The 68,972-nt window shown below is 37.8% G+C and overlaps 4 protein-coding genes across 6 annotated transcripts; 1 reads left to right on the top strand and 3 right to left on the bottom strand.

The window, feature by feature from the left end:
* The first annotated feature begins 2,308 nt into the window (after positions 1-2,308).
* LOC141293825 (GTP-binding protein Di-Ras1-like) lies at positions 2,309-10,852 on the top strand. Of its 2 annotated transcripts, none has more exons than XM_073825891.1 (2): positions 2,309-2,534; positions 8,479-10,852. In XM_073825891.1, the coding sequence occupies exon 2, from the start codon at positions 8,534-8,536 to the stop codon at positions 9,119-9,121; it is 588 nt and encodes a 195-aa protein (XP_073681992.1). In that variant the 5' UTR covers positions 2,309-2,534; positions 8,479-8,533; the 3' UTR covers positions 9,122-10,852. The 2 variants fall into 2 exon arrangements, with proteins under 2 accessions (XP_073681992.1, XP_073681991.1); XM_073825890.1 differs by having other exon boundaries at positions 2,314-2,621.
* Positions 10,853-15,412: 4,560 nt separating this feature from the next.
* On the bottom strand, positions 15,413-26,855 carry LOC141293939 (gamma-interferon-inducible lysosomal thiol reductase-like). Its single transcript, XM_073826008.1, has 7 exons — positions 26,655-26,855; positions 17,685-17,873; positions 17,528-17,596; positions 16,054-16,143; positions 15,805-15,957; positions 15,650-15,718; positions 15,413-15,553 (listed from the first exon to the last, which is right to left on the bottom strand). The coding sequence occupies exons 1-7, from the start codon at positions 26,796-26,798 to the stop codon at positions 15,494-15,496; spliced, it is 774 nt and encodes a 257-aa protein (XP_073682109.1). The 5' UTR covers positions 26,799-26,855; the 3' UTR covers positions 15,413-15,493.
* Positions 26,856-31,474: 4,619 nt separating this feature from the next.
* LOC141293688 (vitellogenin-like) lies at positions 31,475-48,274 on the bottom strand. Of its 2 annotated transcripts, none has more exons than XM_073825739.1 (28): positions 48,174-48,274; positions 48,025-48,045; positions 47,676-47,827; positions 47,306-47,557; positions 46,082-46,243; positions 45,844-45,992; positions 45,614-45,764; positions 45,340-45,497; positions 45,097-45,262; positions 44,886-45,011; positions 44,537-44,755; positions 43,242-43,459; positions 43,044-43,141; positions 42,752-42,873; positions 42,557-42,658; positions 42,173-42,292; positions 35,230-35,419; positions 35,040-35,127; positions 33,938-34,123; positions 33,711-33,846; positions 33,468-33,627; positions 33,284-33,390; positions 33,109-33,174; positions 32,524-32,733; positions 32,293-32,438; positions 32,063-32,201; positions 31,889-31,985; positions 31,475-31,812 (listed from the first exon to the last, which is right to left on the bottom strand). In XM_073825739.1, the coding sequence occupies exons 1-27, from the start codon at positions 48,250-48,252 to the stop codon at positions 31,905-31,907; spliced, it is 3,804 nt and encodes a 1,267-aa protein (XP_073681840.1). In that variant the 5' UTR covers positions 48,253-48,274; the 3' UTR covers positions 31,475-31,812; positions 31,889-31,904. The 2 variants fall into 2 exon arrangements, with proteins under 2 accessions (XP_073681840.1, XP_073681839.1); XM_073825738.1 differs by having other exon boundaries at positions 31,902-31,985.
* Positions 48,275-52,467: 4,193 nt separating this feature from the next.
* On the bottom strand, positions 52,468-66,958 carry LOC141293537 (adhesion G protein-coupled receptor L4-like). Its single transcript, XM_073825562.1, has 16 exons — positions 66,913-66,958; positions 65,559-65,708; positions 63,806-63,955; positions 63,528-63,674; positions 63,300-63,370; positions 60,077-60,244; positions 58,193-58,376; positions 56,699-56,812; positions 56,392-56,591; positions 56,119-56,295; positions 54,192-54,395; positions 53,863-54,083; positions 53,540-53,606; positions 53,357-53,448; positions 52,933-53,101; positions 52,468-52,828 (listed from the first exon to the last, which is right to left on the bottom strand). Exons 1-16 carry the CDS (start codon positions 66,956-66,958, stop codon positions 52,766-52,768), a joined length of 2,223 nt encoding a protein of 740 aa, XP_073681663.1. The 3' UTR covers positions 52,468-52,765.
* Positions 66,959-68,972: the final 2,014 nt, after the last annotated feature.

Genomic DNA, 68,972 nt, shown 5'->3' with positions numbered 1-68,972 from the left:
TGATAAAGTACGTAAACGTAACCTCACTCTTTCAAATATAGATTTTTATTATTATTATTATTATTATTATTATTATTATTATGTTTTATTTTTTATATGTGTTGTCTTTGTTTTTTTTTTTCAGTTTCTGTCTTAAAAGTGCATTAGAATGCATTGATACAATATTTTAAATTGTTCTGACATAGAAGGTATATGGCTTAAGAAAGGGCAAAGATTTTACGGAAACGGTTTTACAGGTCCATTTACAACCCTAGGATTTGTCCCTAGAATGAAATGGTCTGTTATTACCTTATTTGGAAGGTTCATGAATAATAATGATGAGCTCTGCTCTGATTGGCTGTTTCAGTAGCTCACACAGCAGAAAAAAAACACAGGGAGGATTTAATCAGGGAGCTGCTATTAATATGAGGGGGCATTGAAACTGCTTTTGAATGCACAATCACTTTTTACTTTCACTTTCGAGATTTGCGATCGCACATGCTATGTGTATACTACAGCGGCAGTACTTACCACACATTTTACAAGTTTAGATGCTTGTCAGTGGTGCTCAAGATCTGCAAAAATTATTCAGACACCGGATATAATTTTTGATATTTTTGTACTAGTGGGTGCAGGAAACTATAGTTCATTTATGTAAGTGGGGATAGTAAAATAAAGTAAAGTGCATGTGACATATGATACCAAAAACTTATTCATACATTGGACTACCAGTAAAATTTATATAAAAACTTATATATAAAAACCAAATTTTTACCATGTTTTGTTACATTTTGTTACATTGTATACACTATATATATATATATATATATATATATATATATATATATATATATATATATATATATATATATAAGATGATTTTGTGGTTAGATACACTCTTAAAAAAAGGTGCTTCATGATGCCATAGAAGAACCTTTTTGTCTAAATAGTTCCATAAAGAACCTTTAACATCTGAAGAACCTTTCTGTTTCACAAAAGGTTCTTTGTGGTGAAAGAAGGTTCTTCAGATTATAAAAAGGTAAGAAAGAGATGGTTCTTTAAAGAACTTTTGACTGAATGGTTCTTTGTGAAACCAAAAATGGTTCTTCTATGACATCACTGTGAAGAACCTTTTAAAGCACCTTTATTTTTAAGAGTGTAGTTTGTGGAGGACAGTGCTGTGCCATGGGTTACAATTTTAAGAAAAACAACAACAAAACATGCTTATGAAATCATAACTTGATTATTTTTCATTTAGTCCTTTAGATAAAAGTGTCAAATGCACAAATATCAAACTATTCGTCATAATTTTATATTCACACATCTTGGTCATCAAAGGATAAGCTGTACTGTAATTCTTGTTGTGTGAGAATTTCTGTTGAAAATACAATAACACGTTTTATAAATTAGACTAGTGATGCCATTTGTTAAGTCACAAGAAATCTGATAGAGGCCTATATCAAAAAATTGTGTGATTGTAAAAAATGATTGTGTGCAGTGTGTGAAAACGTATATTTAAACAGCCTGCCATGAATTAAATTGCAATGTTGTATTGATGACAGTGAATTCGAATTGAGTGCTAAGGGGCAGTGCACTGAACATTTGATTTGTGGTGTCAGTGAGCTTTTGAATGTTTTATGCAAAAGCGTCAAATAGCTGTGAAATGATTGCTTTGTCGATTCATCACAAAACCATTGGAGGGAGACAAATACTAGTTCACCAGTGAACAAAAGGTTATCTGACGACAAGATGAGCACACCTTATAGTTAAGGTGTGTCAACGTGTTGTTGTAAGACGAAAATTGCTAAATGTTGTAATGTTTACGTATTGATTGAATTCTTTAATTATATATTTCCTTTTTCTTTTTGCTAATATATTTATTTCTTTAAATTAAAACTACTGTCTTAATCGGAAGTAAATCATACAACCTGATTACATCAACAGGTGCACGCATGACAAAATGTGTTATGTATTCTATTATTCAACTGTTACAACCCAATATATTCTTAACCATAGAGAGAGGCGTTTGTAGACTATTTTTACAAGTGCTCCCCTTAAAGAACAGGCCTCTTGTAGACCTACAGCCATACCTAAAAATGTATTCCCTTTAGTTCTCATATTCTACAAAGTCTGAGAGTTGAAAACTTTTTTTCCATAGCTATTTTAAAATACAGTACTATTTGCATAATTCCAGTGCTCCATCCATCTCCATCAGTGTGCCCATAGAGGAAGTGTCGCGCACAAAATGGTGTTTTATTAATGTAACATGCCCCTTTAGTGACGGAACAACGTTGTATGATCAACATGGCGTAGATGAGAGCAGTTTAACGGTATAGAGCAGGTGGGGTTTTTGTTCTCGTCGTGTAACGGGACACAGGACGCGGGGGTGAGCCGCATATCGCGTGCTTGCGTGCGTCAGAGAGGACGTGGTAGGACAGCTGGAGCGCGCGCGCCCGCCCGCCAGAAGAGCAATAACAGCATTTTCAGCGACATCGCTCGATTTACGCCATGCAAATAACACGAGAAAATGAAACGGGACTGGTCCGGCAGAGAATGTAAGACATTTGTCGTGTATCTAATCTCCTAATGCTTCCTATAATTTATGACTAACAAGATTTGGGACGTTGCTACACAGTCGCCAGGTAAGAATGAATCGCTTTTCACCAGCTGTACATACATAATTGTTTCAGTATGTGAAGCGTTTAGACAAATGCGGCTTTCATGTATCGATACGCTCATGTCTTTGACGCGCGTCCTTGTAGAATTTCGTGTGACGGACCGCAATAGCATCTTTCGGCGCACAGCGACGTAATGACTTTGAGGATCCTTTGCGTTTTGATATTCATGTGAACGATGCTCTTTTGACGACAAACTAGCGATTATCGACTAAACGCGTGAAAAATCGTTCCGTTCCTTTTAAAAATGACGTTCGGTTCAGTGCGAATTCATGTGCATTACGCGCGGATGATGCATTTGTCTCTGCATGAATGTGAACGCGACATGTGATCAAGTTAAACGAAATTGTACATAGCGTGTTCTGTTATCCACGGCCTCCTATTGCTTCGAAGTGCTTGTTCATTCAGGTTGCATGGCCTATATGTGCTTTATTACCCAACTGGCTGAGAGAAAATAACAGGATGCCTGTTTTGATTGTTGCCTAATTACAGCTTTACGCGCAATATTAACGCCAGTTGTAACAGCAAACCCCGTTGATTAAGAGACGCGGTCCATCTCGGATCTGCATTCCATCAGAGCTCTGAGGGGCTCAGGATTGAGCTTATAGAGTAAGAATTGAGTTGATGGGCTGTGGTATTTTTAGACATCACATGCAATAGACGTTTGCATGTCTCCTGTAAAAGCCTTTCAGGCCACCTTAGATACACATTTCCTCAAGCTGTAGATTTAAAATATGTCTTTGTAAAAAAACAAAAATCCTACATATTGTCATATGAATATAAAAGAAATTCTGAACCCATCTGAGATGACATATTTTTCTTTAGTAATCATTCATCACTATAAATAGTTCCTTTCACCTCAGTGTATGAATAGGCTGCAGTGACGTAAATTAAACCCACTGTTTGCCAGTTGGTTACTAGGGTAACTGACAGACAGATGACATGCAACATTAGAAATATGTTTTTTTGGCTCAGTCTGTCTTGGCTTTCATTAGTATCTCTGATGACATTCTCTCACTCTTGTTTATGCTCGTTCTCTCCATCACCCTATACATGCCCTCGAGGTCTGTTTCCACAGTAACCGGAGAATTCCCAGAGTTCTAAAAATGATGCACAGCTGGGATGTTCCTCAGTAGCTCAGGGAGAATCTCTAGTGTACAGCTTAGGTGTTCAAAGGCCTGATGTATCATGCAAACTGGTACAAACCAGCAGAAAACAAATGCGATACCATCTACAGCGGAGCCTCATGGCCAACCAAACAGACACAGGCTTTGGAATATTAACTATAGTAAAATCACCGTAATTCATAGTTTTGAGTAGCTTAATGCTTTACCAAACAGAGCCAGCAGCAAACACCACTGTTCAATACACTTTAAAAGGTTCTTCACAGTGATGCCATAGAAGAACCATTTTTGGTTCCACAAAGAACCATCCCTTCAAAGGTTCTTTAAAGAATCTCTTTCTTACCGTCTTATAATCTGAAGAACCTTCTTTTGCCATAAAGAACCTTTTGTGAAACAGAAAGGTTCTTCAGATGTTAAAGGTTCTTTATGGAACCATTTAGACAAAAAAGGTTCTTTTATGGCATCGTGAAGCACCTTTATTTTTAAGAGTGCAGATAGTTATATTTACTGATATTAATAAGAGTAAAATGGCCAGGTCACGCACGGACTATAACTGTAATGATAATTATAACTGTAAAGTTTTCAAAATAGTTCTAATTCTAGTTGTCCACACCACAGCAATAATAAAAATGAGACAAGAAAACAATAAAGTTAGAATCATTTTCTCAGACAAATGATAAAAATATTCTCAGCCAATCATAATCTTTAAGGAGCTCAAGCATTTAAAGCAGAAGATGATGATACTGCAGCGAGTGCTTAGAATAAGCAGAACATTATCATGTGTTGGTGTGGACTTGTTACTAAGGCACTTGTATGGAAGCCTATTTCTGAAAAAAGTCATGCAAAAAACTGAAATGATAACATACTAAGTTGACAGGATGATATGCTATTTTGCATTTGTGAGATGACAAATCTAAATTAGGACACTGAGCATCATAACTATTGAGTAAAGTCATAACAAAATGTTGACAATATGACAGTAAAAAATATTACTGTAATTTGACTTGTATTTTATGATTTAGTATCTTATTATTTTGACTTTTTAAATTACAATTATATATTAAATGTTATAATTAAATATTATAATTGTGACTTTTCAAGTGTTAATATGGTTTAGCAAAGTATGATTTTTTTTTCTCATGCCTTCAATACACTTGATCCACAAATGTTTATATAACAATTCTGAAATGTCCACAAAACTTCAAAACAACAACAAAAATGAAATGTAAAAAAACTGGTTTTGATATATTTATGGTAGGAAATTTACACAATATCTTCACAGTACACAATTTTTACCTAATATCCTAATGATTTTTGGCATTAAAGAAAAATCTGTAATTTAATGTATGTTTGGCTATTTCTACATATATACCTGTGTTTTTAATAACTATCAGATGGTTTATTGGTTTTATGCTTATTTTCCCTCTTTGGGATTTTTTTTCTTATGTGGCAGAAATTGGCTTCCAAACACTTGATCCATAAATGTTTATATGACAATGCTGAAATGTCCACAAAACTGTGAATATTCACTTTACTAGTGGCTGTCCTGAGCTGTGATTCACACTATTCACACCACTTCAAAACAACAACAAAAAATGAACTGTAAAAAACATCTACCGTAAATAACTTTGAAGAATAAATGGCTACATTAAATAATTTTTTAATTAAGAAGATGGTGTAGTTGCTACATTTTACCAGCAGGGGCACACTGGCCCACACAAAATAATCAAACTCTGACCATATGGCTCATTCAATCAGTATCTATCACTATAATAACTGCCTGTTTTAGAAAATGTTACATTTGTAGCTCTAAACTACATACACCTGAAATCTAGTAGCTGTTATTAAATCTATTGTGTCTGTGGAAAGGACAGAAAGTACAAAAATGGTATCCAGCCTCATCTAGAATTTTGGATCTCTTACAGTCTTGTGCATTAACTCCACTGGACAGGAAACAATAAGGCTCTTTTTAAATAGATAAAACATCCTTAATATTCAAAACTTGTTGTCTGCTGAGATTGCGTCCTATGCTGCCGGCAAACCAAAGAGGAAGTCTTTACTAAGAGGCTCATCTGGTCTCTGTTCATCTGAGTGATAATCATTACTGCTAATTCAGATGTACCGCTGAATTTTCCTCTGGGGCTGAGTAGATGTGAGCATTTTCGAGCTCTTAAATGCAGACAAAGTTCCTTGTTAATCAGATGGCATTGGTCTGGTCTGTGTATATTGATCTGTCATGTGAAAATTAGGCATTTGCGTAAATCTCTAGTGAGATAGTCAGGAAGTGGCTCCTGTCTCCAAATACTGTGAGAATCCAGTAAGGTGCCAGAAATATCTGGTGTGATCTTGCTTTCCACAGGAGACTGAGTCCAACGGCTGCTTCACAGCAAGATAAATGAGTCATTAATAGATGACCTTGATGCTGATGGCAGCAGAGACCGTCCTACTCAATTTACAAAGGCACACAGGCATACACTCTCATGTATACACTCACACACACACAAACATACATTCACATGAGACAAATGCTGACCATTCTCTTTCCATCCTTTCTATGTAAAGAATAATATCAGGCAACCATGTTACCAATGGTTTCATGTGCAGATCTCATGAAAACTGTCAAGAATATCACATTTCACTTCTAAATAGTAATAATAAAAAGAAATCAGCAGTTATGTTTTACTTTAAAACAATGATACCTATTTTTACGATCAATATTTTTTTATTGCAATATTATGTCCTTCCAAACATCCCTTTATCTCTCGTTGGTCATAAAATCTGTAAGTCCCGCCTCAAATGCATATTATTGGTTGAGCTGAGGCAGGGGTGTGTTTAGAGTTTTGGGGGCTCCCTCAGTAAAAATCGTGTTCATGGGGGGCCCTCCTGGACCGCGGGGCCCAATGCAATTGCATGGTGCCTAAACACGCTGCTGAGTTGATGTTGCTATATTGAGCTAGTCTGGGTGCTCAGACAAACAGATCAATGTTTTGATAGTGCCACAGTGTTTACACTTTTGGTGGAATCAACCTACGCTTACTCAGAGCAATCTCTGCATATTAAACTGGGGTACAAAAAAAAAAAAAGAGTTTTAAAAACGGATTTCCCCAAATTTCTTATTGGCCTGATGCAAAACATACATCGTGGTAGTATTTCTTGTACTGACATTAATTTTTGCAGATTTCCTGTAATTTTTGGGATAAAATGTGACTTGTTTTCATGTTCTTTACCCACGAGGTACACCTATATATTATTTGTGACCCTGGACCACAAAACCAGTCTTAAGTCGCTGGGGTATATTTGTAGCAATAGCCAAAAATACATTGCATGGGTCAAAATTTTAGATTTTTCTTTTATGCCAAAAATCATTAAGAAATTAAGTAACGTTCATGTTCCATGAAGATTTTTTGTAAAATTCCAACTGTAAACATATCAAAATGTAATTTTTGATTAGTAATATGCATTGTTAAGAACCTAATTTGGACAACTTTAAAGGTGATTTTCTCAGTCTTTTTGATTTTTTTGCATCCTCAGATTTCTGATTTCAAATAGATGTATCTCAGCCAAATATTGTCCTATCCTAACAAACCATACATCAATAGAAAGCTATTTATTGAGCTTTCATATGATGTATAAATCTCAGTTTTGTCAAATTTAACCTTATGACTGGTTTTGTGGTCCAGGGTCACATTTAATTAATTGATTAAGTAATTATTATTATTAATATATTTTTTTAGATAGTTCTAGTATAATCACAGTACTATCTACGGTATAAACAGCCACAAAAATCTAAATGGAAGCACAGTACATTGCGTGAATGCTCACGAAACGTTATTTAACTGTAAAAATTTAATAACGTATGCCAAATATATTTATCTTCAAATTTAAATATATCTTAATCATGTGCACAGTATAATGTACTTAAGAGGGCACACATATTATATAATTGTTCCCCTTTTACATAATTAAAATATGTGACCCTTGACCGCAAAACAAGTCATAAGGGTCAGTTTTTTTTTAAAAATTGATGTTTATACATCATCTAAAACACGAATAAATAAGCTTTCCATTGATGTATGGTTTGTTAGGCTAGGACAATATTTACAACTATTCACAACTACAACTATCAAGATACAACTATTGTATGAAAATCTGGAATCTGAGAGTGCAAGAAAATCTAAATTTTGAGAAAATTGCCTTTAAAGTTGTCCAAATAAAGTTAGTAATGCTTATTACTATCAAAAAAATAAGTTTTGATATATTTATGGTAGGAAATTTACATAATATCTTCATAGAACATGATATTTGCTTAATATCCTAATGATTTTTACATAAAAGAAAAATCAATAATTTTGACCCATGCAATGTATTTGTGGCTATTTCTACACATCTACATATTCTACTTAAGACTGGTTTGTGGTCCAGGGTTACATATTTGATATGGTTTCATTTATTAATTATTAAAACTATCAGCTATTGGTTTTCTGCTAATTTTCCCTCTTTGGTTATATTGGTATCATCAAAATTTCTACGTTTTCAAATAAAAATAAGTTTTTTAAATAGAATAGATTAAAGGTATTTTGATGTCTGGAAATGAGAATGTTTCCGAAATCTCTCTTCATTTGTGAACCTCAGAAGAAAGATATATATGATATACTGTTTTATGTGCATGTGTACCAAATGAAACCTTTTTCCTTTTTCAGATCTCAGGGAATAATTGAGTCTTAACCGCCACATACCCCGACAAACCCAAGCAGCATGCCAGAGCAGAGCAACGATTACCGGGTGGTGGTGTTTGGAGCAGGAGGAGTGGGCAAGAGCTCCCTGGTTCTGCGCTTCGTGAAAGGCACCTTCAGGGACACCTACATCCCGACGGTGGAGGACACGTACCGACAGGTCATCAGCTGCGACAAGAGCGTATGCACTCTGGAGATCACCGACACCACTGGCAGCCACCAGTTCCCTGCTATGCAGCGTCTGTCCATCTCCAAAGGCCACGCCTTCATCCTGGTCTACTCCATCACCAGCAGGCAGTCGCTGGAGGAGCTGAAGCCTATCTACCAGCAAGTGCTGGCCATCAAAGGTAACGTGGAGAACATCCCCATCATGCTTGTTGGCAACAAGAGCGACGAGACCCAGCGCGAGGTGGAGACCAAGGAGGGCGAAGCTCAGGCGAACACCTGGAAATGCGCATTCATGGAAACATCAGCCAAGACCAACACCAACGTGAAGGAGCTTTTTCAGGAGCTCCTGAACCTGGATAAGAAGCGTGACATGAGTCTGAACATGCGCTCCAGCAAGCAGAGACGTGCAGACAAGCTGAAGGCGAAGTGCAGTGTGATGTAGGAGGCCGATCGCATCGCTCGACGTCCAACTGACTCCTCGAAAATGTACATAAGTCCCTCAGCATAAAGGAACAGTACGCACAAAAAACGAAACTTCTGTCATTGTTTACTTATTGTCCTGCCATTTTAACCTACGTGAGTTGTTTCCACAATTGAAATACAATTGTACTTTCCATTGCACTGGTCGCACTTGTCCACGCAACCAAAAATCTTGAAAAAAGTTGTCCATATGACTTTTGAGGTGCATTCCAAGTCTTATGAGGGAAATCTGTCGAATTGATTCATAAGACTCATAAGGAAAATGGCACTATTCATATGGACTACCTTTATGATACTTTTCCGTTGTGTGTGTTCAATGAAAGAAAGCGACACGAGGGTGAGTAAATGATGACAGAACTTTCATTGTTGGGTGAACTCTCCCTTTAACTCTCCATCCCTCTCAGTCTTAATCAGGTAATCTTTAGTGCGCATCCAAACCGTCAACCATCTCCCTTTCCCTGTATGTTCTGGCTCCTGTAGTGACTCTGTGTACTAAGACTATAAGAGCTGACACATGAAGCAGGGAGGACGTCCCACGATTCTCACCCTTGCTCTCTCTACTGCTTTCAGTTGACTTTTTATTGAATTGAAGACAGACCAAATCATCAATGTGGCCATTTTTATGTCAGGCTGTGTCTTTAATGGTACGGTGTCGAAATGCAGACATAAACTGGCTCTGCGTTGTACGGGATTCTCATCCAAAGGAGGAAAAGGCCTGGGCACAGCTGAAGAGGCGACACTATCCGCTCTTCCAAATGACATATACTATAGCAGCACAAAAGAAGCCTACTACAAATTCGGGACGAAGGACATTCTTAGTTAACCGGCTTGCCAGTGATGTAACCTGGTATAACAGAGTAAAGTGCATAATGCATGTCTGATGATATTAACTACCTTCATATTTAATGTGATTGAGATCTTTTCATCGAGAACAGAGCTATACCTTATTGAAGCACAGTGAATAAGTCCTAAATGTGATCATTTCTAAAAGCTATTTTTTTGTGACGGGGTGGGGTTCGGGGTGACGATCGGTGTTTTGTTTTACTCTGTTTTGTTTTTCAAGTGTTGATGGCACTCGGAAACCTTAATATATGCATTTCATCATCTAACTGAAAACATATATCCTGTATGTGAAATCTATGTGTATTATGAGCACTAATGAAAGCCCCTGTACAGCCCCTGTTTTTCTGTCAGTGTCTATATTTCCTCTGATAATTTAATGCCATTTGCTTTAGCAATACATGATATAAAAGCACTTTTAGAATCTTGAGCACATTCAAAACACAGAGCGTTAACCTTTACAAAAATGTTCTTGTCAAACACTCTGCGTTTACAACTTTACTGCAGATAAAGTGTTTATTCAATAAATATTATGTGAGGGACCAGAAAAATAAAGAAGCACAAACAAAAGGGAAATAATTATTGCTTGGTTTCTTTTGTGGTTCTTAACATCTATAGTTTTCACGTGACGTCACACCCTTATAGGAACGCCCACCTGGAGGGCAAAATGAGGCTTTGCTTCACTGACCACTAGTTATTTTTATGTGGTTTGCATTAAGTAGTAGAAATTCAGTATACACCTTATTCATGATGCATACTTTGTACAGGCAAGCAGATGAACCCAGAATGTACATGCAACATACAGTCTTGGCCAAAAGTTTTGAGAATTACATAAATATTGGAAATTAGAAAAGTTGCTGCCTAAGTTTTTATAATAGCAGTTTGCATATACTCCAGAATGTTATGAAGAGTGATAAGATGAATTGCATAGTCCTTCTTTGCCATGAAAATGAACTTAATCCCGAAAAAAAACTTTCCACTGCATTGTTAAGGCTTCAGGGCATCCAAGAAAGTCCAGCAAGCACCAGGATCGTCTCCTAAAGAGGATTCAGCTGCGGGATCGGAGTGCCACCAGTGCAGAGCTTGCTCAGGAATGGCAGCAGGCAGGTTTGAGCGCATCTGCACGCACAGTGAGGCCAAGACTTTTGGAAGATGGCCTGGTGTCAAGAAGGGCAGCAAAGAAGCCACTTCTCTCCAAAAAAAACATCAGGGACAGATTGATCTTCTGCAAAAAGTATGGTGAATGGACTGCTGAGGACTGGGGCAAAGTCATATTCTCCGATGAAGCCTCTTTCCGATTGTTTGGGGCATCTGAAAAACGGCTTGTCCGGAGAAGAAAAGGTGAGCGCTACCATCAGTCCTGTGTCATGCCAACAGTAAAGCATCCTGAGACCATTCATGTGTGGGGTTGCTTCTCATCCAAGGGAGTGGGCTCACTCACAATTTTGCCCAAAAACACAGCCATGAATAAAGAATGGTACCAAAACACCCTCCAACAGCAACTTCTTCCAACAATCCAACAACAGTTTGGTGAAGCAGATGTAAAACTGACAGGCTTGCGTTGTAGTTCCATGGATGCTTTAGATACTTTTGGACAAGTCATGCATAAACATTTTTGAATTTCACTGCATTTAGATTCAAAATATTAAACCAAGTGACATCCTGAAACAAATTACGTTTTAGCTTTTTTTTTGTTTTGTTTTTTACAAGTGATGACATTTTTATTTGCCATTTGTGAATATTTTATACCAACAGGCCTCAGTGTGACTTTCACATGATTTTTTTTAATACATAGAACATTATTAATTGGTTTATCATTTACAATTTAACAAACTTCTTTCTGTGACATGTTTTCCTTGAAAAGTTTGCTTATGCTTTCTTTCAAAAATGCCATTTGCTTTGGTAATTCTATAATTTAAAACTAAAGACATTACTACATTTTTAAGCATAACTTAAATGTCAGATACTTTCTGGGGCCACTGTAGATTAGACTGCAGGTATTTTATATTAGATGTAAACTCTCTGCCCTTATTATACTGGAGTATTCAAGGTGGAAGATAATGATAGATACTGAGGGGAATGAGTTTACCTGAAAATGCAAAAAAGAGCATCTGCTGGAACATCTGCTCAGTCAGTCATGGTGTATCTCTGAAGATTTGAAAGTGAAAGCATTAATTAGCAGATAAAATAAAAGCATAGGTTTGTGTGTGAGGATGTTATTAGGTTGTGTCCATGTGATATGCAGTGTTCTTTTTAACTAGGTCATTTTCAACTATCCACTTGAAGAAGTGCCACAAAATGTCACTGAATTGAAGCCGTTCGATTTCAACTTATACGACCAAGATTTTCAGGATGATGTACCGTACACACTGACATATTTATTTTTTAAGAAATAGTTCAGCACAAAAGGTTGCAAAAGCACAATAAATACATCATAAAAGTGGCCCATAAGACCTGCGCTCCATGCTGAAAAAACAAAACAAAACAGCTAAAACCAGCCTAGGCTGGTTGGCTGGTTTAGGCTGGAAGTAGCTGGTTTAAGCTGGTGGTTTCCCAGCCTGGGAAAGTGGCCAAAACCCCTCTAAAACCAGCCTGCTGACCAGCTATGGCCAACCAGTCTAGGCTGGTTTTAGCTGTTTTTTTCACCAGGGCTTAAGTTCTGAAGTTTTTCTGAAGTTGCATAACAACAAGAACAGCAATTTGAGATGATCGATCAATCGGTCAGCAGGCTGGTTTTAGAGCGGTTTTGGCCACTTTGACCATCTTAAACCAGCTAAGACCAGCCAACCAGCCTAGGCTTGGTTTAGCCGTTTTTTTCAACAGGATTAAAACATTTGTTAATTTTTAGATGAACCGCTACTTTAAGTGTTTTAAAGCGCAAAACGTTTCCAGGCATTTTGATCAGAGAAATGAGATTCAGATGGCTTGAGTGAGTGCTTCAACTTGAATAAGGACTGTTAAATTGGCAGAAAACAAACAATAAAAACGTGTTTAAAGTTCAAAATGCGCATAACTACCAAGATTACCTGCAATACGCAGCCTAGGTCATGGCTAAAAGAAGCCTTTGCTCATTTTTCATTCACTTTGGACGTACAGACGTTAGAGGGTTGTGGCTAGATGGGATACAGCTCCGACCGGAAACTAACAATGAAATTGATTTTTCTACCTATTAGATTGTGTTTTTTAACGTCTACACCTACCCCAACCTTAAACTTAGCCCTTACTATAAAAACAAAACAAAACACAGTATTATTGTTGTATAGTGTGCTAAAATAACGTTAGATTGATGTGGGCATGCCCAGTAGCCAGATAAGTCTCCCTTCTAGTCTAAACCACGTTGAAGGCATATTTTGTTGGAGAGAAGTTCTGTGGCACTGCCCTCTACTGGTAAATAGAGGTATGGAGCATTATTGAACGTTTGATAATAACAAGGGCAACATGATGGCTCAGTGGGTAGCACTGTTGGCTCACAGCAAGACGGTCCCGGTTGGAGTCCTGGAGCCAAGAGGCCTTACTGCGTGGAGTTTGCATGTTTTCCTCATGTAAGGAAGACAGTTGAGACACTTTCTGCTTTTTTCATCACTACACGAAAAGTAGATGCAGAAATGAAGTGATTTTTCACATGATATTTCTTTTGTTTGTGTACTAAAATATCATAAATTGATAGCCATAAGTAGTTTGTATTTTCCACAATTAGCTCAGAAACATAAGGTGCATTTTTGTCTCAATTGAACCCATATAGTGTACAGTTGAAACAGTACCACGGTAGTTGAGACACCCATTCTTAATGTTCTAAAGCTGACTATCCATTGCAAATGTTAAAAATTACAGTTGTGCAACATTTTTTTTTTTTTAAATTCTGATTAATTTCCTTATTTAATTTATAATGTTGGCCACCCCTGGTCTAGGCCTACAATTCAGTCTACATCCCACTCAGAAGCTTGAAAAACCATCATTCATTGGAGAAATTCATTCACAACTGATTTATCTAATAACAAAGTCTTTATAAATGAGACTTTCAAATAATTTTGTACAAAATATATTTTTAAAAATACTCTGAAGCAACTGGGTCAGACCCTCTACTAAATTACAATGTTTTGTTTAGTTATTTTTGCTGTTTTAGAATTGTAGAAGGACAAAAACATTATTCTCAATTTATCTAAAAGTATGGAACTCTTATTAACTCATGCCCAAACAGAATCCATGCCTGATAGTGTCCCTTAATGTTCTTTAAATAACTGAAATATTTAATAATTTAGTCTTAATACCTATTCTGTATGTAGTAGGCTATACTATTTACAAATATAATCATAGCCACTAATGTAAACACAGAAAAAAGAAAAAAAACAAAATTGGTAAGTAGTCTAGGTAGCTAGACATAAAAAAAAAAAAAGAGTTTAAATTGAGAAATTTGAACTTAAATAGGAGAAATGATAGGTTATCCACTTTTAATTTTTCCTTTGGACAGGTTTTTAAAGGCACGTTTTGTTGAATGAAAACAATCTGAGCATGCCATCTGCTGGTGAAAAGTAGTATGTAGCAGAATTTAAAATATTGGAAGAAAATGGTCCCCAAGTAATGGTGCCTCTAGATCTACAGAAATAAAGGTGCTACTTTATATACAGATATCATGTTAAAATCATGACATAAACACAGCTTAATTAAAGTGGTTAATTAAGCTTTTTGTGAAGTTGATTTCGATCTCAGAGTTAGAGAAATGTTACCTAGAGATAGAAAGAGACATGAGGTGAAAATATGAAAAAAGAAAAGGAAGTGGTATTGTAGCAAGCTAAGTGCTTTTTTATACTTGAGAACAGTCTTAGCCTGTTTCTTGAATCTTCTAATGAGTTCAGTGCAGTTCCAGTGACAGCCTCAGTTTCAGTGCTAAGAATTTGATGACAAAACACAAAAACACTGTGAATTGGTTTGTTACACTTCCAGGGGGGTGTTCCATAAACCAAGTTTACCAAATAAGTCAGGCTTATTTCAGTTAGTCTGACTTATTGTCACTTGATTTGGCTCAAAATAAGTCAGACTAACTGAAATAAGCCTGACTTATTTGGTAAACTTGGTTTATGGAACACCCCCCCAGATTTTCCATGCATTCACATGGGTTTTAAAAATCCATTAGAATCCATTAGACATGCTAGATCATTTTCGAATGGAAATTTTCCACTGAGGCAAAAAGGTCATTAGGAGACATTAGTTGCCACAGGAGGCAGTATGTGCTGCATGTTATTGATTTGCTCACGTCATTTTTATTAGTCTATTTATTGAAGCTGATAATGAAGTTACAAAAAACACTTTATGTTAGGCACACTATACTGTCCCAAAACTATAGCCAAGTACACAAACATATGATTAAAACAGTGTCAGCATGTTAAAATGTTATTCTTTTTTGTTTATCCTCAAACACACAGAAACAAGAGATAAGGTTTAAATAATAATAATATGCATTAGAATCATGTGTATTTAGCAACACTCCGCTCTTCCACTAGCATAAGCTTCGGTCCAGTTTTTTCAGGGCTCCAGTACAGACTGGTGGCTTGATTCCCTGTAATAGAGGTACACAAGCTTTTTAATAAAGCTGATGAGGATGTGCAATAATTCAGCAATCAGAAATGGTAAATGTGAAGAGACACGAGCATACTTTGTACAAACTGCATACAAGGTTGAAAAGAGTGGACATGGCCTTATCTTCCAATTCACTAGTGTATTCCTGAGGTAGAAAAAAAAAAAAGCTCAAATTCCCACACCAGACATATTTCAGCATGACAGATGTAGATTCGTTTAATAAGGCCTCACTCCATTGATGGTGATCCAGGGAACATGAGTGTGTGCCGGTTTGAGCGCTCCAGTCTTCACTGCATTCTGATGCATCAAACTATGACCAAGCTCTCCTCTGGTACAAGACTCAATGGTCTGCCATTTAACAAATGGTGCATAGAGCTGCAAACACTGGCAAAGAAACAATGACTCATAATAGCTCTTCTTCGCTCAAAAAAATGCTATAATGAGGGACAGTAAAGTTGGCTCAGAGACAGAGATGCTTACATGCGTAGCAGATTTTAGTACATCTGCAGATGACTCCATGCAGTAAATGACAGGAAATGCTGCATGATTGGCTGCATATAAAACACATGCCTATTAAGAAATAATAATAAAAAAAATTAGGAATGTTTAACTAACTAGAGAAAGAAACTAACTATCAGCTCATCCACAAAACCTAATGCCTTTGCTGCCTTCACAAACAATAATTCAAGTGTAATACACAAACACACACATATTGGATAAAATAGTTTAACTATATTATGTAATGAAATATGTGAACCAGTCTTAAGTAGCATGGGTATATTTGCAGCAATAGCCAAAAATACATTGTATGGGTCAAAATTACGATTTTTCTTTTATGCCAAAAATCATTCAGATATTAAGTAAAGATCATGTTCCATGAATACATTTTGTAAATGTTCTACCACAAATATATCAAAACATAATTTTTGATAAGTATGCATTGCTAAGAACTTCATTTGGACAATTTTAAAAGCCGATTTTCACTACATTTTTATTTTTTGACAACTTCAGATTCCTGATTTTCAAATAGTTGCATCTTGAAAAAAATATGGTCCCAACAAACCATACATCAGTCGAAAGCTTATTTATTCAGCTTTCAGATGATGCATAAATCTCAATAATAAAAAAAGACCCTTATCACTTTGTGGTCCAGGGTCACATATACTACGTTGCCACTTTAGTAATTTTCATGAGTACAAATCCTAATGTTCAAGCATATAATGATATTCTAGGGGATTGTGTTCTTCTAATTTAATAGCAACAGCTTTGACAAGACCCTTTTCTATTCTAACATGAAAATGCATCCGTGTATAAAGCAAGGTTCAAAAAGAAATGATTGATTCAGTCATTGTGGAAGAACTTGACTGGTCTGCAAAGCCAAGTCCTAAACCCAGCTGAACACCTCTGGAGTGACTTTAAATCCAGACTTTGAGCCAAAAACTCATCACCAAACACCAATGTCTCGTACATAAGGGTACAGTCATTTTGGACACTTCCAAAACTGTTGCAACAGAGATGGAAATAAAATTTATAAACACATGGATTGTTTCCATCTTTGTTGCCACAGTTTTGGAAGTGCCTTTTTCTGATCTAAAGTCTAAAGACTAAAGTCATTGGTGTTTGGAGACGAGTTTTTGGCTCAAGGTCTGCATTTAAAGTCACTCCAGAGGTGTTCAACTAAGATTAGGACTTGGCTTTGCAGACCAGTCAAGTTCTTCCACAATGACTGAATTAATCATTGCCTTATACACAAAGGCATTATCATGTTAGAATCAAAGAGGGTCCTGTCCAAACTGTTGCTGTAAAATTAGAAGCACACAATTGCCTAGAATATCATTATATGCTTAAACATTCATTCAACATTGTTCATTAGAAGGGGGTGACTCAATACTTCTGGCAATATAGTGTATGCATATTTTATTTATACTGTAGTTAACATTGTTTGCAAACTCACCTCAACCATGTTAGCGTAGCACTCTGGTTCTCCATGTTGACATGAGAATGAATTCTCTTCAGGAAGCTCCTTAAATTACAAGTTAACAGTCATAAAAACAAGTAATATCATAACATTTTCTTCATTACAGCTTACAGACTCTTATGCATAGCTGTACCTTAGCATTGCCGAAAGGCACCAGGTTGACTTTCATTATATCTTTTAGTAAAGTCCAGGTTGGGAAGAGCTGTTCTGTTAGGAACGCTCTGCAGCCTGGACACAGGCTCTCGTAATAGAGAGAGATCTCTACAGGAGGAACCACGGGGTCTAGCCGTGTCGCATTCAGTTCCATACACTGTTTCCGTACCTATTCAGATGCATAGAAAAAAAAAAAAAACACCACCACAAAACATGGAGTAGGAATATAGAAATTTTGGCCACTTATACTCTTAAAAATAAAGGTTCTTCAAGATGCCATAGAAGAACCTTTTTGTCTAAATGGTTCCATAAAGAACCTTAACCATCTGAAGAACCTTTCTGTCACAAAAGGTTCTTTGTGGCAAAAGAAGGTTCTTCAGATTATAAAAAGGTAAGAAAGAGATGGTTCTTCACAGAACCTTTGACTGAATGGTTCTTTATGGAACCAAAAATGGTTCTTTTACGGCATCGCTTGAGGAACCTTTTAAAGCACCTTTATTTTTAAGAGTGTACAGTAAGGCTACACATGTGTAGCCGGGGTCGTGGCTAATAATGGGGGGTGTGGCTATGCAGGTAGTGTACATCTTTTAAGCAGGCATCTGAAAGTAGGCCTGCAGACGGGGTCCGATCTGTTGTGTGGACGCGTGCTGTCGGGTGGCACGTCCTTGTTTGGCTGTGCACGAACATGGTCTCGGTTAGCAGGTAGGCTAAGTAAATATTGTTTAGCTTCATGTTCACAAAGCTTTTTTTATTAACCTACGGTATTGTTTTTAATGCAGATGCAAACGTTGTGCTGTCTGGTAGTACCTCTGTGTCTAATTATGTATATGGTCTGGGTGAGCAGGTATGCTAAATAAACATTGGTTGTTTTGCTAACAAAGACGGGTTTTATTAAATAAGAGTGTTATGTTTTTAAGGTAGATGTAAACATCGTGGATTTGTTGGTCGACGGTCACGTTCATTCTTCTTTGATGTTTGCCGATGGTCACGCTCATTCTTCCTTGATCTGGAATACCTGTGGAAAATAGTTCAGGATTGCTTGCTGCCTTGCAGGTAATTGCAGAGGTTTTTAATATGGGACTTATTAATGTTTTTATTATTTTAATAGGATTAAAATAAAAATGAAGTGTTGTAATTTCCTTTTGAATATTGTTGATTGTGTTTTGTTTTTGTATTAGGTTTAGTTGATCGCTGTTCCTCCAGTGTTTGTTACGTTACATTTTTCTCAGCTAGCTGGTCTCGACATGTGTGCGCTGTATGCCTCCAGCGCAATTAAGATGTGATGAATGTTGTGAATCAGACTGGCTAGCTGAGCGTTTTTTTCTTTGTTTGTTTGTTTGTTTATTTGTTCGTTTGTTATATCACTTCCCAGCCTCGTGTTACCAGCCAACCTTTGTAGTCCTTTATACATGCGATGCTTTAAACACCTTAAGTATTCATTTGCATGAGGGTTACGTTTGCAGTGAAATTAATGGTTGATTTGGAGTGTGATTATTTTGAGTGAGGTGTTTTACATGTATAGAAAGTGGAGGGTGTAATTACTTTGTGTTGAGAAGCTGTAAGTGTATCAGAGTTTATAAAGGGTTGGCTGGCCATTAATATCATCTTTTTGGAGAGGTAATTTTTTTGCTTTCTGATGTATTTTTAGATTTATATTAATTGTTATAAATTTATTTGTATTAATAAATTTATGTACGTGACATCAGTTTAAGTATTAATTTGTTTCTTTTGTGGTCATCCCTGCATTCAGGAAAAGTCCTTGGGTTACAATTTGGCGTAGTCGGCAGGGTGACCAATTTATTTATTTATTTTTGTTTGTTTGTTTTTTAGGCTGGGAAGTGGATAGTTTTTGTTTTTGTTTTTGTTTTTTTAGGAGGAACAGCGATCAGCTCGTACGACGGTTGCTTTTTGGCAACATTGGATTGGTCTACTGCAGTTATGGCGGAGGAGCTGCAACAACTACGTGAACAGCTGGAGCAACTGAGAGTGGAAAATGAAAGACTGAGAGGCCAGCCTCAGGTTGGAGGTTTACCAAGTGTTACATCAAGTTCAGCCCCCGAAGGTAATGCACAGCGGCGTGAACAGGCAATATATTTTCCTAGAGAGAGAAAATGTTCCAAATTCTCTGGTAAAGTGTCCTCTGGTTCTCCTTCTTTGGAGGACTGGATTGAGGAGGTGGAAAGCTGTACTAGGGGGAGACACATGTCTGAGGTAGACAAAGCCATGTTTGTTTATGATCATCTAGAGGGGGAGGCTCGGACTGAAATTAAGTTTAGGCCTGGGGAAGTCAAAGAGAATCCTACTGAGATATTTGCAGTTTTGCGTGAATTGTATTGTTCCTCTTCTTCTTATGTGATTTTGCAACATCAGTTTTTTGATAGAAAACAGAAGGAGGGGGAATCTTTACAAGAGTTTTCTCATGCATTGATGAATCTTATGGATAAGGTACGAAAAGCTAATCCTAATGTTGTATCTGACCACCAGGTGGTTCTGCGAGATCAATTTTGTGAGAATGTTCAGGACCATACTCTTCGAAGAGAACTAAAGAGGTTGGTGAGGCAGGATTCATCCTTGACCCTCCTGGACCTACGCAAAGAGGCAATGCGTTGGGTGGAGGAGGGGCAGCCTCAAAGAAATCGATCAAGTAAAGTAGTCCATCACTCATTCGAAACTCAAGTTGTTTCCACATGTGAAGAGAATCGGGTTGTTAGTTCTGAATTTGCAGAATTGAAAGATATGGTCCTAAGACAACAAGCACAATTGGATTTGATTCTCAAAACTTTGAGTACCCCAGAAGGGGTTGTGGGTAATGCTAATAGAGTTCCCAAAAGTAGATTTCGCAGAGCACCTGATGGTAAACCCATATGTATCAAATGTAATCAAGCTGGTCATATAGCGAGATATTGTACCACCAATTTGCAAACTAGGTCCCCGCCTGCAGTTGGTTCTAGTGGTGGGGCCGTCGTTGAGTCAGTCTCATTGACGGAAAACTAGAGTCCTCCAGGGTGCAGAGCCACATGCTGGAGATGGGGACATTAGGCTCAAAAGTTAATTCTCAAGGCTTTTCTAGTTTGGTAGGGTCTTGTCCAACACTGACTGTTAAGATGGGAACTGTTGATGTTTTGTGTTTACTAGATACAGGCTCTATGGTTACCACTTTAACCGAGAGTTATTTCAATCGTTGTTTTTCTGATTTCAATAAAGGTGGTCTTCGTGACTGTGCCTGGTTGGCATTGAAAGCAGCAAATGGGATGGATATTCCATGTGTGGGGTATGTAGAACTTGATGTTAGTTTATTTGGGGTCACACTACCTAGTAAAGGAGTTTTGATTGTGAAGGATTCTTGTTCTCCTACTATGTATGCTCAGAAGGAGAAGATTCCAGCTGTTTTGGGTATGAATATCATTCGAGAGTGTTATGTCAACTTATTTAATGAACATGGTGCTGAGCTTTTTCAGATTCCCAGAATACAATCAGCTGCCCCAGCATGGAAACAGGCATTCCGCTGTTGTCAAAAAATTGAAGCGGTTTCAAATTCTTCTTCTGCATTTAAGGTGAGAGTGCAGGGCAAGACTCCCGTTCGTGTTGCTGCAGGTACCATGACTATGGTTCCTGTTACTTGTCCCCAAGTTTCAGGTGCAGTGATGGAGTTTCTGTTAGAACCACTGGGGCCAGAGGAAAATACCCTTCCAGAGGGTTTGCTGCTGTCTCCCTCTTTGGTGCATGCAGAGAGGGGGTTAGTGTATGCACCTGTTGTTAATGTAGGGAGTACTGAGGTATGGGTGGCACCCCGTCGTATTATAGGTACTGTTCAAGTAGTGAAAGTGGTAAGTGCCCCCAGACCCAAGTTACAAATTTGTCCTGAAAATGTTTATAGTGCTCAAGTCTCTGCCTATGTAGCTGAGCCGTTGTCTAGTTGTAATATTGACCTTCCTTCTTTTGACGGACTTTCTGAGCAGGAAATGGAACAGGCAAAGCAGTTACTTAGCAATTATCAAGTTGTTTTTTCTACTGCTGAGGGTGATATAGGATGTACAGCTTTGATTAAACATGAGATTCCTCTAGTGGATGAGAAACCTGTTCGACAACCATATAGACGAATTCCTCCTTCTCAGTATGAGTCCGTAAGGTCTCATATTCAACAGCTTCTAGATAGTAAGGTGATTAGGGAGAGTAGTAGTCCTTATTCCTCCCCAATTGTCCTGGTGCAGAAGAAGGATGGAACAATTAGGATGTGTGTTGACTATCGTCAATTAAATGCAAGGACAAGAAAGGACGCTTATCCACTCCCGCGAATTGAGGAATCTTTGGATGCTCTGACTGGTGCAAGGTGGTTTTCCACCTTAGATTTAGCAAGTGGGTACAATCAGGTTGAGGTAGCTGAGGCGGATAAGGCGAAGACAGCTTTCTGTACTCCATTTGGATTGTTTGAATTTAATCGTATGCCCTTTGGGCTCTGTAATGCACCAGGAACATTCCAAAGACTCATGGAACGGTTGTTTGGGGATAAGCGGTTCTCTTCTTTGCTTTTGTATTTGGATGACATAATTGTGTTTTCCTCTTCTGTACAGGAACACTTGTTAAGGTTGGAGGAGGTCTTTAAACGATTGCAACAGGAAGGTCTTAAGATCAAGTTGAGCAAATGCAGTTTTTTCCAGAAGCAAGTAAAGTATTTAGGGCATCTGGTATCCGAGCAGGGGGTTGCCACTGACCCTGATAAAGTGGCAGCAGTAAAAGAATGGAGTCGCCCAGTGCATTTGGCAGAGCTTCGCTCATTTTTAGGTTTTGCCAGCTATTATCGCCGGTTTATTGAGGGATTTGCAAAGCTGGCTAAGCCTCTTCATGAACTGGTGACAAAACTGGGTGGCTCCGTAAGGAAGGGTAAAACGCCACGGCTGCCTTTAGTGTCTGTGTGGAATGCAGAGTGTGAAAATAGTTTTCAAGCATTAAAAACAAAGCTGATTACAGCACCTGTGCTTGCATATGCAGATTTCCACAAGCCTTTTGTGGTGGAGATAGATGCAAGCCATCAGGGTTTGGGGGCAATTTTGTCCCAGGAGCAGGGTGGGAAGCGTCGACCTATTGCGTATGCTAGTAGGGGTCTGCGGAGGACAGAGCGAAATATGGAAAATTACAGCTCCATGAAATTGGAGTGTTTGGCCCTGAAATGGGCTGTATGTGATAAATTTAGGGAGTATTTGTTGGGGAATAATTTTGTTGTTTACACTGACAATAATCCTCTCTGTCACCTGCAGACCTCAAAGCTGGGTGCTTTGGAACAGCGGTGGTTGTCACAACTGGCTTCTTTTAACTTTGTGATTAAGTACCGGCCAGGAAGAGTAAATCAAAATGCTGACGCATTGTCTCGACAGGTTATGAATAATGTGTTGCCAGGAATAGAACTTCCGCAAGTTTTACGGCAACAGTTAAGGGAAAGATCTCCAGAGCGGGTAGTGGTGAGTGCTAGTGAAGTTGTTGCATTGCCTGGGCGCTCACCGGAAGACCTTTCCTATCTGCAGAGGGCAGACCCAGTTATTGGCCCTATTATAAAGGCTTGGGATGCAGGTAGTGTTTTACGTTCTTCAGAGTTGGCTGGTAGGGATCCAGCTGTAAAGGAGCTGGTTAGGCAGTGGGATCGATTGCGTGAGAAAGATGGGTGCCTCTATCGTTTATCGTATACACCTGATGGCCATCGAGAGATTTATCAGTTACTGTTGCCTCAAAAACTTCAAAGGGAGGTGTTTAGTAGTTTGCACGACAGTCATGGGCACCAAGGTAAAGATCGAACAGCAGAATTAGTGAAGCGTCGCTGTTATTGGCCAGGGATGATGAGAGATGTGGAACGGTGGTGTAGGGAATGTCAGCGATGTATTCTTGCTAAAGCAGTCCAACCAAAGGTGAGGTCTTTTATGGGAACGTTGCAAGCATCCCGGCCTCATGAAATTTTGGCCATTGATTTTACCTTGTTAGAGGCTGCAAGTGATGGGAGGGAAAATGTTTTGGTGCTCACTGATGTTTTTTCTAAGTTCACGCAAGCCATCCCGACTCGGGATCAGCGAGCAAGCACTGTGGCAGAGGTTTTGGTCCGACATTGGTTCCATTTGTTTGGGGTCCCATGTCGTCTGCATTCAGACCAAGGGCGAAATTTTGAGAGTAACCTAATTGGTCAATTATGTAAGATTTACGGTATACAGAAGAGTCGCACTACTTCTTACCATCCACAGGGTAATGGGCAGTGCGAACGTTTTAACCGAACTCTCCATGACCTGTTGCGGACTTTGCCACCAGAAAAAAAACATCGGTGGCCTCAACATCTGCCACAGCTTGTCTACGCTTATAACACCACCGTGCACTGTTCTACTGGTATGAGCCCATATTTCCTAATGTTTGGATGCGAACCCAAATTACCTGTTGATTTTTTGTTAAATAATCAGTTGGAAGAGACTGCAGAGACGCCTGAACAGTGGATTGTTGAACATCAAGGTAGGCTTCAGGCAGCATATGGTGAGGTTCAGGAGAGGCTGAGAGAAAAGGTTGCTCGCCGTAACAGACGCTATGAGGGTATGATAAATGATCAGGGTTTTAGAAAGGGTGAGCTGGTTTATCTTAAAAACCATCCTCGTGGACGAAATAAAATTCAGGATGTGTATGATTCATGTTTGTATAAGGTGGTCCGTGAACCCGGGGAGCAGGGTGCTGTGTACTCTGTTGCTCCTGTGTCTCAGGCAGGGCCGGTGAAGCAGGTGCATCGGATGGAAATGCGTAAGGCATTGATTGACCCGGTATTAAGTGATGTAGATCCTATTGCATCTGATGAAGTAGTTAGTTCCAGCAGTGGGTCTGATACTGATTCAGATAGTGATTTGGCCTCCTGTGTTTTATTGCCAGGGGATTGTGAAGTGCCGGTTGAGGATGGTACTTTGGATAGTTCCGCTGTATCAGAGACTCAGCCTTTAGAGCTGAGGCGTTCTAGAAGAACTACAGCGGGTCAGCACTCAAATCCATATAGACTGCCTAGGACGCTAGTTGCATCAGTAGAGGAGTTGTAACCCTGGAAATTGAGGTGCTGTTCTCGGGGGTAATTTCTTGTGCATGTGTGCATCGGCGGGTCGCCGTTGAATTCCTGGGGGGAAGAATGTAGCCGGGGTCGTGGCTAATAATGGGGGGTGTGGCTATGCAGGTAGTGTACATCTTTTAAGCAGGCATCTGAAAGTAGGCCTGCAGACGGGGTCCGATCTGTTGTGTGGACGCGTGCTGTCGGGTGGCACGTCCTTGTTTGGCTGTGCACGAACATGGTCTCGGTTAGCAGGTAGGCTAAGTAAATATTGTTTAGCTTCATGTTCACAAAGCTTTTTTTATTAACCTACGGTATTGTTTTTAATGCAGATGCAAACGTTGTGCTGTCTGGTAGTACCTCTGTGTCTAATTATGTATATGGTCTGGGTGAGCAGGTATGCTAAATAAACATTGGTTGTTTTGCTAACAAAGACGGGTTTTATTAAATAAGAGTGTTATGTTTTTAAGGTAGATGTAAACATCGTGGATTTGTTGGTCGACGGTCACGTTCATTCTTCTTTGATGTTTGCCGATGGTCACGCTCATTCTTCCTTGATCTGGAATACCTGTGGAAAATAGTTCAGGATTGCTTGCTGCCTTGCAGGTAATTGCAGAGGTTTTTAATATGGGACTTATTAATGTTTTTATTATTTTAATAGGATTAAAATAAAAATGAAGTGTTGTAATTTCCTTTTGAATATTGTTGATTGTGTTTTGTTTTTGTATTAGGTTTAGTTGATCGCTGTTCCTCCAGTGTTTGTTACGTTACATTTTTCTCAGCTAGCTGGTCTCGACATGTGTGCGCTGTATGCCTCCAGCGCAATTAAGATGTGATGAATGTTGTGAATCAGACTGGCTAGCTGAGCGTTTTTTTCTTTGTTTGTTTGTTTGTTTATTTGTTCGTTTGTTATATCACTTCCCAGCCTCGTGTTACCAGCCAACCTTTGTAGTCCTTTATACATGCGATGCTTTAAACACCTTAAGTATTCATTTGCATGAGGGTTACGTTTGCAGTGAAATTAATGGTTGATTTGGAGTGTGATTATTTTGAGTGAGGTGTTTTACATGTATAGAAAGTGGAGGGTGTAATTACTTTGTGTTGAGAAGCTGTAAGTGTATCAGAGTTTATAAAGGGTTGGCTGGCCATTAATATCATCTTTTTGGAGAGGTAATTTTTTTGCTTTCTGATGTATTTTTAGATTTATATTAATTGTTATAAATTTATTTGTATTAATAAATTTATGTACGTGACATCAGTTTAAGTATTAATTTGTTTCTTTTGTGGTCATCCCTGCATTCAGGAAAAGTCCTTGGGTTACACATGCAATATGACTTTATGACTTCAAGTCATAAAAATTGCATACATTTTATTTGATAGCACAGAAATTCACACAAGTAAACAAACAGACTCAAAAGTTAAACTAATTCTCTAAAGCTCATTTTTAAACCAACTATTTACAGAATTTCTGAATTCGGAGTATAACATACAGTTGTAGACATAAGGAGGCTCATCAAACTCATGATGTGAAGCGGGAAACCTCGTGGTCCGCTTAATTGGAAGCTGTTTGTGTTCAAAAGCATGACAGTAATTTACAAGCACAAAGAAGTCTTTGAAAGTGATGTCGAACACAGCTTCTTTGCAAGAGCAGTGTACCTGTGCAATAATAAAAGTCAATATTCTAGACGGCCATTAACACACTGAGGAGAGGAAATTAACATAGGCTATTATATTGCATAATGCAAGGGAAAACAGATGAATAATTCTGTATTTTAGGTTACCTTCACAAATCATTACAAATATGATACTGATCTACAGAAATGCCTGTAAAATGCAATAAAGTGCAATAAAGAGAACTTGTTTCAAGACTTAAATCAACCTCTTAAACAGACTTACCCCACATTCTGTAGCAATCTCCAGAGAACTACACCATTGGGATGGAGGGTATCCACATGAAGGCTTTGGGTGAGATTTACACCAGATTTCATAAACTCCAAGGAATATGACATGAAACAAAAAGAGCACACAGAGAGCATTCATGCTGATTCCCTGAGCTTTCTGTGAGCAGTATGAGAGCTCGAGTTTGCTCTCCTCTCATCAAAATAACTTCGGCGCTCCAATCAACTGTGAGCAGCTGCAGCTGAACAGAAACAACACTCACTGATCTCGGATCAGTAAAGAAAAGCTGCTCATGAGCAAAGAGGGTTCACAACTGAGATTAGTGTTATGGCTTTGTCAATATCACAATAATTAAATAACTATACAGAAATACCTTAATAAAGCCTTTAAATATCATTTAGCTTAAGTTGGTCACACCAAAATAAATGCCTAAAAATCCAACAGATAATTTTTTTCTAAAATTTACATTATTCATTTTTTAAAAAGCTAATTTTATGAAAATAAACTATTTGACTAAAACAAATATGTATTTTAAAGGTGCACTTTTGATTACATTTAATCAAACCAATTGAGAAAGGAGGAATTTATACTCATCAATTTTTTTAAAATTCCAAAGTTCGGTCATAAAACTTCAGCCCTGTTCCTTGGGACCCACTATCCTGAAGAGTTTAGCTACAACCCCAATCAAACACACCTGAAGCATCCAATCAAGCTTCTCAAGACTGCTTGAAAAAGAGGCAGGCAGGTATGCTGAAGCAGGACACAATTTTTAGTATTTTAGCTGTTGACCAAAACATATTCAAGTTACAGTTATATAATAAATATGGACTTAAAGTGCTTAAAGAAATCTGAGCTTTAATTTAAGGGTATTCTTTAAGGAATTACAGCTCTTTACATACCTTGCCCTTTTTCAACTCAAAAGCTGTTTCATGGAAAGTTGTGTATTCCTTTATTTTTTCTACATCAATTAAGCAGGTAAAAGGTCTGGAGTTGATTCTAAGTGTGCCATTTGTATTTGGAAGCTGTTTCTCTAAACCCACATCATGCAGTCAAAGGAGCTCTGCATGCAAGTAAAACAAAATAAATCAATCTGAGAGATAGCAGTAACATTAGAAGTGGCCAAATTAACAGTTTGGTACATTTTGAGAGCTCAGCAACTTACAAAAAGGTCTGGATGTTCATAGAGGACAACAGTGAAGACTTCACAAGAGCAAACACAGAGGGTTCACCACAAGATGCAAACAAGGAAAGATTAAAACAAACAAAAGGCCAAGAAAAAAAGTATGGAGAACACTTGGAACAGCTCATGATCCGAAGCATACAACATGATCTGTGAAACATGGTGGAGCAGTGTGATGGCATGAGCATGCATGGCTTCCAGTGGCATGGGTTACTGGTGTTTAGTGATGATAAGACAGAAGCAGCTGGAAGAATTCTGAAGTGTATAGGGACATGCTCTCTGCCCAGATTCAGTCAAATGGAGCAAAGTTGATTGGGCGGTGCTTCATAGTACAAATGGACGTGGACCCAAAACATACAGCAAAAGCATCCCAGGGGTTAAAAATGGTAAATGTAGAAGGTAAAAATGTTGAATATTCTGCAATGTCCAAGTCAGTCTCTTGATTTGAACTCGACTGAACATTCATTTCACTTTCTAAAAACAAAACTGAAGGCAAAAAGACCCACAAACAACATCTTAAGTCAGCCTTAAAGGAGTATTATTACAAAATTACAATTTATATACTTTTTAACCTCAAATGCTTGTCTTGTCTAGTTCGGCAAGACGAGCGTTTGAGATTAAAAAGTATACAAGTTGTAAATGTTTTTGAAAATAACCGATCGTTTAGCTAGATAAGACCCTTCTTCCTCGGCTGGGATCATTTAGAGCCCTTTGAAGCTGCATTTAAACTGCATTTTGGAAGTTCAAACTTGGGGGCACCTTAGAAGTCCATTATATGGAGAGAAATCCTGAAATGTTTTCCTCAAAAACACCATTTCTTTACGACTGAAGAAAGACATGAACATCTTGGATGACAAGGGGCTGAGTACATTATCTGTAAATTTTTGTTCTGAAAGTGAACTACTCCTTTACACATTATCTATAAATTTTTGTTTTGAAAGTGAACTACTCCTTTAAGGCCTGGAAAAGCATCACAAAGGAGGAATTCCAGTCTCTGGAGATGTCATTGAGTTCCAGACTTAAGGCAGTAATTGCCTGCAAAGGATTCTCAAAATATTAAAAACGAACATTTTATTTATGATTATATTTATTTGTCCAATTACATTTGAGACCCTGAAAATGTGGGTCAGTGCATAAAAGTGGTTGTAATTCCTAAGCATTTTATGTTATTTCTATGTTCAACCCCTTGAATTAAAGCTTAAAGTCTGCACTTTTTCACTTTCAAAGTCTGCACTTGATTGTTTTATTTGAAATCTATACTAGTGCCATAAAGAGCCAAAATTATGAAAATTGTGTCAGAGTCCAAATATATATGGACCCGACTGTATATCAATGACAGTTATGAAATGACTTAACCCTTGTGCAACCTTATGGACATTTTTGTCCATTTCAGTTTTGTTTTTTGTTGTAAGTTTGCCTGTGTTAATGCCAACTGCATACATTTTGTCTCAGGTTTATTTTTATTGAAATTTTTAAATTTCACCCTCATTTCCTTCAAAAAATCAATTTTACCCTCCGTACAAAAAATACTCACACTCAGGACCTTAAAACTGCAGTTTTTCAAACCAGGGCCATTTGACTATAAAATGATGCAATATTTGCTAATAGGCATTCATTCTATCGACAAGGCTTCAAATTTTTAATTTTTACCATTTTTACTAGATTGTGCCATTTTTTTTTCAAATTTGGCATAACACTACATAACAAATATAAATGCCTCAAAATGAATGTTGTTGTTCTTCACTGACACACCCAAGAATCTAAGCAAAGAAAATAAATTCTGCTTAGCATTTAGTATATGGAAATTAACTACTATTTTTCATTTTTTTCAATAAAAACACCTGTGGCATTATGTAAACAAACCAGCATTTAAAGGGTTACAATTTTGAAAATGAATGAATGTTTGGTATCTATGGATAGAACAGATGCTGGTTAAAAAATCGACATCAGTGAAAGCGGAACAAATATTAATAAATCATATTTTTATGACAGTTTTCGGACATGGACATTTTTGTCCATTTTGCACCTATGTGTAACTCTTTTTTTGAATGCAAGGTTAAATTATATTTTGCTAAGGTGGGTGCTGGGGTCTTATCTATCGGATTGCAAAATATATCCATTTGTTAATTATCGTTATACATAGTGCGCGTCTAATTAGAGTTAAGCCAATCGGCATGGTACCCAGGCACACATACTGTAGATAGTAATAAATGCAGTTAACATGGCTCTTCGGAGCAGCAGCAGTACATAAGTCTTGGCCATTACCATGCTAAACCTTCCGAGAGTTTTCATGATAGAAATCCAAAGTTCTGTCTTGAAACTCTAGATCAGGGGTGTCAAACTCCGGTCCTGGAGGGCCGTAGCCCTGCAGAGTTTAGATGCAACTTTAAATTAACATTAAGATTTGCACTAATGGAAAGTACTAAAGTAGCCAAACCTGTTCATTAGAAGGGGGTGTCCAAATACTTTTGCCAATATAGTGTAACTTTTTCTGAACGATTTTTGAAGGCAGGATATGTATCCTTTGCTTCACTATGAATACCTCTATTATGTATGTGCAATTCTGATGCCATTTGAAAGTTGCCACTGGCAGTCAATAGAGTTTTTACCCAATTTTGTAACCTGTTGACAAAATGTATAACAAAAAAATTAGAATTGCAGTAATTTAATTACTTTGTTATCACCAAAATTTTATCTGTTTTATTGATCATTATGCTGCCTCAGAGTCCACCATACCACCACTGTGACTGGTGCAAACAATTCCCTTTATATTAGTAGAAGTCATAAAAGTTTAAACAATGACAGTGAGTAAGTGATGACGTGAACTTTCCTTAAATACAAATTTCACATTTCAACTTCTAATATGATATCACTAAACTAAAGATTGTTGTGCACATATGTATAGAGACACAAGGAGGGCCTATTTGTCAGACACAAAAAATGTATCCGTACTGTATATTACTGCAGACATCCCACCCTGCAAAAAGTAATTTCAAGGAGGTTGCATCACTAATCCCCTAACCCCCAAGCTGTGTTAACTGGGTTGATTCATTCAGTTGTGTTCGTGCATCGCACTCGATACTCTTGCGAAAGTGATGTAAAGTGCGAAGAAATCAAAGCAGAAGTGGTCCAAGGAGACACATTCAAAACACTCATGCTTAACAGGTGGGAACGGTAAAGGCATCTTGGCTGACAACTTGTTTGAATCACTGAAAACACACTTTGATACCTTGTAAACAAGGCTTCTCTATCTCACTCGATTTACGGTATCATTTGTGGGAGTCAGGGAGCTGCTATTAATATGTGGGAGACCTGAACCTTCCTAGAGTGGTGAGATGTGTGTTATCATGGTCTATATCACAAAAGAGAAGTACACTCTTAAAAATAAAGGTGCTTCACGATGCCATAGAAGAAACGTTTTATCTAAATGGTTCCATAAAGAACCTTTAACATCTGAGGTTAAAAAAGGTTCTTCAGGTTATAAAAAGGTAAGAAAGATATGGTTCTTTAAAGAACCTTTGACTGAATGGTTCTTTGTGGAACCAAAAATGGTTCTATGGCAACGCTTTGAAGAACCTTTTAAAGCAGCTTTATTTTTAAGAGTGTAGAACTAAGCTGAGGTGACAGAACCAACATGTTGATCAAAACACATTTATTTACAATTGCTGTACCAATCTTTTTACATTCTGAACATGAAAGAGATTCTCACAGATTCTCTACAGGTAAATCTAACTAACTCCAGACTGGAATATAATGATCAGTCTGAACATACTGAATTACTGTCACAATGGAACTCTTATTGCACACTTTATTCATTGAAGTATAATTCAAAAGTAATGATTTTAGCATATATCTCTGAATATCCAAATCTGTCAATAATCAAATCTCAGAAATGTACAAACAATTCAGAACATTAATGATCCGTTTTTCTATGTTGTCAGTTTGGTCTTCCAGAAAGGGCTCTGTAACGCAAGCCTGTTAAGAGAAAAACAGTAAGATACTCGATTTGTGCAAATACACAAGAAAAGGCACAGTTTTTTTTGATACACACTTCATAAATTGACCTGTTAGGTTGACATGGTGAAGTTCATAGCTTCAAACCCCACAAGATCAACTGGTGAGGAAATTTTCTTTTTGTAGAAAGTTCTCTAGAAACGACAAAATTATTTATTAGCCTACAGAAGCAGGAAGGCAATAAGACATACTATATTTGAAATTGAACAACCTCTGGAATTTTCACTCTCATGTCAAAGGTCTCTGGTGAGGACGCGACAACTGTGACAGCTGCCTGACGTTCTGGGTTTTTCTCATATTTCTGGTAGAAACCCATTACATAAGATAGGCCAGGTACATACTCCTGAATTCTGAGGGAAAGTTAGGTGAAGATAGATAAATCTTACAAAAACTAAGAATATCATACTGTTTTTTAGGAAAATCATAAACATAATGAATTACCTTTGACCAATCATTGTGAACACTGATGGCAGAGCTCCCCAGTTGATCTTGGTATATATGGAACGTTTAGACTCTGGTTGGCATGCTGCGGACACCCTCATAGATATATCATATGTTTGACACTCTGCACCCCATCTGAGATGGGCCTAGAAACATAAGAAGAAAATCAATAAGGCAATAAGGAAACTGATGAGAATGAGTTGCACCAGAAAGCTCTAAAGACCTCTCTACCTTTGCTGATGAATGACTCTTATCTACATTTGCATTGGCACACATTTTCCAGTTTGCTTCTTCCTCAACTTCAGAGACTATCATTTCAATGTCATCTCTTTGGGCTGTTGGCAGATAAAAGGCTACACCTTCATAGCCCAAAGGTTTTGCTGGTGGACTTAGGCCAAGCACTTTTACTGTGATTGCAGGTTCTGGAGTGGCATCTAAATCCTACAGCACAGAGAAAATGAGTTAAATGATAAGATGACTGAGCAATTCCTAGATTACTCCATTACTCTAGCAATTTCTAGTTACCCTGTAGTACTCTGATCATGTTAAGTTACTTTTGCATGGCAAATTCTCCTCTGCTCATTCTTCTTCTACAAATTAGGTGTACAGCTATATTCTGTAGAATCTTTTGGATTTGAATTAATTTACAAGCAGATTCAAAACATACATCTCAGGATGACCTGAAAAACTTTGTAGAACATTACCGATTATCAAGCTACAGTGTGTCTGTCCAAGTATACAATTGATAATTGAACATTTGATTAATTAAACCCTCCTTTTCATTTGAAATAATGACTTCAGATGTTTGTTTTGCACCTGAGATGCTGCAAATGAGTTGGATAAATTGTTTTCCCCACAGGAAGTGACCTCGTCTCTTGTGTCCTACACAGAGGGAGCATGTATAACAAAATCGTCACATTAATTCTGAGTTCACGACTGGAAATCATTAGGCCACTGTAAGTGATAAAGAGTTATGGCTGAGTCATGGTACCTTGAATACTCTGCGGCTGAGATTCATCATTTCACTGACACCTGGAGGGTGTTTTCTGCCAGCAGAGACCTGAATCTGAATCTTTTCAATGGGTTTGGCACCCTTAGCTTCGAAACAAGCAACAGGTTACTGCTAGGAATATTTAAATATCCTTTTTGGATTATATCAGTAATTAATGTGCTACCTGGTTCTAGTTGATATGAAAAGCGAGTACGTCCCAGGAAGTAATACAGAGGATATTCATGAAGGTAGTGTGCTCGTTTGGCCTCTGCCTCAACGCAGATCGCAGTTCCATAAATCTTGGCAGCAGCACATTGCCTGAATTTGACCGCTGAGTCTTCAGTCTGCCTCAGAAAACACAGCCGTTAAGTCTGCAGGATTTGCCAAATATCTCCAATTTGTTTTAGTATTGTGAAGGCTGTTGTACCTGATCATCCCTTGAAGTTGGTAACATCCTGGCCAGTGGCAGACCCTGTTGAGAGTTCTCTGTCTCCGGCATCATGGGAGTTATTTTGAACTCATTTGGATCCTCAATGTTTCTCAAAACAGCGAACACATTAGAACTGTTTGATGAAGAGTGAAAAATCATCAGGTTATTTGGTGGCACATTCAAAGTATATCAGAATGGTGCTGTAGAAATCATGGAAAACGTACTTGACTGAAAATAATTCAGTGACTGTTTTGGTTGGGGTCAAATTCATTTCATACTTTTGCTCTTTCATGTTTATTCTCAAGTCAAATGCCCATGACAAGGCAATTGCCATCTTACTCTTCAGCTCAACACCACACTGAAAAAGATCTGTGTTGATTCCATGAAAGACAAAATGATCTTTTGTCACACTGTAAGCAGAAGGAAAGTCAGCTTTCAACACAAAGAAATGTGAAATGAACACAAATGAAAATCTGACAACTAAATTCTAACACAAAGCTATATATTATTTGACTTAGACATTGTGGAACATATAGTGTTCATGCACAACCACTGATATTAAAATGGCTGTTATATCAGTAGCCTAAAAATGCTGTTTTAATTTAGACCAACGGTTCCCAATTCCAGTCCTCGCAACCCACCGCTCTGCACATTTTGTGTTTTCACGCATCGCTTCCGACGTTTGTTCTATTCCAACGTTACTGCCCTTCGAAGTGGACATCACAGGATATTCCGCCATTATTCATTAGTTCGAAGCGAGCGTATGTGTTCCATTTGAAGGTCATTAAAGCGTGGGAGACGTAAATTTAAAATGCATTCATTTACAGATGCACTTATGTCACACTTCTCTAGTAAGTTTCATCTGTGTGTGAAGACGCTACATGCGGTGACGTAGCGCAAATATGTGAATGAATGTTTCGAAGTATAGTAAACAGATTTCCCCCACTTAGGGAGCAGGGAGCAATGAACACTTTGCAGGGACCATGTCAATCGGATCGCAGTTCCTGCACGGACCTCACTTCTAATGAGCTGGTTATCTGAATCAGGTGTGTTAACTAAGAGAGACATGCAAAATGTGCAGAGCGGTGGGGCGCGAGGACTGGAATTGGGAACCGCTGATTTAGACTGAGCAGGATGTCTCATGAAGACTGAGCTCACATGATCTCCAATTACTCATTTCAGTTACCAGGAATAAAATCATGGCTGGCTGCAAATAACAAAATTATACAGTGGCATGGGTACTATTGATTTTGATATTGATTGATGTTGCTACATCCACACCACTAGGTATCACTGTCTAGTTAATAAATAACTTTTCATCATTACCCAGCAAAGCCATCTGTATGCAGGGCAATATCTGAGCTTAGCAGCTCACCCAGATGTTCCTTGGGAGGAGGATTAATTTCCGCTTTAGCTGTAGAGATAAAATATATTATCATTTTTGTATTTAGCTCTATTATCCCCAGAACTACCAGACATCTAATTAGATAATAAATTGTAGAAGAAAACTTATTACCTTTCATTGTAACAGCATTTACCATGGAGAAATATTTGCTGATTTCAACTGGGAGACCAAGACAAGTTGGCTGTATAAATCGAGCTTCATACACAAGGTGTGGCTTGGTCCAGTGCCAGGAAGTTCCCTTTTGAACATCTTGAATCTTTTCCCAAACCTTACTCTCCTTCCCTGCAGAAGGACTAAATGACTGAGCAGAAAATAAGTGCATAATGTTTTAGTTGAATCTACAAAAAAATAAAAATAAATAAAAAATAAATAAATAAAGCATGAAAACAACAAATCCTCTACAGTGAGGGGAAAAAAAAGTTTTGATCCTCTGCTGATTTGGTACGTTTTCCAACTGACAAAGAAATGATCAGTCTATAATCTTAATGGTTTATTTGAACAGTGAGAGACAGAATAACAACAACAAAAATCCAGAAAAATGCATTTAATTGCATCAGTTTAATGACTGAAATAAGTATTTGATCCCCTATCAATCAGCAAGATTTCTGGCTCCTGGGTGTCTTTTATACAAGTAACAAACTGAGATTTGATGCACTCCCTTTAAAAGAGCGCTCCTAATCTCAGCTTGTTACATGTATAAAAGACACCCGGGAGCCAGGAATCTTGGATCACCTGTCCAGAGAAGCAATCAATCAGATTCCAAACTCTCCACCATGGCCAAGACCAAAGAGCTGTCCAAGGATGTCAGGGACAGGATGGTAGACCTACACAAGGCTGTAATGGGCTACAAGACCATCACCAAGCAGCTTAATGAGAAGGTGACAACAGTTAGTGCGATTATTTGCAAATGGAAGAAACGCAAAATAACTGTCAATCTCTCTTGGCCTAGAGCTCCACGCAAGATGGAGTCTCGTGGAGTTTCAGTGTTCATGAGAACGGTGTGGAATCAGCCCAGAACTACACGGGAGGATCTTGTCAATGATCTCAAGGCAGCTGGGACCATAGTCACCAAGAAAACAACTGGTAACACACTATGTTGTGAAGGACTAAAATCCTGCAGAGCCTGCAAGGTCCCCTTGCTCAAGAAAACACATGTACATGCCCGTCTGAAGTTTGCCAATTAACATCTGAATGATTTGAAACTGATTTGAGAACTGAGTGAAAGTTTTGTTGTCAGATGAGACCAAAATCAAGCTCTTTGGCATCAACTCAAATCGTTTGGAGGAGGAGGAATGCTGCCTATGACCCCAAGAACACCATCCCCACCGTCAAATATTATGCTATGGAGGTGTTTTTCTGCTAAGGGCACAGGACAACTGCACCGCAACAAAGGGGCGTTGGACAGGGACATGTACCATCATATCCTGGGTGAGAACCTACTTCCCTCAGCCAGGGCATTGAAAATGGGTCATGGATGGGTATTCCAGCATGACAATGACCCAAAACACATGGCCAAGGCAACAAAGGAGTGGCTCAAGAAGAAGCACATTAAGGTCCTGGAGTGGCCTAGCCAGTCTCCAGACCTTAATCCCATTGACAATTTGTGGAGGGAGCTGACGGTTTGAGTTGCTAAACGTCAGCCTTGAAACCTTAACGACTTGGAGAGAAAGGATCTGCAAAGAAGAGTGGGACAAAAACCCTCCTGAGATGTGTGCAAACCTGGTGCCCACCTACAAGAAATGTCTAACCTCTGTGATTGCCAACAAGGGTTTTTGCCACCAAGTATGAAGACATGGTTTGTGAAGGGTTCAAATGCTTATTTTATGACGTTTCATAAACCAAAGTTCGGGAGGAGCACGTCAGATACTTAGCCTAATTAACACAGCTGGAACTCACTCAAGCCAATCTACATCATGCATAAATACAGCCGACTCACCTCTACCCATTTGACGGATTATCAGCATTCGGTTTGCACCTTTTGCCATGACATCACAGATCTTTCCCAGGATTTACAGGATTCATCGCGGTCTCTGCTTGACCAGCCACGCACGCTCTCACCAAAGCCCTTAAAATGTAATCTCGCCCCCACCGGCGTCACTTCCAAACTTCTTCCCCGGCATTCTCTTGTCATCCGGCCGGGCGAACAATTCCTCCGATCGGACAGTGGATCGTTTTTAATGCCTGAGGCAAACGCTGATCAATTCCGACGCACCGTCCTCGCGGAGGATAAACAAAGTGAATCCGTACGATCTTAGTTATTCGTTTCCCTTCAATCAGCCAACCTCACTCTTAAATCCACTCCAGCAGGGCAGCCAATATTTCCAGCAAACTCGCAAAGCCCCGTACTCCCCTCGTTCGATACCACCACCGCCCCGCATTAGACCCGGCTCGTGCACTGGGTCTCACCGGCAGGCCTTCAACGAGCCCGGGCCGCGCCCCAGATCTCATCGCACCAAAGCCACTCACTGCCCGCTTTGGCTCAACCATTTAACGTGGCTCTCCCGGCCACAGCATCGAATGCAGCTCTCGTAGCAAACACTATAGCCTGAAGACGTCTCCGCTAGAGACACAGGTCATGTTGCAAATAAATTTTAGAAACAGTTGCAAAGGTAGGTCATTTTTTGCTAAAGGCTTTTAAACGATGTTGTGACATAAAATGATGTCAATGTAATTTTTGTACCTAGGATTGAAGAAACTCCGTAAAACACAACAAATTACTCAGTTTCTGAATTAATATTATTTTTATTTTTAATTTTAAATTACACATTTCACTCATAATCTGACAAAAGATCGATTTTCGAGAAATAAGTGTTTGCCTAAATGACTATAAATAAATAAATATTAAAATAAAAATAAATAAATAAATAAACAGAGCAAGTGCAACTAAGCACTCGTGATGTGCATATTGCAAGCACCTCTCTCCAAGTCTCTAGCGGATGTGCCACTAGGCTAGCTTTTCAACACTTATTACTTTGCATGGTTAAGAGGAAAATGTCTTTTTAGCATCTTATTTTCAAAGCATGCCTGAAGTTGCTAAATTTTTACATTTATAGGATATTTCACTAAATATTAGGGCTGGGTATTGTCACCAATTTGGCGATTCGATTCTTATTTTTATGGTTTCGATTCGTTTTGATATCTATTTCATTTAAAATGTTAGTTTTGCAGACATGTGATCCATATTTTGATATAAATGTTGGTAACTGAAACTCTCCTACTTAAGTTTATTACTGAAATACACATCTACATTAATAATAGGGTGCACACAGTTGATATTTTAAACAACTTTTATTTTAAATGAACACTGTAACAAGAAGTCATAAATATGTGCATCCATTGTACACCATGTAAACAAACTGCAAAATGCACATTACTGTAAAAAATAAAAAGACTGTAAATGTGCAACAGTGAAATCTATTAAGAACTTCAAACATGTTTAAGAAATAAAACTTTTTTCTAAATTCAAAACACTCAAAACAGGCCCATCATAAAGCCTTTGTCTGCTTATACAAAACATTCTAACTGTCCATAAAACTAACAGTTCTTAACTACAGCCTAATCATTTTTCTGCAAAAGAAGCAGCTGATCAACATGTTCTGATCTGATCTAAGGCAGCTCCTTTGTGCTGTGATTAGATCACCAGCGGTTGAGAAAACTCTCTCAGCAGGAACACTAGTGACACCTTCAGGACGAGAGGTGAATATTCATATCCTCTTACGTGAAGCACGTGCATTAAGAATAGATTCGGGGATTTCCCGAATGGATATAGTTGCATTCAACTGAAGATCGATTAAAATCGGAGAATCAATATTTTTTACCCAGCCCTACTAAATATGTTGCTATGTGCTTTGGAAAAGACGTCGCTAAGGTAATCTGAGAAGTTGCAAAATCTGGTAACAATTTGTCCAATTGGTAACACTACCATACTGCAACATACAATCTACCCGCCCCACCTTCCCACAGCACCGCGGTTTTAAATGTGTTTTTATTCTAAGTTCACAAAGCTTGAACTTAAGAATGCAGCAATTTCTCGTGCAAGATCGTGCTTCCAGTCTTATCCAGTCACATATGAATGTAAGTCTATGGAATGAAGCGGCCTCCAGCTCCTGTAGCAAACACTACTGTGATGCTGCCTCTGCTAGCAATGCAGGCTACACGGGTTCTTCCAGACTCCCATCCCGTGGCCCACAGATCAAGCCAGTGTGAGGCTGCCTCTGCTTGCAACACAGGCCCACAAATCTCAGCCTTTTTCCTGCAACTACTAATAACCCCTTTTTTCTTTTCAGTGGCCTCCAACTCCTGTAGCAGACCATAGAGCACCAATGAGCTGACGATTGTTTTTACATGTCACCGTGCAATTTCATTTTCGTTTGACTAAATCACATTCAATTGAAATTACCACTTAATCTTTAATATTTGGCCATTTCTTTACAACAGACATGTTGGAATTGCAAATCCTTGGATGCGGACATCAAAGCTGGCACTCTTCCGAATTTATCATTACATTCAGTCATTTCACAAATAACCAGCATTTCCCCCCGTAGGTGGCATGAATTAAATGAGGGTTTCACATTAGCCAATCGAAGTGGCTACTAGCATAATTCTTGGGTACGAAATGCCCTCTAGTCTATCTGTCAGCTCCGCATAACTCCCTGTTTCCAAGCATTGTCGCCTAAAAAAAAAAAAAAAAAAAATCCTCTTGACGAATTCTCTCACAATAGTAGGACATTGATCGTGCAACCAATTCGTTAAATCATGGGTCTTCACACTGGCAAAAGTCGACATCACCTCAGCTTTTAAAGCTATGCCATCCATCCAGAACCATGGCACTTATTTAGGGTACGTTAACACAAGAAGCCTATGTCATACACCTAACTTTCAGATGCAAGCAGCACCAAGATTTTCTGACGTTATCAGAAGCGGCTTTTGGATTTGGCAAACATTTTACGTAAAGTAATCCTCAAAGCATCTACCCCTTTTTAGACAACTCAAATTGAGTATCGAACTCCCTGTCAGATGCTGCTAGAGCGTCCCGGTGGTGCAAATATGTTTCTCTTTCGACTCTCAACTACCGGCGAAACGTACCTGTCTGAAGCCGCGAGTATTAAACTCACGTCAGACCCTGCGAGAGCCTTTCCGCTCGTAAATGTTTTCCTTCAACTACCAAAAAAAAAAAAAAAAAAAACTTTCCAACCCTGACCTTTTCCTCACTACGGTCGCCGAGGTATTCCCGTCTGATGCCGTGAGCCTTGGCCTCCCATCAGACACCCCAGGAGCCCCCGACCACAACTTACCTTTCTGTCCCACGTCCTGCGGGGCCCACCCGTCCGATGCCGTGAGCATTGGTCTCCCGTCGGATGCGCAGGGGCCCCCAGGTCAGACACCTAACCTTTTCGACACCACAGTCGGCGGGGCCTACCCGTCCGATGCCGTGAGCATTGGTCTCCCGTCGGACGCCGCAGGGGCCCCCGCCCGGTCAACTGCACTTTTCTTCCCTACAGTCGGCAAGGCCTACCCGTCCGATCACGAGCCTTGGTCTCCTATCGGACGCTGCGAGAGCCAAACCGACCTTGCAATTTTTTCCGTTCCGTCCGACGGTCGGCGAGACTCAACCGTCCGACTCCACAAGTCTCCGCCTCCCGCCGGACACTATCTGAGCCCCTTCAGGCCAACTTCACATCTTTTCCCCCCACCTGGCGAGGCTTACCCATTCGAGGTTCTGAGTCCTGATCTCCCCTCGTATGCCTGGCGAGAGCCCTCCCATTCGGGTTTTCCTTTCTGCCTCCCCGGCCGGCGAGGCTTACCCGTCCGATGCCGCGAGCCTTGGTCTCCCGTCGGACGTCGGCGAGAGTTCTCCCGGTCGGGTTACGTACTTGGCGCCTGCAAGCGAGACTTATCCATGCGATGCCGTTTGCCTTGGTCTCCCATCGTATGTCGCGAGAGTCGCCCGCACCAGGCGTCCCAAAACCTTTTTACCTGCCAAACCGAGAAGACCCACTCGTCTGACGTTCTGAGTCTTGATCTCCCGTCGGAGGCTTCATGGGTCCTCTCGGTCAGCACCAATAGGGGCCGATCGACCAGTAGAGCCCTCATGCCAACATCGTAAGCTGCTCCGGCCAAGGCAACCCGGGTTCTCCTGATCGGGCCCCAACCACGCTGCTCCTCCTTCGGCCGGTAGGGCTCACCCGTTCCAACGCCGTGTGCATCCCGTTGAGTATCGGTTGAGCTCTCCCGACCGGACGCCCTAAATCCCGTAATCCATACAAAGCAGCCGGTAGAGCCTTTCGACCTGATACAAAAAACCTCTCCCATCAGAGTACGAAAGGCTCACCCGGCCAGCTAACCAAACATCTTCTCCCAAACAACAGCCCCCGCCAGATCTCAGCGCTTGGGGGGGTCCTCTTTCTGGCGGCTGTCCTACACTCCATTGCTTATTGGGGGGTACTCTAGGTTCGGGCCATTCCCGAGCTCGGAGCCCTTCCCCGGACAGCACGCCAAACATGCTTACATACTCCAGCTAATTATATGTAAGTGGGAACTCGTGAAATGACGTTTCATAAACCAAAGTTCGGGAGGAGCACGTCAGATACTTAGCCTAATTAACACAGCTGGAACTCACTCAAGCCAATCTACATCATGCATAAATAGAGCCGACTCACCTCTACCCATTTGACGGATTATCAGCATCCCTCCACCACCCCATCTCCTCACTCCGAGTTCCTTCTACACATATACATAGGGGGGGGGTACTCTAGGTTTGGGCCATTCCCGAGCTCGGAGCCCTTCCCCGGACAGCACGCCAAACATGCTTACATACTCCAGCTAATTATATGTAAGTGGGAACTCGTGAAACTCATTAAAATGCAAAACATTTTTTGAAATGCATTTTTCAGAATTTTTTGTTGTTATTCTGTCTCTCGCTGTTCAAATAAACCTACCATTAAAATTAAAGACTTATCCTTTCTTTGTCAGTGGGCAAACATATAAAATCAGCAGGGGATCAAATATTTTTTCCCTCACTGTATAACATGTTAAAAAAAAGATGGTGGAATACCTTTATGATGTTCTGAATGTAGTCTCCGCTTACATCCATTAGAAAGGCTTCCTGTCCAAATACGCGTACAAATGCTGTTAACAGAGGTTTATCTTTTGGTAGGTTCTGCCAGTCAGAGAGCTTTAAAAGATCAGTGCACAGCCATTAATCTAATGACTGACATAAGTCAAGAAATACATTTCATAAATTCTAAAACTGAAGATCAAACTTGATCCTGGAGGGCCGGTGTCCTGCAGAGTTTAGCTCCAACTTGCCTCAACACACCTGCCTGGAAGTTTTAAGACCTTGATTAGCTGGTTCAGGTGTGTTTGATTAGGGTTGGAGCTAATCTCTGTAGGACACCGGCCCTCCAAGAGTGTGGTGACACCTGCGGAAGATGCTCACAATTTTCATTATAGTGGCGAAATCTGTGATTCCTAAATCTTTTTTGAGTTGAGGGATTTTTCCTGCTAACAGCTCTCTGAGTCCATCTGCACGGACACCAAGCTGGAAATACATGAAAGATTACATATAAAACATATATACAGTACGTATACAGTACATACAATTACACTGAACTTAAAGCTTTTGTTTGATTACCTCAAGAAATTGTAATATTCTCCCAATGAAATTAATTTTTCCTTTAAGCATAAGTTGTGTGGGTATCAGAGTTTCATTTTGCAGCATATAAATGTCAGTAGATGTTCCAAATAAAAAGTCATCTGATGAGACAAGAAACAGTGTCAGACCATTCCCAGCATCACTGAAAGATTGTACAACAAAGATAGCAAACCAAAAAGATGGTGCACATAATGATGATTATTGAAAAGCTCCCTGTTCTCTGGTATTTTCCTATGTATTGAGAAACACTGTCTTTCTAATGTAAACCCACCATGGAACCAGTCGAAATGCAAATTCTTGCTGTAGCGATAACTCAGGTGGCCAAGTTTGGGGGCAAGAATCTTCATGGCAATATTGCAGGCAGTGGATCTTTTTTTTTTTAGAAGACAAAATAATAATAATGAGGACACTTCAGATGTTCTGAAAGCAGAGGAAAGGAAAGTAGAAGTACACAATTGAGCATGCTTACAGATGTTGATTATCAGGGGTGCGGGACTTGGCAATGCCTTTCAGTAGAGAGTAGGAGAAGCTGGCAACCTGCTGGTCAACCTCCTCTAAGAGGACCTCGCTTATTACTGAGATCAGAGCTATGGATGGCTTGGTCTCTAGAAGCACCATGCAGGCCAGAATGCGGATTTCAGCAGGAAGAGTCCTTTGCACAAAGAGGTTCAAGACAATATCCTGTACCTGCACACATATAAGACGTAGAAAGATGGTCAGCATCTGCTGAAAGTAGTCCTTGCTAATGAAAACATTTGTGCTCATGATTTTACCAAATGTTTTTTTTATTTGGTCCTGGAACAACATTCTTGCTAAGCCTAACCAGTGTGGGAACACTAACCTTTGAGGAAATATCACATTGAGAATCTACACCCTTAAGCCAGTACTCAAGGCATCCCTGCAGACCTTATGTCACGTTGGCTGATGACTGTCTGTGGACAGCAATTTTCATGTATTTCCAGACTTGTTTGACTAGGATCAATTGCATGAACTGGCTCGGCCACTTAAGTTAAGGCACTTTTACATTGTCTTGTGTTTAGGGTGATTGTCCGTCATATCTGTGCCTCAACATAATGCTGTTTTTGAGCTTAATGGCTTGGTTTTTTTCTCTGATATTCATTTGTAGCAGTTAGACCTTATACAGATGTGTGTGACTTCCAAATCATCTTTAATCAACTGAATATGGCACAAGTGGACACCATTTCAAGTACAGCAACATTGCAAACATGATCAAGCAAAATTTTAAGTGTCTGAATACTTCTACAGGTGCATCTCAATAAATTAGAATGTCGTGAAAAAGTTCATTTATTTTAGTAATTCAACTCAAATTGTGAAACTCGTATATTAAATAAATTCAATGCACACAGACTTAAGTAGTTTAAGTCTTTGGTTATTTCAATCATTGACACCCTTCACAAGGAGGGTAAACCACAAACATTCATTGCCAAAGAAGCTGGCGGTTCACAGAGTGCTGTATCCAAGCATGTTGTGGAAGGAAAAAGTGTGGAAGAAAAAGATGCACAACCAACCAAGAGAGGTATGTCAAGCAAAATCAATTAAAGAATTTGGGTGAACTTTACAAGGAATGAACTGAGGAATTGAAATTATTTAATACACAAGTTTCACAATTTGAGTTAAATTACTGAAATAAATTTCCACGACATTCTAACAGATGCACCTGTATGTGTGGTATTTTATTTTTTTTTCTGTTTCAATACATTTGCAAAGTTACTTAAAAATACTTATTTATAATATAGTACTTACATTGTGGGGGTCCCTGCTTGCAAGCAGTCTGAATGCCTGGACTGCAGCACCCTGTACTCTGGTTGGAAGTTTTTCAGCTCCAGCTGTGTAGCCTGGAAGGAACTTCAGGAGAGTCTTGATGCTGGAGGGATGAGCTGCATTTCCCAAGGCCTTCAGTGCAAGGACCATACTCTCCTCAGAGGCTTTACTAAGTCCAGTTGTAGCCATATCCATCAGTGGCTGGACAACATTGTTTACAAATGACATGGAAAATATAAATATCAGAGAATTGAGTTCCACATTAAACATATTATAAAAATTTATATTTGCACTAATCATCTGGCATACAGAAGTAGAAGACCACAGATACCTGCACCACAGTAACGGGGCAGGGATCGTTATACACACAGTATCTGTATACTAAAGAACCATACGCCAAAACTACAGTGTTCCACAGTAGAGGCGGGGATTTGCTGAAAGGAATTGCCAGGAACTCCTGGAAAACAGTAAAGAGCATTAGAAGGCAGACATACATGACATGAATGATTATTGATAATATTTAACTAAGGTCACCAGCTCACCTGAGCTAATGCTACTGACACAGGCTCAGCAGACAAGTGGTTAAATGCCACTACTAGTGCCTGTCCTGCCTCATTCGCTGTAATGTCTCCAGCTTTAAATCTGGCTTCAAGGAATTTAAGGATCCTCTCATCTGTTACCTCCACAACCAAGTCCAGAAACCACCTCCTGGAGACCAAAAAAAGAAGAATCAGTAGGATAACATCTGAGATTGCATAGTACTAAGACAGGTGTAAGGAAAATACCTGTGCTCATCATTTCCTGAGACCTGCTTCCATAACTGCTCTAGATTGTCAAGTGTTGCCACACGTAGCAACTGAATTAGCTTCAGGATATCTGTGCTGCTTGCGCTTTCCACACGATATATGTTATCCTGCGCCAAGCGCTTGATTAAATCTAAAATCTGTTAGAGTACAGGACAGATCAAAATCTACAGTACAGTACAGATCAAAATCGGTTTATGAGTTTATTCAACATATCTGTTTGAATGTTCATGAGTGTATGGTCTTGGCGGTTTGCCTTTGGCACTGGTTCGTTCAGGTTGATCATCACAACGGGAATTGGATTGAGGTCCTTTCCTGTCTTGTACATCAGGTTGCCTCTGCTCTGCATCTGTCCGGTCACTATTTTGTCAGTTGTGTCTGAAACTTTAAGAAGCTCGATGTCCCGTCTGGAAAAAGGAATACGACAATGTCATGCACAATCTGCAGTCTTGCAACAACATGTTAGCTAATGACAAAGGCACTTACAGTGCTAACATTCGGGAGTTTCCTCCCTTCACATTGAATGGAGAGAAGTATTGACGCTCCTGAGCAAATGCTTTAGTGATCAAACCGCCTTCTGCTGTGGACTTAACTGTGTAGGTGTGTTTCACCGTTGAAACAACATTCTCACCCCTCTGTAAGTTTGAACAGCATTCAGATCAGTTCAAGGTTGATCTTCAACTTTTTATCTTCAAGTTTATAATCGAAATATAATGAAACACACCTGTTTGCTAAGTTTGTCTTCAGGGGCGAGAGCCATACCTCGGTATAAAGCAGCTGGCTGTTGACAGTTGCTGATATCAATCATTTGGGACACTATCAACTCTTTGGCATTGGAGTCTTCTTCAACAGTGTAACTGCTTTGACATACACCATGAATTCCCAACTAAAGAAATACAAAAATATATTTTCATATTGTGTTCTTACTATAGAATCATACTATTGTTAAAGGAATAGTTCACCCTAAAATTAAAAATTGATGTTTATCTGCTTAACCCTCCCCCCGCGTCCAAGATGTAGGTGACTTAGTTTCTTCAGTAGAACACAAACAAAGATTTTTAACTCAAACTGTTGCAGTCTGTCAGTCATATAATGGCAGTCAATGGGCACCAAATCTTTGAGAGTAGAAAAAAAAACATACACAGACAAAACCAAATTAAACCCTGCGGCTATTGATGATACATTGAGGTGTTAAGACGATCAGTCTGTGCAAGAAACTGAACAGTGTTTATATGATTTATGATTATATTTATATGATTATTTACCTCTGATCCACCACAATGTTCAACTGTATTGAGTGCGTTCACAACAGCCGGCGCGTCACGCGTCAACATGCTCTGGCAATGTAGTCACTGAAAAGTCAACACTCCCGATTATGAACTGAGTTCACACAAGGAAACGTAATCTTCTAGTTTTTAATTGGTTGTCAGGATCAGGATAAGCACAAGTAATTAGCATTTTGAGTAGCCGCTATGCACTGTGTAAAAAATGAGTGACGTACATGCGTGACAGTGTATGCGCGCATACATCTACTATGCAAGATCATGTTGCCGCGCCTAGCACCGGCTGTTGTGAACACGCTCAATACAGTTGAGCACTGCGGTGAATCAGAGGTAAATAATAATATAAATACTGTTCAATTTCTTGCACAGACTGATCGTTTTGTCTTAACACCTCAATGTATTGTCAATAGCCGCAGGGTTTAATTTGGTTTTGTCTGTCTATGTTTTTTTTTACTGTCAAAGATTTGGTGCCCATTGACCGCCATTATATGACTAACAGACTGCAACGGTTTGAGTTAAACATCTTCATTTGTGTTCTACTGAAGAAACAAAGTCACCTACATCTTTGATGCCCTGATGGTAAGCAGATAAACATCAAATTTTCATTTTTGGGTGAACTATCCCTTTAAGGACTGTTTTGTACAATTAATATGTAGATTTCATACCTCCACCAGTTCGTAAAAACTTTGTGTGGTTTTGACTGTGACTTGTAGAAATCCAAGGATCCCTCTCACAATATTTACTACTGCGTTTGGGACTCCAGGTGCCGTGCGAATGTCAGTAATTTGTCCTTTGGAGAATTCAAAAACGATTGGCTGGCTGAACTCGGCAGATAGACGCTTAGTGAGCTTTTGGGAAGGGCTGAAGGCACTTTTCCCGGGTATGCCATTAAAGTCTTCAACGTCTACATTTGAGATCTTAAAAAGACAGTATATAATTAGACGTTATCTAATTATTTTTACTATCTGATTTATAAATAAATATATTACATTGCTTAGCTCAGAACAGATTGAAAAAAAAAGACAGTGTTGGTACCTGAAGCACAAAGGTTTGTGGCGATTCACCAATGATTTTAAAAGTGCACCTCAGCTTCAGTGCTGACTCAACCAAGTCTTGCAGTTCTCGTCCCACTCGCACCAGTCCCTCATATTTATACTCATATGTTTTTTTAGAGTTCAGGAAAGGCTCTAAAATGTTGGCCATTGATAAATTTCAGAAATTTGCAATTAAGTATTATCTAATATATATCTGAATCCTAATTAACTTTAAAACCTTTATTAGTGACATACACATTAAGTACAACAATAAAAATAATGTACTAATAAATCTTACAATAAAGAGAGAATCTCCATAGGCTTATAGGTAAATTATAGTGTTTACATACCGTAATTGACAGTCTCGCTGGCTAATAGAGAGGAAAATTGAAACATTACTATTCTCCTTTCATATGAACCAGCATTGAAGTACACATTTACATGGGAAAATTCATTGTGCTCAGTTCTAAATAATATTCAGCCAAGGACATGTACTTACCAGCCAGGCCTACCAGGAGACAGAGATAGAGCTGCCACATGGTGAAGTCCAGAGGTGGTGTAAGCAACTTGGACATCATCTTTTATAACAGGGAGCTGTCTCTCCCTCCTACTCCCTTATCTCATGCAGTTAGTGAGGTAAAGTGACCCTATGGTACCACATTTGTCCTGTATTCTAAAACACTAAAACTTTGTGATCATACAGCTACAATTTGTATTCAATGATTTTGACTTTGTTTAGTGCCTATAGTTAGCTGCAGCATAATATGTCAATGGACACCAGCATTTTTGTATAAAGAATACACAATGGAAAGTATAAATCAAAATTCCAAACCAATTGTGTAAATATTGTTAATTACAGTAGCTATACATAAATATATATATATATTTTGTTACCTTTTATATTATGTAAAATGTTAGTTAATGAGAAATTATTTTGTAAATGCTGGAATATAAGAATGAATCTCACTGGTTTGTGTTAATAGTTTGAGTAAACAGGACTAGAGGACAAAGGTGTGAGACAGGTCAGTGTGATCATAGACTGTGTCATCACAACCTATTAGGAGAGCATGTGACCTGCTAAACAAATAACAAGATCAAACTTTAATGAACATCTGATATACAAGCATTAGTTTAAATATAAATAAACACACAAATACACTTACCTAAATATGGTTAGGAGGCATTTCCTACTCTGAAACCTTAAAATTATATATATAAAATATATATTTTGTAATATTTTCTTGATTGCCTGTGACAAAAGAAAAAACAACAACAACAACAGCATTCAATTTAGTTAGTTATTTACCCATCCCCATGTAATTCCAAATCCCTAAGACTTTTGTTCATCTTTAAACAGCACTTATTTTAATTTAAGGGTTTAATTCAGGTAAACATTCATGAATGCACATATACAGAGAACATCAAACTAGGTAAACAGAAGCTCAGACTTTGTGCTTGATGTGTACAAATATAGTTTACAGAAAAAAGTACAACTTTCTTTCTTTTGTGGAGCTCAAAAAAGGACAATTGCTTTTTTCCATGCAATTACAGAGAATAGTGATTAAAGCTTTCAAACTTCTGAAGGAAATTAATATAGGCTTGTAATTTCGGCTAAGGCTCATCTGACCTCAGGCCTTAATACCCCACGTGATGGCCCCCGCCACATTGCCTGAAAGCAAGTCCACGTTGGAAGGAGGCATGCCATCCGGGGCACTGAAATGTCATGACAGCGTGTCGGGCTTGCCATTCTTGTTTCAAATTTTGAAAATAACTTTGCTTCCCTCAGGATCACCAAAGACATAAGAGTTTGTAACCATTATGTCATTAAGCTTGTAATTATCAATGCATGCAAAGATCCATCCTTGTTCTTCACAAATAAAAACACCCCACAACAAAGAGGAGGAATGGATGATTATGGCCACATCAGACTCAGATATTTCTCTATTGTCACCTATTGGAGAAATATCTGTCTAGAACAGACAAGGAGAAAAGCCATCTGGAGGTGTAGAAATGCCGGAAAGGAGGTTGACTGACTGGAAATTGTGGTACATGGCCAGGTCTCGTGACAAAGCAGTCCACTCCAACTGCAACGCAAAAGAAGAAATAGCAGAAGATGGTGCAGATACAAGAGAGTCTGCATGACAGAACAAACTACAAAGCAAGATAGTGTTGTTTGCCCAGGTAATACAGGTATTATATAGGAAAACCCAAGGATTGGCAAAAACAATGGAGATACAGGAGAAATTAAATCTAACCAGACTCACCAGGACAGTCATTTGAGTGACAAACATCAGATGTTGGTCATTGCGGGAGTGGGCCATAAGAGGAGGTCTGCTCTCCCCCGACTCACCATCATGGACAGCACTGTGGCTACAGTAGAGTCATTCAGATTCCTGGATACCAACATCTCTCAGGACCTGAAGTGGGACAATCACATTGACTCTATTGTGAAAAAGGCCCAGCAGAGGCTGTATTTCCTCCGCCAGCTGAGGAAGTTCAACCTGCCACAAGAGCTGCTAAAACAGTTCTACTCTGCTGTCATTGAGTCTGTCCTGTGTTCCTCTATAACTGTTTGGTTTGGTTCAGCTACCAAAACAGACACCAGAAGACTACAGCGGACAGTCAGGGCTGCTGAGAGGATTATTGGTATCCCTCTACCTAACCTCCATGATCTTTACACCTCCAGAGTCAGGAAAAGGGCTAAGAAAATCACTTTAGACCCCTCACACCCAGCCCACTCTGTTTTTGAACTGTTGCCCTCCGGCCGACGTTACAGAGCGCTGTGCACCAAAACAGCCAGAAGACAGTTTTTCCCCCCAAGCCATATCCCACCTGAACCACACTTAACACACCTCAGTACTGGTCATGTGTATCAACACACAAACCTATGCACATATGCACATTCTAGTTCTGTCTATGGACATCTTTTTCTGTATTTTTATTACCATTGTTATTTATAATTTATTGTATATTCTTTTTTAATATTATTGTTTTACTACCTTAACTTTATGCATGTCTGCTATGTTTGTACTTTCTGTATTGGAAGCTCCTAACACCAAAACAAATTCCTTGTGTGTGTGAACACACCTGGCAATAAAGCTCTTTCTGATTCTGATTCTGAAACTTTTGGATGGGAAAACTCATCTGGCAAGCCCAGTCAGTGTAGTTAAAATTCCCCTCCACCCTGATGAGTGTAGTGCTGTCAATGACCACTGACACAGGAAAGAAAGTTCGCTTGCCAACAGATAAGGAGACTCTTGCGAAAAAAGCGATCTTTGACTCGTGACTCTCTCCATCTGATGTGTAGGTCCAATTCTAGAGTAAGAGTATATCATGGGTGGGGACTCTGGATGGAAGCAGAGCAACCATGGTCAGGTCTCAAAGGGACTGGCTGTGCATACTGGTAACAAGTGTTGCTGAGAATGCTTTGCTCCCGTCTGTATTTCATGAAAGCAACCAGGCTCATGCCACATGTGGTTCATGAAAGCTCATGAGGTAGCATGAAAGCTCAGATCATCTCCATCTCCATCGAAGCAGGTAAAATGCAATACGCTCCACCTCTATCACCTACTTACAAGGCGGTTGGAGATTGAGACTTGTGCTGTTGCCAAGTTAAATATCGAATGACCGGCTGAGAAGCAGGAAGCCCACCAAAAATGCAAACTAGATGAGCACTTATTGTAGAGCCTCGATGTTGGGGCTTACCGTTCTTTCCAAACCTCCACACTGAGGTGTTGAGGTCATGGAATTAGTCATTCTCCTCATGTTTTCCAGCCCCAATGTTTCAAATTATGTATCGATTTTGGGACTAAGGGAGAATGGCTATAGGGCGATGCCTAGTGCCCAGGCTCACTTGATGTTGCTTCATCCCTAAAGACCTACGATGTTGCGCTGGGCAACTGACTTGTCTCTCGTGCCACTAAGGAGATGACCTGCACCATCAGCTGCTACACATCAGCTCTGGTGGCTATGGGAGACACTTTTGGCTGAATCTATCTGGCATCAAGATGTGACACTGCCACAGTAAAGCCTGTATAATAGTTTCTCGCGAGAGGTAAAAAGTTTGTTTATAACAAGTTTGGGGTAAAAAGTTCTGAAATGTTTAAATATGCCTGGATGCGAAGGGTTTATTATTTTTAACCGCATGATATGTTGATCTTGAACATTAACATGTACAATTTGGTGAGGGGGAATGATGGGGACTTTTGTTGGCTGCTAAGAACTCTTATTTTGATGGGCCTGTCTATAAGAGATGAAGGGCAGCCATTTTGAAAGTAGGTATGTTTGGTGAGGAAACACAGGTTAAACTCAGTTAACTGCCCGGTGGCTTCAGTGCTGGAATTCCTTTTGAAACATTTTTCTGTCTGTTTATCCCTATCCACTTTAAGGTATATATGATGGCCATAGCAGCCTTTTACACATTGTTAGGCGATGGGTCTTTAGGAAGACTCTAGCTGGTAACCCTTTTCCTTTGTGGCACTCAAAGGATGAGGTCTGCGGTTTATACTAGTGTCCTGGCCTGAAATCTGGCCGTGGTGCCCTTCAAACCTCCTAGTCTCCTCTCCTTAAAGATGGCATTCTTGCTCGCTATCCCTTCAACACACCAATATGGACCATGGTTATGTTGTAACACAGCACCAATCGAGAGAAGTTTTTGCACACTAATTGCATTCCCCAAAGTATCGTAAATTTCTGACTCAGTGTCTCATTCCCTTCTCATGCAACCATGGTTACATTTATAACCATTAACAATTCTGTTTTGTAAAATCCAAACTTGGGTTGACATTGACATATCAAAGACAGAAAATGTTTTTATTAGTCAAGAATACAGGACATATACAATCATCTTTGACAATCAATCATCAGATAGAAAAAAAATTATTACTGACTGTAAAACTTTTAGCTACTGACTGCAATTAGTTATGAAACTTTTAGATCATAGCATGCAGTAAACATTTTAGTTAATACATTTCTCTCAAAAATAAATATATATTGGAACTTTGTCACAGACTTTCCTAAGTACATCTTTATAGTGCTTATATTTAAAGCATTTGCAGGCTGGTGCTGTAGTTAACTTCTTTTTGATAAAGTTCATCGCAGACACTCAAAACAACATGGAATATTCTTGAATAATCTGTAGTACTCCTCTTGGATCTGATGATAAAAGTGAAAGCATTTGCAATTACTGGTGCAAAATGGTAAACAGTAATGCAAAATAATATTTCATGAAATATACTGTACAGAGTGTGAAAACGTACCCTTCTGGATAGAACGCAAAGGAATATGAAAATGAACATCCCTTGGAACACGTTGGCAAAGGTAAAGAGATACGCTGTGAGGGTGGTCTCATATAAGATGTGCATAACACCAAATGTCCAGGTAACTCCCAAAACAAACAGCAGAGCAATGGCTCCTCTTGCACAAGACCTGAGGAATAATTATTGAATTATAACTAAAAACTGTTTGCAATATTTATGTGCGTTTCAGGCTGCAGTTTGATTAGTAGATTTAATATTTAGCTACCCAGCCTTTTTCTAAATATTTTGAGATACACAATGGAATCCAAGTAACAAATAACTTCACATGTAACAAATAAACTATGCAAACACAATAAATCAGAACATTATTGAGGATGAGAATGCAATTTGAACACTATATTAAAATGATAAGAGACTTTCTTACCTGATATTTTCATAGTGACTGATTTCAGGTTTCTTTACTGCAGTATGACGAAAAACCTTATAGAGGATCACAGCAAATGCCAGCAGATTAACCTGGGAGGGAATAATTGGCATAACGGCACTGTTACATTCATATAAAAGCACTGTTACTAAATGTTACAATAACACAGGAGCAGATACTCACCAGAATGATCAGACAGGCTGGTCCTATGAAACTCCAGATGAAGTTATTTTCAGTGCTCAGCCAACACCTTAACATATTAATAACATGAGATAATAATTATTGTAAAACTAGATTTGGATAGTCTGAAGAAAACGTAAATGGTGCAAGGCTTAAATACGTTCCACCTTATTTTGCAAAAAAGTGGTTGACACCACAAACCTTGTACATTCAAGTAAAAAAATATCCGCATTTACGTTAAAAATGAGATATTAAAAGGAATAGTTGGAAAGTAATAGTTATTATTTCTTTAGCAAATATCATTAAATTAAATATGAATAACTTACACATTACTGGTGCCATAATATTTATATCCAAGTGTTGCAGATATTGCAACAACCACAGCAGGACTCCCATAACCAAACATGTAGAAATTCCGGTGGAGAAAACCTTTGTTATAGATGACACCAACAACGATGAGATATAAATGGATTCCCTCTATACACATCCAAGCAAACGCAGCCAAGAAGAAATAGTGCAGCAGGCCAGCAATAAGAGAACAGAACCACTGAAACACACAGTGAACAAACATGTATCATCATTACATTAATATAGGATACTTTTGTATAGGGTTTATATGTCCATCTGACACAATAATAAAGTGTGAGGAGTGAACCTTGTGTGCGCTCTTGTTAATCCCAATGAGAAAAATGAACTGGGCCATGAAGAGGCTGCAACACAAGTTCTTGTGGATTGTGGTTCTGGTGTTCTGGATGTCTCGGAAGAACCAGAAAGTGAAGATACACATGGATAAGCAGATGATGGAGATCACCATTCCCAGCTGCGTTATTCTCGTCAGAACATTATAGTGTGCAAGCAGCTGCATAGAACAGAGTAGGAACAGGCATTTAGGAATGTTTTGATGGAAAGTTGCATTTTTTGTAACAATGTAAAACAAATCAATTTATTTAACTTTGCTAAATTAAAACATTGAATTCTAAAAAAAAAAAAAAAAAAAAACATCTAACCCACAACTTTTGAACAGTAAAGTAGCATTTAAACGCTGCCGGAAAATTTAATAAATAACATAATAATAAAATAAAATCTATCCACTCTATTTATGCTCAAACTGAAAGTGGGCATCTCAAGTAAAATTACTACATTTTACTACTATTTTTTTACCATACCTTTTTACACTTATTTGAGTATTTCAGGTCAAATTACTTTCAGTAGTCACCTTTGCAAAAAAAAAAAAGTCCCACAAAGTGAGGTTAGTTCTGATAAATTGTCAAGCTAGATTATTAGTTTGTAGTAGCCAATTGACCATATGCACGGAGCATCTTTAGAACTTCCACATAATGATAAGTCAGCTTGTAAACTTCTCCTCTACTGCCTCGTTCTTATCAGAAACTGAGAAAAATAATAATTGCAACATTGTAAATAATGATAGTGGCATTAACATTCAGTTTTATATTATTTAACAACATATAATTTCAATGCAAGCCTGGTAACTGTATTCTTGATAATCAGTAACTTGAGTCATGAACACATTTTCATGTAATGAAATCTTGTAATATTTTAAAGCCTTTATTATTTTTCAACTCCACAGCTGTGCAATAAAATTCACTTCAAAGATTAATAATTCATAATGACGACATCGAAAAAAATGTATTCTTACGGAAAACAACGTCTTTTTAATATGAAAATGACATGTAATTACCCATATAACCAGAAGATGGCAGCAGAGGATCAATCATTGGCTGCAGCTGTCATTTCAACTCTAGTTTTTTCGAAACGTCTTGCTTTTGGTTTTATTATAAAATGACTAGTATAATAAATTGTAGTACTTTTACCGCACCGAAGTATATCTTATACCAACTGCAGAAAGTCATTAAAATAAATAAATAAGCTCAGACACAAACAGCCTATAAGGGTGAATTATTTAAATACTTCTATATATAGTTCATTTCAAATTAAATAAGTTAAATATTAATGGTATAAGCATTAAATAATGAACTCAATATGAATCGATATAAATTTGAAATATTTTATATAATTTAATAACTACATCATTTGAGCTTTATCTTGAACTGTACAAGTTATTACATAGCCTATATTTAACCAACACAAACTTGTTACAGCTGTAGTTTTGTTAATGTGAATTTAGTCTGAATCATTTAATGCACAGCTCTTTTTTTTGACATCAGCTTGTTGGATGTTTCGTCGGTTATTACTGTCAATCATAGCAATGACTCACACGTATTTAGACGATTTACTTGCATATTTTATTTTTAAATCGTGTTTGTCATTCTTGAAATGGTATACATGGACGTTCGGTCCTCTTAGACAAACAAAACTTTTCTTTGATTGTGAATGGATTATGTAGAGAAAACAAGCAAAGTACGCTCCTATTACGGCACAGTACAGTTGACCGGAAATGACTGAGCTGGCTTGTCTAAATCAAGGAAGTAATCCGTGCATATGGTCAATTGATTTTATATTTTAGTATCTAATGCATTCAATTTTTTTTTTTTTTTTTTTTTTTTTTGCAAAACTACATTTTGTAAGGGGACCAGTAGGGGGCAGCAGTAGTTCAGACTTACATTGGCTTGAGCAGAGGACATGAGAATAGCGAAGTGTGTCAGGTGATTACAGGAACATGAAGTGTGGGTGGCATTCACACCAGTGCGTGTACATCCTCCCAAACTCCAGTGACCCATCATGCTCTGCGAATACTCCCAAAAGGCGCACTTAGTCTCATCATAGGCAGGATCTATCTCCTTTAAAAAAAGCAAAACTCATTCAGTGCATTAAATTAAAATTGCATTCACACCCACAACTATTGCAAATTAATTAATAAATCAGTTAAACGGCACCTGTGTGTGTTTGAGAGTGAAGGTCACATTGTTCAGTACAAATGTCGTTGGGTTACTGATGGCTGCTGCTATTACTGGCGAATTAACTGTAATTTCACCCGCTGCTGCATAGCGAGAGTAATCGGCCACACCAGGGTCATCAGCCGGCTTTAGAAGATCCCCAATATTGTTATAAACGAGAAATACGACAGAGGTGCTGCCTACAGCAGAGACAGAACAAGACAGAGAAAAAAGATATAGCGTTTAATCATTTGGCGCATTTTTATTTCAATTTGCTATGAAGGTTTAAGAAAGGTCTTTCACAAACCGTTGTTTTCCTTCTTTGAATTTTTAGGGTTCAACGAAATGGAGTTTCCTTGGATGCTCGTTGAAATTGGATGCTTTTGTGCTTGCTGGGGTTCAATTTTGTATAGTTTCATTTCTAGAAAGCATGGAAGACAATGATTAGCACCTTTTATCATAAACAGGCTAACATAAATAGTGCAGCCAAAATTCACTGTAAAAATATTATGACAACATGACAGGTATAGAATGATAAACATAGATGAACAACTTAAATAAAACAATCAAATGTGATTATGCAGGGACTTCTGGCAATTTGTTGTTGAATATAGATTTTATAAAGAGTTTCATACTTTAAGGCAAGACACTGCAGGTGAATAGGGTAAAATAATTAACTAATAGTTATAACCTTACTTACCCAGATGATTGATTACATTGATAATTGCAAACTCTTTTTCTATTACAAGTTTTGTAAAATGTTAGGTTTAAATATGCAAATGAGACATTATTTAATTAAATATGCACTAATTTGCATACATTTCTAGTACAAAAATCTAAACACTGGATGAAGTCAGTTTCAAAATTCTTGTTTATTTTTTTTATATATTAGAGTCAAATGTTTTTACAGAGGTGATTTTGGGTATCTCATTTTGTCACGCCATAATTCAGAAAATAACTATTTATTTTTTACCATTTTTGGGGGACTAAAATGTATAAAATCAAGCAAATTATACATAAACAAATCCCTCTGTAAAAACCTTCAGAATATAGACAGGAATGTAAAGAAATGCAAAAATGTAAAGTTTGGTGTGTGTAAGTGCTACTGAAGTGGAGATTTATGGCTCAGTGTAGGAGAAAAAACTCATTTTGAGAAAACGGCCTTTAAAAATATGGATTGTAATTGAAATCTATTGACACAAATAGATCAAGTGCTATAAAAGAAAAACTTAACAGTGTATTTTGGGTGTTTTCTTTTCACTAGTCTGAAAAAACACTTTATAAAACACCAAAAAGCCCAAAATCTCAACAGCATGTTTGCCTGCAGTGTCTCCCCTTAATTTCCAAATACTATTTTTTGTACAAATTATTATTTTTTTTATACAAATTCTATTTCTTTTTTCAGTTATAATTACAAACACTTTTAAAGTGTATTTATAATATTAACATTTGCAGTATATGAAAATGAGACTTGAAAGGCCTGAAAAAATTATCCATAAACTCTCAGAAAAATAAGTACAAAAATTATCACTGGGTTGGTACCCTTACATTTACTTCTATTCCCATTAATCCTACCCTCTTACAAAAATAAACATTATTGATTCGGCATATATATAGTTCTACGAAGAGCCTTTAACTTTAACCTTTTTAAGTGTATAACACTACGAAATGCAATGCATAATTCAAACTACAGTACAGGTAAAGCACCTGTGAAAAATCAAATCGCAGTCATATTAACACAGTACATTATATATTGTATTTTAAGTGTGGTGAGTTCAGTTTTAGGCCTCAAAGCTCTTACCTACTTCACCAGCATCCACCTGCATCTGTGTAGTGTGTGTGTATCTAGCAGACAGAGCCAGTGTTTCCTTCTCTGCTGTGTGAAGGAGTGTGGTGATGTAATACGTCCTCAAATCCTCATTTATCCTGCCCCATTCTACCTTTTCATCCTTCTCGACTAAGTTATTCACACTGAAAACCAGATTCTACCAGAAAAAGCCAGAAAACACAATGGTTTGAATGGGTTAAGTGCATCTACAGTGGTGTGAATAAGTGTTGGCCCCCTTCCTGATTTTTTTTTTATTTTTTTGCATGTTTGTCACACTTTAATGTTTCAGATCATCAAACAAATTTAAATATTATTCAAAGATAACGCAAGTAAACACAACATGTAGTTTTTGAATGAAGTTTTTTTTTATTATGAAGGGAAAACAAAATCCAAACCCACATAGCCCTGTGTGAAAAATTGTTTGCCCCCTAAACTTAATAACTGGTTGGGTCACCCTTAGCAGCAACAACTGCAATCAAGTGTTTGCGATGACTTGCAATGAGTCTGTTACAGCACTGTAACCCACTCATCTTGGCAGAATTGTTGTAATTCAGCCACTTTGGAGGGTTTTCGAGCATGAACCGCCTTTTTAAGGTCATGCCACAGCAACTCAATAGGATTCAGGTCAGGACCTTGACTAGGCCACTCCAAAGTCTTTTTCTTCAGCCATTCAGAGGTGGATTTGCTGATGTGTTTTGCATCATTGTCCTGCTGCAGAACCCAAGTTCGCTTCAGCTTGAGGTCACGAACAGATGACCAGACATTGACCTTCAGGATTTTTTGGTAGACAGCAGAATTCATGGTTCCATTTATCACAGCGAGTCTTCCAGGTCCAGAAACAGCAAAACAGCCCCAGACCATCACACAACCACCACCAGATTTTACTGTTGGTATGATGTTCTTTTTCTGAAATGCTGTGTTACTTTTACGCCAGATGTAATGGGACACACACCTTCCAAAAGATGTGTTCTGGCAAAACTGAGACGTGCCTTTATGTTCTTTTTGCTCAGCAGCGGTTTTCGTCTTGGAACTCTGCCATGCAGGCCATTTTTGGCCAGTCTCTTTCTTATGGTGGAGTCATGAACACTGACCTTAACTGAGGCAAGAGAGGCCTGCAGTTCTTTAGATGTTGTTGTGGGGTCTTTTTCGCTCTATTTTGGTCAGCCAGCTACTCCTGGGAAGGTTCACCACTGTTCCATGTTTTCTCCATTTGTGGATAATGGCTGTCACTGTGGTTCGCTGGAGTCCCAAAGCTTTAGAAATGGCTTTATAATCTTTTCCAGACAGATAGATCTCAATTACTTTCTTTCTCATTTGTTCCTGAATTTCTTTGGATCTCACATGGTGTGTAGCTTTTGAGGATCTTTTGGTGTACTTCACTTTGTCAGGTAGGTCCTATTTAAGTGATTTCTTGATTGCGAACAGGTGTGGCAGTAATCAGGCCTGAGTGTGGCTAGAAAAACTGAACTCAGGTGTGATAAACCACAGTTATGTTTTCCCTTAATAAAAAAACCCTTCATTTAAAAACTGCATGTTATGTTTACTTGTGTTATCTTTGATTAATATTTAAATTTGTTTGATGATCTGAAACATTAAAGTGTGACAAACATGCAAAAAAAAAAAAAGGGGGCCAACACTTTTTCACACCGCTGCACTGTATGGTGTAATGTAACTGAGTAATTAATTACTATATTTAAATAATATTTGTTTAACTCAGTACATAATATTTTGACCGTATTTAGTGTTTATTTGAGGGTTATGCTTTTTAATTTAAACTTTTTGATGCAAAACATTCAGGCTTATTAACAGGTGTGTTTCTTTCTTCATGTCCTGTATGTGGAAGGGCACATAAATTACCGTGATGGTGTCATTGATGCGTTCCTCTGGATGTTCAGACTCATCTGCTGGGCTTATTTTATGGCTGGCCATGGCCTCGATGTAGGACATGAGGAGAACAGGAGAGAGGTCAGCTGATGTTTGATGCCTTATCTCTCTCAGACGCTCTGGAGTTGACAGATTAATCATCTACAGCCCAGAGAGAGGAAAAGCGTTTGAATATTCACTCAAAGAAAGTATATGATACAATACCAATGACAGCATTTGAAAGATTATACATCACAGGGAAAATGCAGATAATACACAGCTGTCCTAACAGGCCTTTATCAGCAAACATTTTCAAACTCCCCTTACGAAAAAGAAGTTTATTCAAGTGTGTTATTAGTATACAACTTCAAAGTAGGAAAATATACTTTCAGTCTACTTTTTATGTGACATTTAAGTATACTTGAATTATACTTAGAATTAGTCTAAATATACTTGAGCTCTACTTGTGCTCTGAGAATCCGTGTTTTCATTGTTATATGCGCTATTGCACATCTTCTGTACAGAATTTCCAAAACACAAGTGAAGAAGAAACAGAAACAACAGATGCTTCCACATGTAATCTAACATAATCGTCAGACATAAAACAGCATCAAAACCATAGATTTGTAAAACTGTGTAACGTTATAAGATAAAATGTCGACCCATGAAGAGGTAATAAAGACTGTCAAGCTTTGGGGTGTTGATCGACTCCATCTACGTTTTGATTATCATGTATACTCTATTTTTATTTTTAGCTTTTTGTTTAAAATTTATTTATTTATTTATTTTTTATTTATGAAACATACCCCCATTCAAGTGTTTGTAAAAAAAGAATGCATGAAGCTAGAATAAAATGTATTTATTTACAAGCAGATACCCTGTACATTCTTTAGATGCTTTGTATGTTCTAATATTCATATAACAAAGTATATACAAATTAATACATAAATAGGGATATAGTAGTATACTTAAAGTATGATATAAAGTTCACTTAAAGAAAACTTAAGAGTATACTTGCAGTATAAAACTACTAAACTAGTAGTTTTATAACACTTCAAACACTTCAAAGTGTACTAAAAATGCATAAAAAAAGCAATTAATTAGTAAACTATCAGTATACCTATAAGTTCACTTTACGTATACTTGCAGTACAAACTAAAAACATAGATGTAAACTAGTTGTGTACTCAAAATGTACTACTTTTATACTTAAAGTATACTTAAAAGTATACATTTATATTCTAGAAAGTGGGCCAATTTAGTCAAAAGGAGCATTGACATAGTACACTTAAAAGTATACTACTAGTACACTGATATTTGTATACTTACTATATAAAGTATACTTAAAAATAAACTTGAACTTTACTTAAGTATACTTAATAAAATAAATTCTAAGTATACTTCTTTTTTGGTAAGGTTCTGCACATGTAAACACATGTATAAAGTTCCTCAGAGACATTTGACACTTATAACAAGGCCAGTACTAACCAGTCAATATGCAAAGGATATTAAGTTTAAAGGGTGCTAAAATTCGATAATTGTCTTGTATTTGCTATGAGAGAAACTGCAGATCTGCAACTTCACCAACAGAGGACGCCACTCTCTCACACTTACATAAGAATTTGTGACTCTGGACTGAATGCTGTAAATGCCTAAAACAGCTGTATACACACGTTATAAGTCTAAAATTTTGATAATGATAATGATGATGATGATGATGATTATATTTTCTCCTTATATTTTAAATATATCAGCATACTTTTATATCTTAAAGTTGCTAGTTTTAATGTTTTGAACTAAAAATAAAATAAAGCAAACAGATAACTACGAGTGTTCCTGTGTGGCCTCTCACACCATTCCTGAAATATTGATGACATTTCCTAAAACCCTCTGTCCATCCTGATTGTTATATGACAAAAATCTCATGACAAAACCTCCAGAGCAGCTGTTTCCTGAGCTAGAGCTGTGCTCAGCAAGGTGAGAGGAAAAACATCTGAGAGATACGTGACTAAATTTGGACAAGATGTCCAGTTATCATTGAGTATACAAGCCATCGACCTGTTACACACATTTGGCTTTTAAAATAAACACAAGAGTGATGTTTTGTCTTCACTGATGCACAGAAAACAGCACTGTCATACTCTGCATGCTCACATACTCACATTTTTTAAAATAAAAACGTTCATATTTATGTATTATTATGCATAATATTAATAATTGTGGGTTTAAATGAACTAAAGTCATAAAAATAACTATTAACTGTGGATAGCTATTTAAAGCTAAATATATAAGACAAGAATTTTTTATTCAGCATGGATACATTACAGTCAAAAGTTATTATATTGTTTCATTTCAAATAAATGCTGTTTGTTTTAACTCTCAATAAATCCATAAGCAGCACAACTGTTTTCAACACTGATGATAATAATAAATGCAAATCAGCATATTAAAATATCCCTCTGAAGGATCTTGTGACACTGATGCTTTTCTTACTTAGATTTTGTGTCTTGTTTCCATCCAAAATATCTAAAAAATCCTAAATCAGTTAAGATTTCCTAAACAAGTCAAAATTGTTTTCTTCTTTTCAGAAAGAAAAAAAAAAAAACTTTTTTCAAACAGAAAACTTTTTTTTTTTTTTTTTACCCCATTGGCACATTTTATTTTATTTTTTTGCTTGTTTCAAGCAAAAACACACCTATTTTTTACTCTAGAACAATTCTTGATTTAAGAATTTTTTAGATATTTTGGCTGGAAACAAGACAAAAAATCTAAGTAAGAAAAGTCTTTTTTTCAGTCTGGAGCAATGCCTCCTAAAAATTAACTTTTCCTTTTTTTAAATGTAATAAATTACTTTTTTAAATATTTTAAATTGCATATCTGCATTATGCAGTATATACAAGTTAATTTCTTTATTTTTTATATTATTTCTCCATATTGTCTGTTGTATAATGGCAAAAGCCAAATTGACATTTCTTGTAGCATTAGTAATATTAAATAACAATGCACATAATAATAGAAATGATTCGTACTGTGTGACTATTTTGTGAAATCCTGAAGTAAAGCGAATACTTTTCTTACATAAAGTAACTCACTGTTTCCAGTAATATTAAATAAAAATCCTCATTATAATATAATATAGTTTATACAAATATTATGTGAAATCATATAAAATAAACATTGCACATAATTATAATAATAATAATAATAATGCAACTCACTCTCTCCAGTGTGTTGTTAACAGTGTCTTTAATGCATCTGTGGTCCTGATGACAGTGCTTCTTTGGGTACTCTGACACAAACATAAAAACAAACACATAAACGCATATATATGGACAACTGATTTTTTAAAAAAGCTTAGCTTTTACATTGTACAACTGTTTTTAAATATGTCCGAATGTATAAATAATTCAGATTATCAGATTTAGATTCTACACTTTATATCTCACCTCTGCAGTCCATTCCACTTTTAGGCTTAAACCAGGGCCCTGCTGGGGACGTGTAACCTCTCATACATGAGCAGATGAAGGAGCCGTTTGTGTTGTGGCATTTAGAAAAGGGCCCACATGTACCAGCATCATCACACTCATTAATATCTGCAATTGAAAGAACAGCCAAGCTCAACTTCACTCTTATAGAAGTCTTACTGTCATTCAAACATTTTAAAAGCCTATGTCATGCCCAGATACCTTCTGAAGCCATTCTATTGGATATGATTGATTCATACCTTTACAGTAGGTCCCATCATTAGGTTGAAATTTCTGCTTTCCATTTGAAGTGAATCCAGACACACAGGTACAGTAGTAACTTCCAATAGTGTTGCTGCAGATGGCATTTAGGCCACATATTCTGGTTACATTCTCACACTCATTGTCATCTGTGAAGGGTCATATAAGCACATCCATTAAAGTGAAAAGCAGCAACTCTTTACACTGAAGTGTTTCAGCAAGACAGTCACAGGGGAAAAACTGGAGCGAGTAAATCAGAGAATTACAAACGTGTGATTAACTAGTATAGGCAATGCTCTAATATAGACTCATAAGTTCATTCAATGTCACTTTATTTTTGGCAATATTGTCAACTTGATTGGACAGACACTTTCAGGAGAGGACTACCCTCACCAAAAAGAAGTATACTTCAAGTTTATTTTATTAAGTATACTTAAGTAAAGTTTACATATATTTAAAAATATACTTTATGTAGTAAGTATACAAAATCAGTGTACTAGTAGTACTTTTAAGTGTTAAGATGTATAGTTTACATCTATGTTTTAGTCTGTACTGGAGGTATGCTAAAAGTGAACTTGATACTGATAGTTTACTAATTAAATACTTTGAAGCATAGTTTCATTAGACTACTAGTTTAGTAGTTTTATACTGCAAATATACTCGTAAGTTTTCTTTAAGTGAACTTTATACTTACTTTAAGTACACTACTATGCCCCTATTTAGGTATTAATTTGTATATATTTTGTTATGTGAATATCTGAACATACAAAACATCAAAAGAAGGAAAGGCATCTGCTTGTAAACAGAAACCTTTTATTCTAGCTTCATGCATTCTTTTTTTATAAACACTTGAATGTGGGTAAATTTCATAAATGAAGAATAAATAAATAACATTTTGAATAAAAAGCTTAAAAAAGACTATTCATGTTAATCAAAACGTAAATGGAGTTGATCAACAACCCAAAGCTTGACATTCATTATCACCTCTTCATGGGTTGACATTTTATTCCATTTTGTTCCACAGTTTTATATATCTATGGTTTTGATGCTGTTTTATGTCTGACGATTATGTTAGATTACATGTGGAAGCATCTGTTGTTTCGGTTTCTTCTTCACTTGTGTTTTGAAAATTATGTAATGAAAATGTGCAATAGGTCACTAAAATCCCTATTTAAATATCAGCACTTACTGCGTGTCAAAACCACATTAGAAGAGCTCTAAGTTGTAAGATGAGCCGTAATAAAAACTTAACTATCCTTAATGATTTAGTATTATGGATTTTAATTATTTTGCTTTAGATACAGATAGACATTATAGTTTATTACATCAATCAGTTTAACATTAATCTGACTTATTATACAAATATGTATTCTGATAATTCATAGAATATTAAATCTGATCATTCTGTTTGATATTGACCCTAAACACGGCTACATTACACGATTTGTAAACTACTCATACAGTACTGAAAGACAATCTTTTCTGTTACTCTTTATTTGTAGCAATAGCCAACAATGCATTGTATGGGTCAAAATTATTTGCTTTATACCAAAAATCATTAGAATATTATTCTAATGATTTTCTCAATATTTAGATTATTTTGCACCCTCAGATTCCAGTTTTTCAAATAGTTGTATCTCGGTCAAATATCCTAACTATCCTAACAAAGCTTATTTATTTAGCTTTCATGATTCTTGAGCTTTTAGATCCAGGGTCACATTGTGTTTTAATGTAACAAAATAAATGGCAAACCCTGGCAATTGTTGATTCCATCACCAGTGAACCCTTGATTGCAGAAACAGCCAGATTTGGAGTCATTGTTTGTCTTGCATTTGGCATTCTGGTGACAGGACTGGCAAATGTCAACAAATCTGCATGGATCCAGTACACTTGAAAACCAAGCTTTAAAACAAAACAAAACAAAACAATAACATAAATTAGAACAGAAATGAGGATGTTTAAGGCTAGATATCACACAAATGTCATATTACACAAATTATTTTCTTTATCTGTGGTTTTGTATTTTGGTTTTGAACACATTGTTCCAAACTTTCCTAAATTCTAATATTTTATAACCAATTCTGGTTTCACCTCATTTTGATTTGTCCCTTTAACACATTCTGTTGAATATAAGGTAATAAACGTTTCACCTACACTCTTAAAAATAAAGGTGCTTCACGATGCCATAGAAGAACCTTTTTTGTCTAAATGGTTCCATAAAGAACCTTTAACATCTGACGAACCTTTCTGGTTCACAAAAGGTTCTTTGTGTGAAAGAAGGTTCTTCAGATTATAAAAAGGTAAGAAAGAGATGGTTCTTTAAAGAACCTTTGACTAAATGGTTCTTTGTGGAACCAAAAATTGTTCTTCTAAAACAACGCTTGAAGAACCATTTGAAGCACCTTTATTTTTAAGAGTGTATATGTCTACGAACTGTTATTAGAGTATTTGTAGACTGCTAGGGTTAGGGTTAGTTTAAAGTTGAAATGTACTTGCCAAGTTTCTTACAGTCAGTAGAATGTCTCTTGGGAGACTATTACAATAAAGAGTTAGCAGATATTAAACAGAAAGCCTACTAATACTCTCATGAGAGTTAGTTGACATGTAGGTGCAACGTTACAGAATGTCAACAGAATGTTTAAAAGGGACCATCGAAATAGTGTTACCCAACTTCTGTCCTCAAGATTAAACAATTTTTGCAATAGCTGTGATGATCACAATAAATACATACAATAAAAAACACACTGGCATACTTTAAGATAAGGAATATCTGTATAATAAATGCATTTTATTTTTGTTAAAAAAGTTCCTGGCCATGTTGAAATGTACAAAGCTGAGAGTCAATATTTTAAGGCATGTACAAAATAAAGATAAAAATAAAGATATCTTGAGAAAATAGTATTCCCTGGAGTAAAAAGTGTGAGAACTAGTCATGATCTCCCTCAAATCAGACTACAAAATGTATCTATTTCTTTATTTAATTTTATTAGAATTTTTTTTGGGGGGGGGGCAAAGCATAATTGAGCAATAAATCTATATATAAAGTTAATTTGATTTATTACTCTGAACTGTATCAAGATCATAAAAGGTAATCAAAGCAACTTACCTGCGAAAAGCAGGAGTTTCATTGGAGAACTGTGGAGAAACTCCATTTCGGAGTTGAGTCGGAATGTCTTTAAGCAGTAAGTGAATATCTGTGTGACGCATGATACTTCCTTATGTCAGCTTCCTGTTTCTCTAATCCTGACCCTTCCTGTCCGTTTCAATCAACTCACAAAAAAAAAAAAAAAACATTGCAGAGGGACACGACAACTCATCCTCTCTCTCAAATACATGCCACTTTTGTAACTTAACAAACACAATAATATAAACAAGTTACTGATGATACAAGCATTTCTGAAGTTTAAATGTTTTAGGCCACTAGTGAAAATGCTTTGACCAAAAGTATGAGCTTGTGAAAGTTAAGGTATCAAGTATGTCAATCTGTGTCTCAATGAAAGCAAGTACAAAGAAGTTCAAATGGTCAGTATTTTTATTTGTTTATTACCAAACTTCAGATTCTCATGATATAATTTAAGTTAGTATTATTGTGTTACGCTTGCAGCCGAAATCATTATCCCTGGATGTGTCTATAAGCTGAGTCTAGGTATCAGAGTTGGGTGGAGGTATATTTTTAACCACAGACCTCTTTGTTCTAGACGTCTGCAAGAAATGTGTGTTTAAAGATAAGAAACAGAACCGCTGAGGACTGGCTGGATCACAACACCCACTAGATGAACTTCACACTAGCCAGAACTAAAGCAAAACAAGCTGAAGAGAAACTTTGACCTTTGTTTCAGGATTGCTTAATACTGTCTCTTTATTTCTCGGATACCAGATGCCAGCAGTCCCAAAAAGTATTTGGACACTTAAACAGTCTGAATGTCATTGCATTAGATAACAAAATGTCAAACCAAGCGGCATCTGCAAACAAATGACTTTAGAGACATTCTCTCGCTAATGTATTATGCTTTGCTTCAGAGCTAGTACTTTGCAAGTAGGTGATTTTTTTTTTCCTTAAAAAGTTTTGTGTGTGTATTTGTGCGTGAAATGTTTACTTATGAAGTTTCTTGTGAAAAGGTCAGTTCTAGAATTCTGGTGGGCATGAGTTGACGTGACTGAATATTTTCTGTTGATATGACATGCACAGAGAAATCAGACAATCTGTAAGCTGATTTCTTTGGAAATGCATATTGCTAGATAGATTAAAACACATTAGCTGTAACATGAACAGAATCTCTCACAGTGTTCTGGGTAGTCATTTTTATCCCAGTGTGACCCGTGACATCCAGATGGAGGGTGCGGCCTTTCCTTCTGCCTTCAAACAATAAGACGGGACCTTCTGCCCGCCACACTTCCGCTCTATACTGGGATGGTGTTTACTGTAAGCACTGAATAGGTCATCACAAGGTTGATGTTGACTGCCCCCTTGTGGCCAATATTGCATGAAACGTTGCCATACTTTGTTAAAAAGGGTTAAAACCTGCAGTTCAAAGAATTTGCTCTTTCTTATTGTAAACTGCAAAACATGACACAAACTATAGGTCTACTCACAAACACTGAGTAGATATACATTTTAAAAATTGGTTTCAAATAAACTGTTAAACAAATGCTGTTAATTTGAATGCGTATATAGGTATTATTTAGCAGTTTTCACCCCTTAACGCATTGTGTGTCTTTCGGATCATCAGTGAATGTTTAAACATTTTATATGCATAGTTGCATATGAGTCCCTCAGTTGCCGAATTGTGTGAAAAGGTGGATCTCAAAATCATACAGTCACTGCTGGAAAGGGTTAAAATATGGAAAACATGCTGTAAAACCAAATAATTTGTGGGACCTGTAGGATTTTTTTACTGACAAACAGTTGGCAGATTAACTTTTCAGTACAAACAAGGAATTCATGAAGAACCAATCAAAAAAAAAAAGAAAAGAAAAAAAAAAACAGTCGTGGATCATCTAGGTAAAGACACGCAGTATTAAGAATCAGATGTGTATAAACTCTTCTCTAATATGCTCAAGAAGCAATTATTTTATTAACAATGTTGAAAACAGTTGTACTTATGTTTATTATAATTGCAGGAACCATGATATCTTACCATTCAAATGCTTAGGGTGTGTGTGTTC

Source organism: Garra rufa, chromosome 20 (genome assembly GCF_049309525.1).
Source record: "Garra rufa chromosome 20, GarRuf1.0, whole genome shotgun sequence".
Classification (NCBI taxonomy): domain Eukaryota; kingdom Metazoa; phylum Chordata; class Actinopteri; order Cypriniformes; family Cyprinidae; genus Garra; species Garra rufa.
Note: the sequence above shows the minus strand (reverse complement) of the source record. Positions and strands in the feature narration are given on the sequence as shown.

Coding starts and splice junctions, on each gene's coding strand:
- LOC141293537 (XM_073825562.1), bottom strand. CDS start 66,958: ATGGAGTTTCTCCACAGTTCTCCAATGAAACTCCTGCTTTTCGCAG. Junction 63,675..63,805: donor TGATGGGACCTACTGTAAAG/GTATGAATCAAT, acceptor TTTCAATTGCAG/ATATTAATGAGTGTGATGAT. Junction 63,371..63,527: donor AAGTGGAATGGACTGCAGAG/GTGAGATATAAA, acceptor TGTTTGTGTCAG/AGTACCCAAAGAAGCACTGT.
- LOC141293688 (XM_073825739.1), bottom strand. CDS start 48,252: ATGATGTCCAAGTTGCTTACACCACCTCTGGACTTCACCATGTGGCAG. Junction 45,498..45,613: donor TGAACGAACCAGTGCCAAAG/GCAAACCGCCAA, acceptor GTACTCTAACAG/ATTTTAGATTTAATCAAGCG. Junction 33,175..33,283: donor TCAGCCGCAGAGTATTCAAG/GTACCATGACTC, acceptor CCCTCTGTGTAG/GACACAAGAGACGAGGTCAC.
- LOC141293825 (XM_073825891.1), top strand. CDS start 8,534: ATGCCAGAGCAGAGCAACGATTACCGGGTGGTGGTGTTTGGAGCAGGA.
- LOC141293939 (XM_073826008.1), bottom strand. CDS start 26,798: ATGAATGCTCTCTGTGTGCTCTTTTTGTTTCATGTCATATTCCTTGGA. Junction 15,719..15,804: donor CCTGGATCACCATCAATGGA/GTGAGGCCTTAT, acceptor TTTCTACCTCAG/GAATACACTAGTGAATTGGA. Junction 15,554..15,649: donor TTGTATGCAGTTTGTACAAA/GTATGCTCGTGT, acceptor CCTCTATTACAG/GGAATCAAGCCACCAGTCTG.